The following is a 72,089-nucleotide window of genomic DNA, read 5'->3' on the forward strand; positions in this document are numbered from 1 at the left end:
TCCTCCTCCCTTCCCTCGGCCACCTCCTACTTGCACGCCATGTGCTGTCGCTGGACGCCATCTGGTCATCGGCGCTAGCCAAGGAGCCATCAATTGAGTTCCCCCTCGCGCGCTAGATCTTCTACCGCTAACCCTGAAGTGGACCCCGACCGGAATTGTTGGTGAGGACGACATCTGCGAGCTCACACCGTGCCGGCCACCATGAGTCACGGGGGCTCAACCCTCTTCGTTCACTTCGCCTCTACCACGCCGATTCCGCGAACTCGCGGGAGCACGGAGTCGTTGCTGAGTGGGCCCCCGCACAGTGTTGCGACCGAGCGTTTCCTCCAGCAAATATGCTATTCCTCTCTCCTCTCTAAGTTTTGGCTGCATCACTGTATCACTCGAAATCGTCTTCGCTGGAGAGCATTTGCAGGCCATGTGGATTCTATATCCACACTGTAGCACTGGATACGGACTCCGTTGGAGTTGGCCTTAGGGAAGGTTTCCACAAGTAAATTATTCTGGCCAGGATTTTTGGTGTCACATTGAAACCCTATGAAGGATAGCTCGGGCAAGGAAGAAACTAAGTTGAAATGTATCTTAGTTTATATATGATAAGTGATTGATAAGGTTATCAATTTGGTTTGTCGAGTTTCATATTGTCTGGGTTGTGTGGAGAGTCCGCAAAATTTTTTAGATAGTCCGCAGTTTTGAAGTGAACTAGGATATGCAGAGAGACCGTATATTTTCTCGAAGAGTTTGCACTTTTGCAGAGAGTCTGCAAAATTCTTCGGATAGTCCGTAGTTTTGAAATGAACTGGGATGTAAGGAGAGTCTGCACATTTTCTCGAAGAGTTCGCATTTTGCGGAGTGTCTGCTCTTTTCTTTGGAGAGTTTGCAATTGAGTAGAATTTGAATTTCGATTGGAATGTGCTCTGAGTTGATTTGAGTTTTTAATTGAGCATTTTGATTATAGACTAACTATAGATGGTGTTGAAGATATATGTTTGCTTGTCTCATGGTGTACAGGTAATAGATGCAACTTAACGGTTGACACCGGGTGATCAGGGCCAAGTGAGGTGTTTGGTGCCAAACGATCAAGGAGATCAGACACAGTCAAGAGTGATCCGAGTGGTATACGTGGAGGTCAAGCAAATCTTAGAAGATAGATGAAGACGGTGTGTTGACAAGGTTAAGCGAAAGGAATGTCGGTGCAAATGACAAGGCGACCTGACAGATCGTGAGTGGGAGAGACTTGCCGGTGGTCAGGATCACAAGACGGGATACACGCATTGACATAAGAGTGCTTGCTTAATGTGTAAGCAAGTGTCATGTTATGCTTTGAGAAGCATGCAGAGGGTTTCACGGTTTGGTAGAGGGTTTCACGGTTTGGCATCAAAACCATGAGAGGACTAGAGGAGTACATGACACCATCGTGAAGTTTATGTTGAGGCGAAGCTACGTCGTGAAGGTGGCACGACCGTTCGATGAATGGAGAAGAAAATAGACTAAAATATCCTTAGTAATAGGTAAGAGAGTACTACATGAGAGAGGTATTTTGGGAAAAAGCTAAGGAACTTAGAGGTCAAGTTTTTTAAGCCTATAAATAGAGGGGTAGGGCTAGAGAGAGCCTTGAACCAGCTATTTGAGCCTCTTATGACACCCATATGAGAGTAATGTGCTAGGGATTTAGAGCAGAAAAGGATGAGTACTTAACATATGTAATAGGCGAGATTTTAAGAGGAAAATCTTTGTAATCAACTAAAAATAGGGTTAATCTCTTTGGGTAATGAAGTTTATTTTGTTACATATGCTTGAATTCTCCTCCTTCTAGTTTTCCTATATTGGTTCCCTTGCCTTGTGTGCAAGTTTTTTCTTTTCAATGTTGATTTTCGTTATTCTTTTTGAGCTGAAATTTTAACACCTTGTGAGGTTGTTCTTTTTGATGCTAAAGGCATAAAATTCACATACACATGCATATTTGAAAGAGTCTTGAATTCCCTTACCTTTAGACCATCATCTTGAAGATCTTCTTCACCCGTGTTCATCTCTTAATTCTTGAGTGATTTTTTCTCAAGGTTCAATTTTTATGTGGGGATGAGTCATGGATTGGTTTGCTGTGGAACCTAGTATTCGATTCCAATTATGAGACCTACTTTTTGTTGAACCTTCAAGTTTGGTTTTTGATCTTTCTCGGAATCTTCAGACTCTCCGGTCTAATCTCCGGAATCTTCGGACTCTCTGGTCCCATCTTCGGTCCAATCTCCAGACTCTCTGGACTCCAAATTATTCCACCTACACCATCTTTCAGGACAAACTCGGCTGGGTTAGAGGGAAAGTTGAAAAGCTTTTGGTCGAGAATTAGTATCTCCTTTCTCTAGTGGAGAAATGCTCAGAGGGCAAAGGCAAAATGAACTTGATCTTGGGAAAGACCAAGATGTGTGCCGATAAAGAGGGTTTGGCTCTTGGGTTGAGTTTTAAGAGGGTGATTTACAATAGGGAGAGTAAGACTGTATTCACCACACTTACTACCCTAGAAGTTGATAAGTTCAAAATCAATATCACACCACAAACCATCAAGAAACTTATTCTACAACCCACAAAGAAGAAGCCTGCATGACAACCCAAGAGAGCTCCACAACCCAAGATGAGAGAGCCTGTGAGAGAGCCCTGAGTGATCGACAGTCGAGTTTCTGAGAGACGCTACCACTGCATCTATTACCAGAGAGAGGTTCACTTGGTTGGGTTTTGCTTTCGCTGTAGGAGAGATGAGCGGCGTGAGTGAGAGTGGAGCACCCAGGACATGTACCACCCCTTTGTTGGTGTATATGAGCATTTTTCTCGCTTCCACTCATGAGTCCCTAGTGCTTTTCAGTCTTTTCCTAGAAGTATTGCCCGGCGTGGATTTTGCCATGGCTCATATGGTTTTGATCCATGTGTAAGAGGTTTTTCGTCCCAAAGCTTTGGCGGACTATATTTTCCTCATCATGGTACTCACCCTCAGCATACTAGACATGTTTTACCTGCATTTGCTTTTACCACTTCAGGGCGGATGACCTAGTACTGGATTCCCAAGAAGTTTATGACTAACCCCAGTACTTTGCCATCCACATATTATTCTTCTCATATGTAGGTGGCAGGTGGAGGCTTGGAGAATAAGTGGCTCATTGACTCCGGTTGTTCGCACCACATGACCAGAGATTCATCATGGTTCTTCAACCTCACTCCCATGAAGTGACATGAGTACATCACATTCGGGAATGATCAGAAAGAAGAGTGAAAGTCAAAGGTATGGTAAGGGTGAATGAGAGTTTCACTCTCAAGGATATAGCTTTGGTGGAGCATCTGGGATACAACATTCTCTTTGTATCTCAGTTGTTAGATGAGGACATGAAAGTGCATTTCAAACACAATACTTCTCGAGTTCTCGATTCTTCTAGCACTTTGATTTGCAAGATATCTCGAGTTGGTAGAGTTTTTGGAGCTAATTTTTCTGAGTCTCTTGGTTCTTCTCGTTGTTTGATTGCTCAACCTTCTTTTGAGTTTTGGATATGGCATATTAGATTAGGGCATATGAGCTTTGATTTACTTACTCGTTTGAGTGCCCTAGGCTTGATCTGAGGATTGTCCAAGCTTAAGTTTGAGAAGACTCTTGTTTGTGCTCCTTGTCAGCATGGCAAGATAGTTGCTGCTTCCTACCACCAGTTAATCTAGTGATAACTGAACGTCCGAGAGAACTTCTCCATATGGACACTGTTGGTCTTTCTCAGGTTTGTTCGTCAGGTGGGAAGTGATATGTTCTTGTCATTGTTGGTGATTTCTCTCGCTATTATTGGGTCTTTTGTCTTGTGAGCAAGCATGAAGTATTCTCACACTTTCGGATCTTAGCTTTGAGATTGTTCAAAGAACTCCCTGGTGCATTGAAAGTTATTCACAGTGATAATGGCACTGAGTTCAAGGACTATCTCTTTAATGCTTTCTGTCTTAATCATGACATTGAGCATCAATTTTCTGCCACACGCATTTCTCAGCGGAATATCGTGGTTGAGAGGAAGAATCGTACTTTGGTGGAGATGGCTAGGACAATGCTCGATGAGCATAGGACTCATAGGAGGTTTTGGGCTAAGGCCATTAACACAGCATGCTACATCTCCAATCGGATTTTCTTGCGATTGATCTTGAATTTGACTTCTTATGAGTTGTGTTTTGGGAGGAAGCAGAATGTTTCATATTTGAGAGTTTTTGGTTGTCGTTTCATCATAAAGCGTGGCAATCTTGACAAGTTTGAGTCACATTCTTCCATAGCATTTTCTTGAGATAATCTCTTTATGGTCATTCTTACATGGTCTTTAATCTTGACACTAACACCATCATGGAGTCCTGCGATGTGATCTTTGACGAATCAACCCTTGTGATAGTTATGTCTTTGAGTGTGCAGATGATCAAGAGATAAGCGAGAGCATCTTTGTAGATGAAGACCTTCCAGCTCTCGGTGAGAACGAGAATGATCCACTACTTCCCTCGACCATACCTGCTTCAAAGTTGGCATCAACTTCTTCTACCCCAGTAGAGGGTCCTACAGCCTCTACTTCCACTTCAACTGCTCTCGAGCCTGCACCAGCACAGGTTGAGGGGGAGTTCACCTCTAGGCGTGAGACCCCTCAACACATTCAGCGACGACACTCTCCACACATGATGATCAGAAATCTTGATGATAGGGTAACGAGGTCCAAGACCATTTCTCATGCTTATTTTCCTGATTCTGCATTCATTGCTTCTTTTGAGCCCTATGATGTTGGACATGCTTTGTTTTATTCGAGTTGGGTCAATATCATGCATGAAGAGCTTGAAAACTTTGAGAGAAACCAAGTTTGGGTCCTTGTAGAGCCACCCCCTAATGTTCACACCATAGGAACCAAATGTGTTTTCAAAAATAAACATAAAAGGATGGATCTGTAATGAGAAATAAGGCTAGACTAGTGGCTTAGGGTTTCACTCAGGTTGAGGGGATGGACTTTGGAGAGACCTTTGCACCCGTAGCTAGGCTAGAAGCTATTAGTATCATCCTTGCATTTGCGGCATCCAAGGGTTTGAAGTTGTATAAAATTGATGTCAAGAGTGCTTTTCTAAATAGTTTCATTCAGGAAGAGGTCTATGTTAGGCACCCCCAGGCTTTGAGCACCCTAAATTCCCACATAGACAAGCTTAGAAATGCTTTGTATTGGGTTAAGCAGACACTTAGACCTTGGTATGATAGGCTTAGATTTTTCTTGCTAGAGCATGTGTATGTGATGGGGTCAACTGATAAAACTTTGTTCACTCTTAGGCACGGTAATGATTTCTTACTTGTTCAGGTATATGTGGATGATATTATTTTTGGTGGCTCTTATCATGCACTTGTGGCCAAGTTTGCAGAAACTATGAGTAGGGAGTTCGAGATGTTGATGATGAGCGAGCCCAACTTCTTCCTTGGACTATAAATGAAGCAATGAAAATAAGGTACATTCGTCCATCAGACAAAATACACCAAGAATTTGCTAAAGAAGTTTGACATGAGTGATGCGAAGCCCTTGGCGACACCGATAGCTACCTTAACCGTGCTTGATCCAGATGAAGATGGCGAGGGTGTGGACCAGCAGAAGTATAAAAGCATGATCGGTTCTCTCCTGTACTTGACGGCAACAAGACCTAACATCCACTTCGTCATTTCCTTGTGTGCTCACTTGCAGGCTTCACCGAGGATGTCTCACCGCCAAGCGGTGAAACACATTCTGAGGTACCTCAAGCACACTCTTGAGTATGGGTTTTGGTTTTCTACTTCCTCTTCGCTTTCTCTTTGAGATTTTTCGGATGTGGATTTTGCTAGTTGCAAAATTGATAGAAAAAGTCTTTCTATTACCTATCACTTCTTGGGTATTTCTCTTGTCTGTTGATCTTCTCGCAAACAGTATAGTGTTGCACAGTCGACTGCTGAAGCTGAATATGTAGCTGTTGCTCACAGTTTTTGTGGATGGTTGCTACTTTGAGGGATTTTGAGTTGAATTTCAGGAGTGTGCCACTTTTGTGTGACAACACCAGTGTTATAATCTTAGCCAACAACCCAATTCAACACTTCAGAACTAAATATATAGATGTGAGATTCTATTTTCTAAGAGACCACAATGAGAAGGAAGACATTGAGTTGAGCTACATAGATAACCAACACCAGCTAGCTGATATATTTACCAAGCCTCTACATGCTACATGATTTTCCTATTTGAGATAGTTTGGTGTATATCATCACTGTAGCATTGTGTTAGTGGGAGTTGTCGTTTATATATACTCTATCTTATTTTTATTGCATTTGCATTACATAGTATTTTGTAAGATAATAACGTTAACAAGCTTCACTTATATGTTCTTTGCACTTTCTTGTACTAGTTGTGAATTTATGCTAAGTATAGTGGATGTATAACTATATGTGCTAGCTTAGGCTCTCATTGAAATATGATATAAAATCTGTTGAGCAAACTTGTCATTTCTAAGAATGAACTTAAAATTTGAACATAATCTATTGTCATCCTTAAGTATTTTCTTTATCTTGATCAATGCTTAAATTAGAGCTAGTTCTATAAAAAGTTTGTGTTAGGCCGCTTTGTTCAGTTCAGCGGATTGAGGGTTTTGACCTTTGTCTATGTAAATGTTTAGCTCATGATTAATCCTTGGGAGAGCATATGCTCTTTTGTGTCACAAAGGCACAAATACACAACTTATTTTGTCTTTGTGAAAAATTGCATATCTTGAATCCTATGTTGAGTTAATAAAATAAATGATCAAGTTTTGAGCTAAAATTGAATTCAATACGGTGGCTTAAGCCTTCATGTGGTTTGCCAAAGAAGTAGACCCATGGTTTCTTAAAGCTCACTTGAGAATAGTTAAATGATTAAATGAGAAAGTAAACCTGTGCTTTTTAATGTGTTAAGAATATTTATTTTTTATGTTGTCAAACTAAGGCTCGTATTGATATGTGGGTGTTTCCATAGCTTGTCGGGTTGAACTTGGTTGCCTAGTTTAAACTTGACATATCACTAGTTTCTCTAATATTTTCACTGATCATGAAACTGTGGATACTTTTGTGGTGACATCTTTTGAATAATTAAACAACATGGTCAAAATTTGCTTCACTCCTGGTGCTTGTGACATTAACTCACTTCGAGACTTTGTGCGCCTTTGAGTTATATTGTTTACTTCTCATAGTGCTTTGATATCTCTAGTCTTTGCAAGTGTTTTGTGATCTATATCTAAAGCTTTATATGCTTGCATTTCATTTGCACATCTTTGGTATTGTCTTGTATCATTGATGTTTGCATTGTCAGAGGGGGAGAGCATATGCACAAATATGAGAATATGCATAAATATGCTTCAAATAGGAGAAAAGAGAAATTTGCAATAAACCTTAAAGAAAAATGGAAAATGTACATTCATCAAGCGGGGCATTTGTTTTTGAGTTTTTCTTGCTCTTTTGAGGTCTTGGCTTGTCTTTGCTTCTTTTCGGTATTTTGCAATCCTTCTTGTGCCAAGTGATATATTTTTGCTCTTTTTTGAGTTTTGGTCACTTGGATGTGCTTCATCTCTTCAAACCCGAATATTTATGCTTTGAGGTGTTATCAATGCACTCATCAAAGGAGAGATTGAGAAACCAAGTTGAAATATGTCTTGGTTTATATGTGATGAGTAATTGACAAGGTTGTTGATTTGGTTTGCCGAGTTTTAGATTGCTTGGGTTGTGTGGAGAGTCCGCAAAATTCTTCGGATAGTCCACAGTTTTGAAGTGAACTAGGATGTGCGAAGAGTGCGTACGTTTTCTCGGAGAGTCCGCATTTTTGTGGATAGTCCGCAGTTTTGGAATGAACAAGGATATGCGGAGAGTCCGCACATTTTCTGAGGGAGTCCACATTTTTGCAGAGTGTCCGCTATTTTCGTTGGAGAGTCCGCAGTTGAGAAGAATTTGAATTTCTATTGGAATGTGCTCTGAGTTGATTTGAGTTTTTAATTGAACATTTTTATTATGAACTAACTGCAGATGAAGTTAGAGATATGTGTTTGCTTGTCTCATGGTGTGAAGGTGATGTATGCAACTTGACGGTCAACGGCAGGTGATCAGGGCTAAGTGAGGTGCTTGGTGCCAGACGATCAAGGAGGCCGGATGGAGTCAAGGGTGATCCCAACAGTGCACGTGGAGGTAAAGCAAAGCTTGGAAGATGAATGAAGACGACATGTTAACAAAGTCAAGTGAAATAGATATCGGTGTAAGTGATAAGACGGCCCAAGGATCGGGAGTGGGATAGACTTGTCGGTAGCCAGGATCATAAGACGGAGTACACGTGTCAACATCAGAGCACTTGCTTAATGTGTAAGCAAGTGGTGTATCATGCTTTGAGAAGCGTGCATATGGTTTTGCGGTTTGGTCTCAATATCGTGGGAGGACTGGAGGAGTACGTGATACCATCATGAAGCTTGCATCAAGGCAAAACTAAGTCATGAAGGTGTTGCGACCGTCTGATGGATGGAGAAGAAATGGACTAAAATATCATCGGTAGTAGGTAGAAGTGTACTACATGAGAGGGGTATTTTCGGAAAAAGTTAAAAAACTTAAGGATCAAATTTTTTAGCTTACAAATAGAGAGGTAGAGCTAGAGAGAGCCTTGAACCAGCCATTTGAGCCTCTTGTGCCATCCATATGAGAACAATATGCTAGGATTTTAGAGGAGAGCAGGATTAGTGCTTAATATATGTAATAGGTGAGAGTTTTGATAGGAAAATCTTTATAATCCGCCTAAAATAGTTATGCCATCTTTGAATAATGAAGTTTATTTTGTTATATATGCTTGAAATCTACTCTTTTTAGTTTCTCTCTATTGATTCCCTTTCCTTGTGTGCAACTTTCCCTTTTTAGTATTGATTTTTGTTTTTCTTTTTGAGCTAAAATTTTAATACTATGTGAAGTTGTTCTTTTTTATGCTAAAAGTATAAAATTCACATACGATGTATATGTGATAGGGTCTTGAATTATCTTGCCTTTAGATCATCATCTTGAAAATCTTTTTCACCTGGTGTTCATCTCTTGACTCTTGAGTGTTCTTTTCTTAAGATTCAACCTTTATGTTGGGATGAGTTATAAATTGGGTTGCTGTGGAACCTACGGTTTGATTTTAATCATGAGACCCACCTTTTGTTAAATCTTCAAGTTTGGTTTTTGATCTTTCTCGAAATCTCCGGACTCTCCGGTCCTATCTTTAGAGTCTCCGAAATTTATGGATAGATATAGTTTTTTCACTATGTATTTATATTATGTTCTCTTATGATTCTTCTTTAGAGATAAGTTGTGTGATCGAACCAGAGAAAACAATCAATTTTGCAAAAAAAATTTGTTAAGATGTATATTCAGCTTTCTGTAGTCGTCGCTCTCAGATATTACAGCGAGTAGCTATTCCCTATATGGATTTGGGAGGAGCAGGGAGGAATATTCGTATGTTCAATAAAAAAACACTAAACAACGGAAAATTTGAGGAGAAAAACCACGAGAAGAACCAAAGAAGTCAATATTAAAAAAATATCCTCCGGACGATCTCAATGACAACATAAGCAAGAATCGAACACATGCAATTGAGTTATCAATCAACTTCCAGAACCAGCTTGGTTGCCGCACAGTAGTCAGATTGGAAATCAGAAAAGGGATTGGAGATTGAAAAAATCAAATCCAAAGCTATAGCGCGATGTTGACGAATTGGTCTGATTGCCTTCGAGGCTGCATGTGCAGATGCGGCCAAGGGCTGATATGGACTCGCAGACAATGCAGCGACACGAGCCGCCTCCACAAGCTTATTACGCCACTCAGCACCCGCCGAGATCTGCGAGAAAATCGGTGAAGAACCTTATGGGGAGGAGGAGAGGGGACCCCAACTGGGGGAGGGGGAGGAAGGGAAGAGGAACAACAGAGCAGGCTCACTTCGTCGCTGGAGTGGGACGAGCAAGCGCGCCGTGGTGTGGGAGGGAAATGGAGGTAGTCGAGCAGGTGAGGCGAAGGGGTCACGACGATTGACAAGGAAAGATTCCCGACCTTCGGAGGTGAGGCTTTTTCCCGTGGAAACGGTGGGGATCGGGCTGCGAAATCCTTGTACGGTAGTCTTCTAAACGCGCACCTCAATTGGTCTGTGGATTGTTCCCCTGGGTTCCCTCCATCGGGAATAGGTCGGAATCCTCGCGGGCTTTGAGCCATAAAGGAAAACTGATTATATGGTCTAAAATTTATTAATATTTTAATACATTCGAAGTTGATCTATTTGATCATATGTTTCACAGAGAATAGTTTATAATAAAATTTTATATTAAGTAAGATAACTGAAAGATAAACTTTATTACAAATTAGTCTCTATAAAATATATAATCAAAGGATGATCAACTTTGAATAAATTATCAAAGGTTTATCTACTTTAGAACTTATAATCGAACTTCCCTCCGTTTAAACTTGAAATCTTTGTAATTAGTGGGAAACTAAAATAAATCAACGTGTGAGTTGACGGTGTTATTTAACAGAATGTTTTCATACGCTAAGCTAAGCCGAAATGGCAGTAATTTTGCATTATGTTGATATTTGGTACTATACGTGTGGAATGTAGGTGGTTTTGTGTTGGTCTTACCACTTTAGGTTGTCTTTATATCTGTATCTGCAAACTAAAGACGTGCTTGAACTTTAGCCCATATCGCTAAGTAAACTTTTTTATTAGATCAAATCTTTTTTTGCCCTATTTATTTACCAGAAAATTTGGCATCTCCTGGATTTCCTATGTTTATTTGTCATTTTTTTCTTACAAAAACTTGGCCCACGAAATAGGTGAGCAAACTTTTTAATGAATTTTTTTGACTAAACCTATGTCTCTGCTCTTCACTGCCTGTACCACTGCTCCCTGCTACGGTCTTCTGGTCGTGCCTCTGACACATCTAGTCGCAGAGGTAGCCAGGCAGCCCTGGGCCAGATGTTGACCATAGATGGAGATCTTGCACACAGTACTGGTTAGCAGATGAGCAACCATCCTCGCCATGAGCTAGCCGGACCAGACCACTCGCAGTCAAAATTCGACCACAGGCGGAGGTACGGTGAGCGGTGTCAGCCACCAGGGGAGGGACCAATCACTTCCTGTCTCAGCTGGGGCTGACCAATCTACTCGTCGAGTCTCCGCACAAGGGGAGAAAAGGCCGGCGGAGGATTCGGCTTCTTTGGAAGCGTCCAAATGCGCCTGTGGGATGCCGTCTGCCTGTAGCACGACGGAAAATGTGGCCTCCCCGTTGGGTCAACTCAGTGGTTTCACAAGGTCGAGAGTTGTGCTCACTCCTCTGACCACACAGTAAGTCCCCCGGTTAGGCATAGATATTTCGAGTTTTTTTCTTGACTCTACAACTTGTTGTCGCTGCAGGTTCTCCACCCCGTCAACGACTCCGATAGAAACTCCTCCTTCGGTGCCTCAGCCGAATATTCCAGCCCCTGAGCCAACTGCAGTCCTGACGCTGCCTGAAGTGCTCGCTGCGACCCTCATGCCTTTAGAGCCTTTCGGGGGGCCCACTCCGGCCTCCGACCTGCTCTCCCTAGTCGCTAGCCTCTCCACCTCCATCAACCAGCTGATCGCTGAGAAGGAGGTGGCAGATCGTAGATGCGCCGAGCTGGAGAGGCTGGTGACTGAGGAAAAGGAGGTGAGGTGGGTGCTTCAGTGGGAGAATGTCACACTTCAACAAGAGAAAACTGCATTTCAAGAGGAGAATGTTGCGCTCATCGCTCGACATTCCAAGTTGATGGAGGATGAGCGAACGACTCACGGCTTTCTTCGTATTGCCTTTATGGCGATGCGGGGGCCGTTGAGGAGTGTCGGGCTAGAAGCCATCAAGTTGATGGAAGAGTTCACATAAGGCTGGACCTACTCCATCAATGTCCTGGTGGAGAAGTTAACCTAGCCCCCAGGCATATTGGTGGCGAAGGTGGCTAAGACTGCGGTAGGGTATGTTCTCCGGTGCTACCGCTACCGCGACCTCGACATCAACCTTGAGATCGTCCGGGAGGGGGTCGTGACCGCCAGCCTTGAAGCCGAGTTGAAGTTGGAGGCAGAGTGCAAAGGGGCACTGGAGTTCATATGGTCTCTCTTCCAGGTGGAGACCAAGGAAGAGTAAACACCAGTCTGTAGTTTAATTTCGAATGATACCTGATTTATCTTCTTCATTTCTTTGATGGGCTTGTGTCACTGCTGTGGTCGTAGAGTCCCCGAAATAACCGAATCACTTGCTCGCTCTGAGCCCTTGACCACCACCATTGATGACATCAACGACCAACGTAGTCGGGAGGCGGTGGCTGAGTACGAGCTTGGGTTTACGGTTGAGCGAGAGATCCTTCAAAGTGAACCTCGAGGTGCGCCAACTATCAAGGGTTGATCCCAGCTTTCCGTACTACTCACTACCTACATTCGTGGTGCCTAGGATAGCCCTTAGCCCTACAAGCCCTTCGGTGTTTACCAGTGCTCGACCCGAGTTTGGACTTGTGGCCTCGTAATCGGTATCCATCAGCCATCCATATCCCTGATACTAAGCGAGTGATAGTTTCATTCCTTCCCAATCGATTTGGCACTCTCCACGTGAGCGATCAGTCAAAATAAAGTGACATCATAAAAAGGAACCTAAAAAGGAAAACCTAAATCATTCTAGCCCCTGACCATCTAGTCGATAGGAAAGCGGTCGACCAGGCGGTCTGACCCTTGAATTGGAAAAACTTACAAGCCGATGTGAGACCGTTCTTGTCTAGGAGATCCTGTAAAATAGAGAATTTTTTCTTCGAATTGAAAAACTTACAAGCCATATTCCATACTCGTCCGGAAGATCCTACAAAAAAAGAGAAAAAAAAATGGCTCGTTTTTTAACAGCCTTATACATAGAACTTACGCAACTGTGCTATGTTCCAAGAGTTATATAACCTATGTCAAACTTATATAACCTATGTCAAATTTAAATTTAGAAATTAATTTCTTCTATTAAACAAAATTGCAATTCATATTTAAAATTCTAGCAAAATTTTAAACTATTACAAAAATTGAAATTTAGGGTGTTACATCGTATCTCTTTCATCCCGTTTGCCTCGCATAATAACCGACCTTGCAACAACATCAATTAGCCTTTCCTCCTTTCAAACTAAATTGGATTGCCCATCAGAATTTCCATTATCCTTGACACGATACACTTTCCTAACCACTTTATTCGCTCATTTATTATTAGACTGATTTCTTTGATCAAAACAGTCATTGTTAGGATTTATTGTGACATGGCTGTTAGGTAACCCCATTAGCAGTGTCATGATGATTTATCAAACACGGGTTCCCTTGTCAGCACCCATCTCGAATGAAAAGAAGTAGAATGCATTTGAGGTGGTGATATACCGTTGAAACCCCATGCCCAGCAAGGAGGAACACACAACTGGATAATACCCCCAAGGCATGGGCATTGTTGGTCTATATGACGGAAACTGAACATCTTCATTGACACTCTTCTATTGATAATGTTGATCGCCAAATTCTTGCTTTGATGATGACCTCAGTCATCTGAAATTATTAAACTGACTAGCACTTACCTTGTCGGTCTTTTACTTTTCATACTTAGTCAGAAGCTCCTTGAATGTAGTCTTCAGCCTTTTAGTCCTGTTCATATCACTGTTCTTGTTATTATTAACTTTCTGTCTACCAACCTCTGGCTTTTTTATTTTGACTTCTTCAGCTTAACATTCTTGTACCCCCTAAAACTTGATGTTGATATTGACTTGCGGCCTTCTGGAGTATTTTCAATTTGCACCTTTCCCAAAAGATCCTCATTCTCTCTTGAAGGCCTTCGAAGTTCCTCTCTAATAACCATATCCCTGTCTTCTGTAGACTTAGCCTGAGATGGCCAAACTAGGACACTTTTACTCTCAAGTTTCATCATGTTGACGGGAAATGACCGAGTACCTTCTTGCATCTTTGGACTTTCAAGAAACTTCAATCATCTTTCATCAACTGATTAATCATTGCCCAATATTTTAGAATTATCTTCCATCACACTAATATTGGTATCTTTAAATTTCTTCAGCCTCGGCCTTGTATCTCTAAATCTGAAATAATCTCAAAACTTATGCCCCATTAGTGACCAAGTGTAGACCGAGTTTAGAACAAGTAAAGTAACCCACACAAATACAATGTCTGACAAAGATGACACAAATAATTATAACTTTAATATATCACTATTGCCGGCCTCCTCATATGGCAAAATAACTTGGCCGACAAACTCCATAGTGATTCTATTATCCTTACTTGCAAGCTCTAGTACTTCAAATCCTCGCAGGTATGGGACCACATTATCATGAACAGAGTACGGTCTTCTACATATGGATATTGTATTATCAAGTTCTATCTCAAATTCCCCTTGCAACACACTATCAATTTGTTTATTAACACCTCTATACTCTATACACAGTTTGACTTCAAGTAGCGAGGGCATTTCTTTTTTACTTTTAGAAACATCCAAATTATTCCTTCGTTCGGCTGTAGCTGTTGTTATGACTTTGCTCAAGCTAGTATCCAAACTATTATCATGCTCAACTCTTATGTCTTGTTGCGTAACTGTAGGGTTTGAAACCAAACCAAAATGTTGTTCGGTTATTATAATCGACAATTCCCTTTCATTATGCTTAGCAACCAACAACTCTTCTTTTTTCCTTAGTAGTTACTGATATATTTCCCTTTTCGCTAACCGACTCTTCATATGCAATAGTAATCGGCTTTTCGATATTTGTACTCGAACCTGATAGTTTATTTACATTACCTTCTTTACCCAATCTTTCAGAATCATTAAGGATAGTATCACCAATAAATCTATCTACTGAAACTATAGAATTAGATTGGGAAACTGATAATGTACTTGCAGATTGTACCTCTTGTAGCATGCAAGCATCTTCTTCCACTGTTCTTGTAATTCTGCTTCAATCGCGCTATGATCTCCTTTAGATAATCCATCAAGCGTGGACATGTTGCCACTATTGATGTCAGCTATACTCATGGGTACGATCGAAACGCCTTTATCTGTGATCGACAAATTAGAAACAATAGCTGGCCCCTGTTCCTTTGAGCTTGAATTTGGCTCTTCATATGATGAAGCCCAAACTCCTTTTCTCGTATCAAATTGCCCCCAGCCGAATTCACTATTTTAGCACCATTCAAGCTAGGCATATGTTCAGTTGTATGCACTGTTTCCGTAACATTATTGCAACCAGAATTTTCTTCATGTTGCTCCAGCCCAATATCCGAATAAGGTACGCATGAAGGTGAACTATATGCCACAGTGTTGCATGCAGGTTCATACATGTTTGCTGATTTTTCGTTTATTCAGCTATAATCTAAAATCGAAGTGGAAGCATTAAGTGCAGCGCATAATCGTGATGTTTCATAGCTTTGGGGCTGCATATATGTAGTATTTTGCAAAGGAGCCCTAAAATTTGTTTTCGGCAATGACTCGTGTGGAATATCGGAACCCTGTGGTAATGTATAAGGCATAGCATAGGTTGTAGCGTGATATTAAGGTGTATGTACACTCGTCAAATTCTCAACAACTCGGCTATAACTCATAACCGAGGCATATGTATTAGGCTCTTGCATATTTACTAACTCAACTACTCGTCCATCACTAGCCGAATATGTGGCCAAGTTAAATGAATATTGCGACGCAACCTCTGGTCTAGATGGCCTACCATAAGTATTGAATCGCTAATATCATTCTAGCCATATATATTGTTCATCGATGTAACTCATTGCATAAACACGTTAGATGAAAACATAGCCGATGAATTAATATGTAAACTTCCATGTTGCATGGTATCAATATTACCAGTAAATGGTAGCTTGAAATAATTTACCGAATTCATCATCTCAATCCAGCCATGTTGATCATTCATCGACACTCTAGTTTGTGATGTCCTAAGTGGTGTAAGCATTGCCGATGAACTGGGAATCATAGAATCATGTTGCATGTTACCAAAAGAATTAATATTTGGAGTACTAACGTCATGTAATAGGAGTTGTCTTTGACGCTGCTCATCTAGTACTTGAAACATTAAAGCCCTAACATGGATAGATAAATCTAAACCCTCAACCATTCTTTCGCAATGTTTAGCCACAACAGTACCAACTAATTGAGCAACCATATCTTTGGTAAGTGTGCTACTTACATTGGGATGTACCTCGGGCTTGGTGCAGATAGTTGGCAGTCCCGTTACCATGAGAGCAGATGTAACAATGCTCCCTTGATTAATTTTTGGCCACATTGATTATAGCTGAAAGCTTCAATTCCCTAGCAGAGTTGTCGAAAAGTGTATTGATGCGAAAAGATGCCACACCGAACACCGAGCACCGCATGTGCAATATCCAGCAAGCAACACCCAGGATGCCCTGGTAGTGGCGTTGCATCATCGGACCTTCATTATCACCCATGCTCGGGAAGGACCTCATCAGAGTGCAGATGGTCGACGGTTTGTCCTTGGTCATCGAGATCAAGAATAGATAGAAATGTAGATTGGAAAAGAGAAAGGGACTATAAAAGCTAGGCAAAATGAAAAGGTAATGTAAATTATATTTGATCGATTGGATGATGATTCTTAATCGGTCATGACTCTCTGATATTTAAAGGTCAGGTCTTAACTGTAAAAGATTAGGACTTCCAATTCAAACCGAACACGGCTTACAGATATTATTCGACTATACTTTCTGATCTCCAAACATTCTATAACTAACATATCTTTCCTATTCAACCATGTAAATTCCTATATATCTACCCGAATATTCTTTATTGCAGTTCGACCTTCTTGGATTCAAGTACATACTCGACCCCAACATCTGCTTGCATACTACGTTATCGTTTTGACTACCTATTTAGAGACCCATTGATCGATGTATCCATGTGCTCGAATTCAACCAGTTCTTCCACTTGTTCGAAGACCAACTGTTGAGATTCACCATGTTCAGAGATCACCATGGTCGGTGGCTGCCTGGTCGGTGGTCATGGTTTGTGGTCTCCTGGTCGGTGGTCACTGGTCGATGGTCGTGGTCATGGTCGCTAGCCGTGGTCACCGGCTGTGGTCACTGGTCGGTGGTCACTTTGTTGACAGAGACCACTCGACCAGAAACCTGGTTAGATGCCATCTAGATGGATACCACCTGATCGTAGACCACCTGGACACCTTCGACAAGCTTCGAGATTCATTGTTGTACTTTGTCATCCTCTGCAGTTACCCCCCCGACCTTATACAATCTTTCCTGATCAGAGCACTCTGCCTTTCGATTCAAAACCAAACATTAATTAAATCAGTAGTAGCTTTAAATTCTCATCATCAACACTGTAATGACCATTACATATGCTAAATCTTATCATCAACAGCTTGTTTCGGCCTGCCTTATTCTGAATCTATCTAAGGACAAGGCAACCTACAACCAGTGTTTGCTCCCACACCTTACAGTTGTGGTAGCGCCAAAGGCTCTGTTGGTATCGGGATACTCAAATTAGAGTGCGATCGCGAAACTCTTCAATCAGGCTTATGTCATCCTATCGTCACCTCACCTGGTCATCGTCCAATAGTTGGTCACTCGAGGAGATTGGAGGGCAATCTCCCAGGGGAGCATTGCCTCAACGCCAAAATAGGAGGAAGGGAGTTTCGGCCGTAGGCCTGCTAGGGGTCGTACGTAGTGACCAAAGTACTGTGGGGAGTTTATCCACCCAGCGTCTCGAATAGCTCTTAAGCCAATCAAAGACCTGGGTTTTGACCCCATACAACATTATCCCATTCGCCCTTGTGACATGTCCATTGCTTTGGGGGTGTGCGACCAACGTGTATCAAACTTTGGTTTTGATCTCTTCGCAGTAGTCTCTGAAAGCGCTACTGGCGAACTGAGTCCTATTGTCTGTAATTATGTGGTTTAGACTCCCAAACCGCACTACCAACCCTCGTATGAACTTAATCACCGCTGTGGCGGTGATTTTCCTTACAGGACCAGCTTCAATCCACTTAGTGAACTTGTCGACCACCATAAACATTAATTCAAAACCACCAAGGGCCTTGGGGAACGGTCTTACGATATTGAGCCCCCAAACAGCGAAATACCAAGAGGGTGGTAAGGTTTGTAGTGCTTGGGCTGGTAGGTTTGTATGACGGCCATGGTACTAACATGGCTCACACCGTTTCATCAGCTCACAAGCATCCTGGAAGACCGTGGGCTAATAGAATCCTTGCAGGAATGCTTTTCCAATTAGAGTGTAGTATGAAGCACGGCTACAACATATGCCTCCTTGGATATCAGAGAGCACTGTGCTCCCCTCTTCCTGAGTGACGTATTTCAGTAAAAAGCCATTTTGCTCCCCCTGTGGTAAAGGCATCCTTCTACCAAGGAGTATCTATGGGCTTGCCACATGACCCTTTCTGCTGACGCATCATCATCAAGGACCGCTCACTTTTGAAGGTATGCTAAGATTGATCCATCCAGGTCGTACATGAATCAAGATGGTGACCACATGATGGCTGCCTGAGGACTACACCAAGGGAGGCGTTGCCTCCAAAGGTGTTACCTCGGGTGCTCCATTTCCAAGCGGAGTATCCCCTTCACGTTGTCCCGAGACCATGGTGGATGGTCATGTGAGTTTTTTTTTCAAAGACTCCAACTGGGACAGGTTCGAGAGAAGAAGCTAGATGGGCTAGCTCATCGGCGAGGAAGTTTTCCCTGTGGAGGACATGCTTAACCTTGAAACCGATAAAGCGTCGCTCCAGCTTTCTCACTTCAGCGAGGTATGCCGCCATTGTCGGGTCAGAGCACTGAAACTCCTTTTGCACTTGGTTTACGACCGGTAGTAAGTCCCCTTTTGCTAGTAGGCATTTTATACCAAGTGCAGAGGCTGCTCTCATTCGTGACAAGAGGTCCTCATTTTCTGCAACATTGTTAGTGGCCTGAAAACATAATTGAACTACGCTCTTGAGGGTGTCACCGGTTGGTGATGTCAAGACCACTCCAGCTCCCACACCCTTTAGCATGAACGACCCGTCGAAGTGCATGGTCCAGTGCTCGTCTACCTTAGGTCATTGTTCATTCTCGGGCTCAAAGGATGACCACTTGCCACGAAATCGACTAGCGCCTGGGACTTGATAGCCGTTCAGAGGATGAACCGAATATCAAACTCCTGAGCTCTACTGCCCACTTTGCTATTCTCCCTGCTGTATCCCTGTTGTGGAAAATTTCCCTAATCGGGAGCGAGGAGATTACCTTAATTTTATGGATCTGGAAGTAGTGCCTGAGCTTGCGAAAGGCCATTAGCATAGTGTATAGCAGCTTGTCTGCCTGTGGGTACCGAGCCTTCGCATCGTATAGGACTTCACTGACATAGTATACTGGTCATTGAAGACCTTCTCCTTTGATGACCAGGATCGTGCTCACGACCTGTGGGGTAGCTGCAACATAGAGCAGGAGCTCCTCGTCTGGTCGAGGAGCATTCAGTACAGGAGGGGAAGAGAAGTACCTTTTAAGATCTTGGAAGGCCGCCCCTGCTTCTGGTGTCCACAAGAAGTGGTCGTTCTTCTTCAGAAGCTTGAAGAGTGGCAACCCCTTCTCTCCCATCCTGGAGATGAACCTACTGAACACTACCACGCACCCAGTTAGTTTATGAACTTCCTTTAACTTAGTCGGGAATCCCATCTGATCAATAGCTCTAATCTTGTCAGGGTTTGCTTCTGTGCCTCGACTAAACACGAGGAAACCGAGCAACTTTCCTGATGGAACTCTGAACGTGCACTTCTCCAAGTTCAGCCTCAAGCGGTACTTCTGAAGGTTGTCAAACGTTTCTTGGAGGTTTGCGACCAAGTCGTCCTTGGTCCTACTTTTCACAACCACATCATCGACATATGGCTTGACATTCCTATTGAGCCGTGGTCGAAGGATGAGCTGAATATACCATTGGTAAGTGGCACCAGCACTTTTCAAGCCAAAAGGCATCTTTACATAATAGAAGGCTTTGAAGGGTGTTACAAAAGTGGTTTTCTCCTTTCGGTCGACTCCTTTAGAAGAAGCGGGCCGGTCGAAGGTTGGCTGCGGCTCAATCTAGTGTTCTCGGGCCTCAGCGGCTTGCGCGCATTTATCTGGGAGCTCGAAGAGCTTAGTGGTGCTCCAGACCTCCTTAGTGACTAGCTTTTCGACCATCTTCTAGTCTCTAATCCCCCTCCGAAACAATATAACCACGGAATGGTTGTCCAGCATTCGGTGAAACGCCAGATGTAGTCTCACAGTGGCTCGCCATGCCGTTGCCATACCTGACACACGTCATCCTCGACCCCTGGTCGGGCGTAGGTCCCTTGGAAGTTGGCGACAAACTGATCGCACAAGTATTCTCAAGACGAATTGACCCGCGAGAGAGATTCATCAGCCAGGACTGTGCTGAACCGGCCAGGGTGGTTAGAAAATAGTTTGCCATGACCTTCCCATCGCTTCCCGTGGCCTGCACCATGGTGGTGTAGATATGTAGGAACTACTCTGAGTTGGTTGAGTCATCATATTTTTTAGCTAGGACTGGCCAAAACTTGTTCGGCTAGCGCAACTCTCGCTGCTGAGCCTGAACTTGTAACGGGCAGCCGCTCGCTGTGTGTAGCATGCGATCGGGGATAGAGCTGACAGTCTCATGACCATGGCGAGGGGATGGAGGAGTCCCACGTTGTGAGGAACCGTCCAAATTGTATTCTAATTAATCATTATGGCGATCATTTACAAAATTACAACCACAATAATTAACCAGAATCCAATCCCGGTAGTCCCGATAAGTGTTTTATACTCAAGATCGGAACACAAGCCTTTACAACATGATTCATCACATAAAGAGCGAATAATAAAATTATATTACAAATCTTTAAGTTATTACAATTTCTCCATAATTTAAATAACACGACCACTAGAAGGACAAAAGACAGTTAACTCCTAGTTGGTTAGAGTCACTATGTAGCGAAAAACAAATATGAGAAAGACAAAAGATGGGTAGTGCCATGTGCCCATAAGCACCACCACAAAACGACATCTCACGAGTAGATAGCACTACTCTCGCCTATTGCCAATGCCGACAGGCGTGAAGTAGCCGAACACTAACTCTTCCTCACCTGTACAGCAAAACAACGTGAGTATGAAGGTACTCACAATACTTAATCCATAATAGGTACATATAATAACCCAACTCTAAGGATAATGTATTTGGGGTGAATTAGCAAGGAATCGACCATAAGGTTAACTGAATTCATATGCAAAACAATTTTGACACAAGAATGTGAGCACCTACAACTTAAACAAATGTACCCTCCTATCCAGGGATCAACATAGTAAACATATCTGCACAAGGAACCGTCTCATAGCCAAACTCAACCATCACAACCACTTCCCACATCGAAACTCTACGTTTGATGCAAATAGACAGAAGCGTTCCATGACCAAGAGCACGTCAATTCGAATTGATCTTACACCCTACAGGGGTACATATTTATCCACATGACACAATGACCATTCGGTTTGTGCGACCCGCTAAAGTCCACACAAGGGGTACTCGAGACAACCTTTCCCAATAAGCTCCAACCGTTTGAACATGCGTCTATAAGTGTGGAGGTCATCAAGAACTACTCCCTGAGTAAACTAGATACCTCTACAAGTCTATTATTCCCACAAGACCATAGACTTGCACACCAAAGGATCACAACTACAAAGATATTCAGCTCATCCGTCCCATATACGGATATGTGGTAAGTACGGAAAGTGCTAAATCCAAGTGCAACAACAGACAATGTTTAATCGATGCAAGAGGTCTGCGGCATTTGGGTTCCTCTCTTGACCTAATCCTAGCACCGCCCACATCTCGTCTCATCCTCACAACTCATACAAACCAATATCATCATGAACTTTGTGAACATTAACAAGCCCAAAGCTCGCGAACGATGGTCAAACCACTACTTAACTTCTACCGATGACCTATGCATTGCTAAGCATAATGTATACCTTTAAGTTAAACATCAATATGATTACTCCCAGATTACAAGGATTGAGATCATCAATGTCAAGGTAAGAACAATGCATCAACATAGGTTCTACCCACAGAACTCAACACTAACTCGCTAACTTGCATAACATGCATAAAGCGATAGTTTATCAATTTAGACATCACATGATCCAAAGTAAAAGGTAGAATATGCTTAGATGCTTGCCTGGTTGTTATAGCGCTTCCCTCACGAATTCTGGTTCGGTGTAGGCTTCAACCACGCGAACCGTTGGCACGTCACTCTCTAAACAATCAAGAATGCACTGAATAAACCAACAAATGAGGAAAAAGAAATATTCTTATGATGCATGATCATGAATTGATATGGAAGGCGTCATGTCTCGAAAGCATTCATAAACGAAAGCCAATGACACAAGAGACGAAAGGTTTGAACCTCATCTAAGGAATCCTAAGTTCACTGGGTACTGGACGGCTGGCGGCCAGACCGAGGGTTTGGCGGTCAGACCGTCGGAATTAAGTAGAGGGAAAAATGGTAATGAGTAGGTCTGGCGGTCAAACCGGCCATGATGGCGATCTGACTCCTAACTATGGAGTCAGTCCGAGCGACTTAGTCTCACTGGAGGTCAGACTAGCCCTATTGGTGGTCAGACTGCGGGACACTGCCTACGCCACCTCAGCAAGGTCACCAGCAATGCCTTCAAACACAAAAGGTACCAAAACGCTCTGTAACACTAGTGGAGTGTTTTAGGGTAGTTTGGACAACATGCACCGAACCAAACTCAAGAAACCCCATGAACAGGATCTAAAGCTAGGGTTGAACTCATCCAAATCAAGATGGAGACCGAATAGAGCTAAAAAACGGCGAAAAAATGGTAGTGTATTGGATTGATTTTCCTCGGGGAAGCTTTGTATTGGATTGATTTTCCTCGGCGAAAAAATGGGATGCTCACCGTGGCGTAGGGGAGCTTTGTATTGGATTGATTTTCCTCGGGGAAGCTCCGATTTGCAAGTCAGGCCTCGAGGTGGTCATTAGGCTTGAGATGGAGAAGACTCGGGGAAAAGTGCCTCCGGCGATGGAAAGAGGGGGAGGAACTCGAGGAAGTCCTTTGGAATGTCGGGGGAGTCCTCTCCATCGATCTCTGGCCATTTGGGACATCGGGGTGATCTCTCCTGTTCTCGCTCTCTTTTGGCGAAGTGAGCGAGAGTGAAATGGAAGAGAGAGAGGTGTGAACGTCGGTCGATGGGATTTAAACCAAAACCCATTGCACCCTGGTGGTCAGACCGCGAGGGGTCTCAGTTAGACCGCGAGGGACAGTCTTGTGCTCAAAACCTTCTGTGCCCTGGCGGTCAGACCGTGAGGGGCGGTCTTGTGCTGAAAACATTGTCTTCATTTTCCTTTTCCCCCTTTCTCCTTCTCTTCTTCTTTTCCAAAGCCTAAGGGGTACTTCTAATTATCCCTAGACCATTTCTGCTCACAAGTACAAATATACATGTGACGGAATTTGCGCAAAGCATAAATTATGGTGATTATGCTTGCTTAACCCAGATTAGGATTTTTGGGTGATACAGACACCTCCCGGTGAGGGGAAGGTGAGTGGAAGGGCTACTTGCCCTTTTCCTCCTCTCGTCGGGCACACTCTTCCTGTTTCCGGGTGGCCCTCTAACCCCAAATTACATGGCAGAGCGAGTCGCGCAGGTCAGCAATTGGACTGCCCTGGCATGGTGTGGGTCTCCTTGTACTCCCTGCTACTGAGGGAGCGTGGGTTCCCTCTTGCCGCGGAGTCCACTATGAACTCGGCTGGCCACCATCCCGATTGTTCCTTACGGTGGACGGGGTGGCAGCTGCCACGGTCTGGCGCTGGGCGATCTCTACCAAGAGCGCGAGATCACGTAGCCATAACGCTACCGACGAACCCTCCAGTACCACCACCGGCGGGTGGCTAAGAAATACCCGTGTAGTCTGCAGGTTCTGTGCGGGGGTCATGGCCACGTAGTCGAGCTACTGACCGCGGAGTGGTGATACATAGCGAGGGGGAGCCCCCGGTGCTCGTGTTCCTCGTGCGGCGTGACGACTTTGAAGATTACGCTGCCATGGTCTCCTCTTCACGCGGGTGCTCCTCCAAGCGACATTGCTATTGCTGGGGCAAAGTAGGACCTCTCGCATGCCTGGCACCGGGCTGGTTTCCCTCTTGGCCTACAGCTTAGGGCTTGCCTCCAGTTCTCGTGACACGAGTGTCGCTGTTGCCCCTGCTGCATGGGCCATCATGCAAACCTCCTGCTCGGGCTTGGAATCCTCAGACTCCGGTTCGGTGTCCCATGCTTGGAGCACATCAAGCTTATTTGGGCCATACCCCATGACGAAGACCTCGCGACAGCCGGGGTCCTCGAAACGGGACTCCGCAACATTCGGGTATTCGAACATGGGTAGCCCAACCATAGTATCAATACTTGAAGAAACGCGAAAAAACACCCCCTACCTAGCACGCCAACTGTCAGGGATAATATGTGACAATGAATCCTGGGTATACACGGACGACGGGAGCATTGATTTACATTTCCTGTGGGTGTATATCAAACTGGACTCATGAACACCAGGATTTATCTAGGTTCGGGCCTCCCGTGGGATAATAGCCCTACGTTCTCTTATGAATTAGGCGAACTTGTTATATAATGTCCTCCCCTCCTCCCCAAGCCAGGTCTTCACTCCTTTATATACCAGGGGAAAATATGTTCATACAAACGGACCGTGCCAAAACAGATGACAGACCTACACCTGACGAATCCTATCTATTCTTAGCTCATCATGACAGTGGGTAAGCACGCCCACCCCGCTTTGGTCATCCTGCATGCCCTCTACCATCACCGAACGTCGTCACACTCACCTGTCAGACCATCCAGCGGCATTAAATACTACTGGATAGGTCACTGCAACACCACATCTATCCATGACCTTACTCGCCGAAAGGGAGTGCCTGGGGAAGGAAAACACTTGAGTAGATAGCACTAAATGAGATTTAACGGGTTAGGTGAGTACTTGCTCTGCGACCAACAAGGGTTGGTCACATGATTTTGCTTTATGACCACTGGTCGCATGAGCCTCGCCCTGGTCACGCGATGAGGTCGTGGTCTTGTCAATACCTACTGTTGGCTGACACTTAGTGGCATGAGACCCACCTCATGAGAGATCCATTACCTATTACACTGACAGGAAGGAAGAACATGCCAACTCTAAAACACCAATACTTCAAGAAGGCATCATATCCGTATCGGATATTGTATCCAATATCGATACTCGTTGGATACGTATCCGGCTAGTATACGAAAAAAAATAATTATGTAAATTTCGAGTACACAATTGCATACTTCTCCGATACTTGGTGATACAGCCTAGCCCATTTGCACCCACATGACCTAACAAGTCGCCCACAGTCCTGCACGCCAGTTGCCGCTTGCATCCTAGCATGCCAACCGTCGCCCGCAACACCCTCCTAACCATAGTGGCAGTGAGTTCCTCTCTGGCTCTCCCCTTTTTTAAGTTATTTGGTTAACAAAATTGGCTAATAGTTATAATTCATATAGAGTGAAAACAATTTTACATATTGTGAAGACGATAAAAGAAATTAATATTGATATTGCATAATTTAATCTAACTTTTATCATCTCATATACAAATTACTGATAAGTTATATCCAAACAGTCTTGTTTGATAAAACATATTGGTAATAGGAACCTCTGAGTGATTCAGATAATATAAATAAAAACATGCACTTCAAACTTATTACTCTTTTTTTTAAATGTAAAACATATCCACATATTAAGTTTATAAGAAAATGATGTATCCTCATATCCATATCAGTTCGATACCGATACACGTATCTGTATCGATGCTTCTAGCATACAAAAGACAAGTTTGGCACCAAGGGTTTACTCGAGCAAAATTTACGGTCGCACTGATGTATCGTAAGTTCCTTGCAAAAGCACTCTACTTATGAGTACATCATTCGCAACTCTGGTCTAACTCGAAAAGGTTACACATGAAACAGGAAAACACATTTACATGGGCATCTGAATTCTCAAAGCAAGATTTCTGGGCCCATCAGTCGCTCCTCGGCCAACTCCTTGAGCCTCCGAGTGACCTTCTCAGCAACATGTATGTAGGCTTGCGCTGATGCAGAGTTCGGTGAAGATATGACAATAGGTTTGCCTTCGTCTGAACCTGTTCTGATGCTGATTTCAAGTGGTATCTATTGAACAAAAAATAACAGTGGATAGCATTAGATCATATGTATATTTACCACATGAACATATGTATACTGGTATCCCCATCATTCACAAAAGTAAAAAAAAATAGGCTTCTCATTTCTCAACATAATATTCTCTACATCCCAAATTCATTATTATCTAGTAATTGAAGTAACAGTATCATGCTAGAAAAATCTCAACCTTTTCTCAGATAGAAAAGACACAAGGAGAATAATTGTTATAACTAATGACAAGATTCACTCACCTCACCAAGTAATTTCATATCCATTTCCTCTGCAGTTTTCTGAGCTCCACCTTCCCCGAAAATGTAAGACTTCTCACCGCATTTTGGGCACTTAAAGCAACTCATATTCTCTACTAACCCCAGAATCTGCAGAAATAACAAGGTTAGTTGTGCTGGGAAGACTAGGAATATTAGAGGCAACATGAAGCTAACTATTTTGCATTGTAAAATGAATATGCAAATAACTAAAACATATTAACTGAGGAAGTGGGAAAAATAGACAAAAACGAAGGGAAATGTAAATTGTAACAATAAAATTTATATCTGAAATAGTATTTGAAATATGATATGGACAAGCAGTTAGGGGGGGGGGGGGGTTGAGGTTAAATCAACTGTACAGGAACTTGAACTTTACGAAACATGTTGGCTCCTCTTCTAGCATCAATTAGGGCAATATCTTGAGGAGTTGAAACAATTAAAGCACCTGCGGAAACAACATGTAAATGAGAAAATTCAAAATCTGTATCAAACAACCATTTGCAGCTTCATAGGCAAATGTATAAATACCAGATAACCGAAGCCTTTGGGACATCGATAGTTGAGCATCACCAGTGCCTGGGGGCATATCAACAACAAGAATATCAAGGTTCCCCCAGGCTACTCCCCTTGTCATCTTCTCAAGAGCACTCATTACCTGATACCAAGAGAAAAAAAAGTAGTATTAGGACCACCGAATTTGCCAAAGGAACACAAAACTGGAAACGCGAAGCTATAGTCATTTTAACAGTTCACCATTGATAAATTTCGATTGTTACGATATCTACTGCAAGGGATGAAAAAGTACTAGCCCAGTAGCCCTTCCTAATCATTCCCCAGACCAATTTAATTGCTCTAAAAGTACAAGAACAGGAAGCAACACAAACTGCAATAACAAGTGTATGGCTTGAGCTTGTTTCAACAGTAATAGGTCCTTGTAGGCTAATTTGCATGTCTCAACGGTTCATTTTGACTTATGCTTTTACACAATAAGAATGACAAAAGAAAAGAAAAATACTTTACAGTTCAATGAGAAGTTAACAGAAGCACATGCAAAAACAAACCATAGGACCTCTCCAAACAATTGGTGCATCTTTGTCTACAAGAAAACCAATGGACATGCATTTAACTCCATGGTTCTCAACTGGAACCATCTTCATGTCTGTAAACAAAACAAGAAGAGATAATTACAAATTTACAATGAACCCACGGTGAATGCAATATAAGAAAAATGGCAGGTAATATGTTTGCACTGCAACCAAAAAAAAAACATAGGTAATATAGGCATGTTAGCAACTAGAAATTACTAATCACAGGGGCAGGTGACCGGGGATCATAAAAGGCCAGGCTTGGCAGGCTAATTGGTATACATCTATTGAAGAATAGTGCAGAATTATACCTCTAATAGTTATACTCAACTCTCCACTCAGCTACTATATACTACCTCCATTTCATAATATAGGGCGTGGAGTTTTTTTCGCGGAGACCAAGGCTATGGTGAGCGGGAGATTTTATTCTTTATTTACCCCTAATTAAACGGAGATCAATTTAACTGGTGAACTTCGGACGAAGAGCTGTGTCGCCTCGCTCCAGTTCCGTGCTCGCGCTTCGCTCCATCCCGCGCCCGCGCATCGCTGCAGCCCCACGCCCGCGCTTTTCTGCTGCCCCGCACCCACGTTTCTTTCCAACCCTGCGCATGCATTTCGCGCGTTTCGCTATAGGCTCGCGCCCACGCTTTTCTGCCGCCTGACGCCCGCGTTTTGCTGCAGCCACGCGCCCGCACATTGCTCCAGCCGCACGTCCGTGCTTTGCTCCTCAGCTCCATCGCTTTGCTCATAAGCTCAGTCGCTGCCTGCATGGCCATTTGCTGTGAAGTTTAGAGCATGCTACCTTTCTCACCAATCATAAATGGCCAGTTGTAGTGAATCAATCGAAAACTTGGCGGATTGAGTGAGATATGGAGGGAAGGAAAATTTAAAAGATTCATTGAAATTTCATAAACTAGCTACTCCCTCTCTGCTCTTCCCTCTTCATATAAATACCATAGCTGTAGATGGTCAAAACCAATGGCTAGGTTAGACCTTAATTCTCCTACTATACCGATCAATTGGGAAGAGGTTGAGGAGTTTGAAGGACCAGTGATTGATTTGAACTATGATCTCGAGTGGGACAACAATGCGCATGGAGTCGATGAAGAAGGTGGTGCCAGGGATGGTGCACGCGACCGTGTGCATGAAGATGAAGGAAGTGGTGCCTCGGATGGTGGTGCTGTTGCCGGCAAGGAGGACACCGGCCATGCACAAGGAGAGGAGGAAGGTCTAGACACCGGCCACGGTCAAAGCGGCCACGAGCACGCCAGCCGTAGGTTCGGGCTCACCGTCTATGGGCATGAGCACTCCTGGCACTGGCAGGCCAGACATGGTGACGCTCACACCATCCGTAGCCACGGCAGGCTCGAGCTCGCCGACTGAGGTCACACCGGGCACGGTCACACCACGCGTGGCCACGACAGTATTAGGCTCGCCGGCCATGAGCACGCCATGCGCAGGCTCAGGCTCACGGGGCATAGTGCCGAAAACCACGTTGACGAGCACAGCCACGGACATGGTGCGCGCGACCGTGTGCATAGAGACAACGAAGGAGGTGGTGCCTTGGATGGTGGTGCTGTTGGCGGCGAGGAGCACACCGGCCATGGGCTAGGAGAAGAGGAGGGTCAAGATGACGGTCACGGTCACGGTGGCCATGAGCACACCTGGCATAGGTTCAGCAGACTCATACATCTAGCAGGACAATGCTAGGACGCACATTGCAGTCGATGATGTCGAGTTTTGTCATGCGGCAGCTGCTGATGGTTTTGACATAAAGATGATTTGCCAGCCGTCCAACTCTCCTGATCTCAATGTGTTAGACCTAGGTTTTTTATTTTTTTTTTTTTTTTTTTGCAGCTCTTCAAGCCATGTTTCAAAAGTCATGTCCGGGTAATGTTGAAGACATAGTCGCCAAGGTTGTCCAAGCTTTTGACGAGTATCCGGTTGATAGGAGCAACCGTATTTTTCTCACTCACCAATCATGCATGAGAGAGATTTTACGTCAAAAAGGAGGGCAACACTACCATATTCCACACTTGAAGAAGCAATCACTAGAGAGGAATGACATTCTTCCCATTAGTTTGCAGTGTGATCCAAAAATTGTAAACCAAGCGATCGAGTACCTCAATTAGAATGACATGCCCTAGTTTGTTTTTTTTAACTGTAATGGGATGATCATCTATGGATTTCAGTTTCTACCCACATACAACAACAGCAACAAAACATTCTTAAATTGAACTCCACCATTCACCGAGACAAGAAGTACTCAAATTCAACAAAACATCATTTAGACAGGTTTTGTAGCAAGAACGAAACAATCTTAGTTTGAACTGCACTATTCACCGAAAGTGTCTGGGACATAACTATAGTCTGCTAGGGAGTCCGGGACCATGTCCATGGATTCCGACACTGAATCATCAAGGTTATCGACTTCGGCGTTGGTGCTTTTCTCGTGTCTAGCCAGCCATTCCATGTCGATACACCAAGCACGAAGAGAAGCTTCATCAGGTAGGATTACCGTGCAATCGAATTAGTCGAAGCCGTAAATCCTCGCAGTCCACGTGTAGTCGTCGTGGCGGCGCCGGCAGCGAGAGCACCGTTGTTGTCTTCGCCACCTCGGGTGGTTTGTAGGGAGCACGCGTAGCTCCATGTCTCATCGTCATCGCTGTCGTCAAGTAGCAACGAGTTGTCGCCATTATCACTGTCGGCAAGTGCGCGCGCACCCATGACGTCATCATCGGTGCCACGCTCGGAATCATGTAGCTGCTGCATGTCGTCGTCGTCGCTGCCGGCGAGTGCGCGCTCCGCCTGGGCGTGTTCTTCGTCGAGACAAAGCACTCACTCCATCAAGCTATCGCTGTCGTCGCAGCCGGCGAACGCACCCTCCACCAAGCCGTGTTCCTTGTCGAGACGAATTGCTCGCTCCATCGAGTTGTCGCCGTCGTCGCTGCCGATGAGTGCGCGCTCCGCGCGGGGCCATGTTCTTCGGCGAACGCACGCTCCGCCTAGCCGTGTTCCTCGTCGCTGCCGGCGAGCTTCCGCTCCGCATGGGTGTGCTCCTCGATGAGACGAAGCCCTCGCTCCATCGAGCTGTCGCTGTCGCCTCTATCGCCGAGCGCGTGCTCCTCTTGGACTTCTGGGACGAAGTGGACTCGGATGGCCTCACGAACCATATCTACGCGAAGTGTCACTAGCTAAATGCAGCAGCGCTTGCAGCCATGCTTAACTAATTGCAGCAGCTACTCACGAGGCGTCACTAGCTAAAGGGCATGCATGAAGCCGCGACTCACTAAATGCACAGCTACTCATCGCCCACGTGCATGCATACAAAAGGCAGGGGCAGATCTGAGAGAATAGAATGTACCAGTCTTGGCGCCCTGCATTGTGGAACGGTAAAGAACCTATATTATGGAATGGAGGTAGTAGTTTAAAGCCATGATGAATGCAAAATGTTTTGCCTTATCACAATTTGAGACTGCCTGGAGTTCAGTTTATCAAACTGATTTGGACAAAAGGGAATAAATTAGATGTTTTGCAGTTTCAACTGAACTGAAACTACCGCATTGGCCAATTCTCGCTGTTCTTCTACTTAAATTCAATCACCTAAACAATGGAACTGCCATTATAGCCTAGTTGCAGTCTTAAGCACCATTTAATAACGAAATGTCAGCACACTTTTGTTTCATTTGCCTGATGACCACAAAGAGTAATATGAATAAATAAAACTAAGTGATTTTTTTTTTACTTCTCTGTATTTGGATACACATAGGATATCTGACTGTAGTAAGCGAAAACGAGATTACAGTACACTGAATAACTACAACTTTTGAAAGCGAAAACAAGATTTACTTGTAATTTTACTTTGAGTGAATTGCACAAAACTACAATAATTGTGACATTTGTAACACAAAACTACAAGTATTGTGACTAGTAACACAAAACTACAAGTATTGTGCATCAATTTCACACAAAACTCGATTTTAATTAGATTCACCCAAAAAGTGGTATTATATTTCTCCAAAAATCCTAAAACTTTTTGTACGTGTTCCATAATCCATATGCAAACTATTTTAATTGGATTCACCCAAAAAGCATGTGTAGAATTTAAACTAAAATTCTCCAAAAAAAAGGCTACTTTTATAACTCCTAACAATTGCTCGGGCCTCAAATAAAAGCTCAAACATTTGGAAAAAATCACTATTATTATTATATGATGTAATAATTTTTAAAATTATTTTCATCCCTATGTTGTACAGTGAAAGAGTGATTTTCTTTATAATGCTCCATTTATATACTTACAAAGAAACTTATTTTTTTTACCATATAACCTAAGACTGAAAATAATTTGAGAAATTAATCCATCATATAAGAAAAATATTAGTGATTTTTCCCAGATTTTTGGGATTTTATTTGAGGCATTAACAATTGTTAGGAGTTAGGAAAGTAGCCTTTTTTGGAGAATTTTAGTTTAAATTCTACACATGCTTTTTGGGTGAATCCAATTAAAATAGGTTGCACATGGATTATGCAACATGTACAAAAAGTTCTATGATTTTTTGAGAAACATAAGACTATTTTTTGAATGAATTCAATTAAAATCAGGTTTTGTGTGAAATTGATGTACAATACTTGTAGTTTTGTGTTACACGGCACAATACTTGTAGTTTTGTGCAATTCACTCTTTTACTTTAGAAAGGTTAAATCAAGTCAATATTTCTTCATTTTCTCTGGTATAATTCAATTCAGATAAATCCAGAAGTACAAAACGATGTTTATTGATTAGAATACGCAAGTATGCAACTGTATCATGATAAAAGAAAACCTAAAAAATGTATGCACAGCAACCAAAATGCTAGCAAAGCATAGTAGCCTTGAAAGTTTTAATAGAATGAAACATATGGCGTACTAAATGGTGTGCGCTGAAAGAAATCCAACTGATACCTTCACTTACTTCCGGCTTGGCATGGAGATTCATCATTGTGGGAATGGATGGTCCATATATGTCTGCATCCAGCAAACCAACCTTAAGCTTAAACTCCTTGGCAAGTGCCACAGCAATGTTAACTGCACGAAAACAGGTGCCAAGGTGAAATTTGGAGGTAAGAAGCCACATGCCCACTATGTTTGTGCAAGAATGCTATAAATCCACCAACTTTAACTAGTTCAGCTAGATTGAGAAAAAGAAGTTTCACTCACACCCTTGAGCTTGGACTACAAACTCAAGAAATATGACAACTGCTAGCCTTCTAGCCACTACATTGCCATCAAAAGTAAAGCAGAAATTACACACCTAAATCGCTGGCATCTATCTTGCTCAAACCCCTCCAAATTCATTTAGTTAATGGACAAATCGTCTTGCATGATTTCTACTTGAAGACAGTTAATGGGAAGAGTATTCTGTACAGCACCATTTCTACATCAGTGTGAACTCTCAATTCATAACTCGTCGTCCTTACAACCTTCTGCGCTAAGAGAATGTTTGGAGTAAGGGGTTAGCTCCGGGAACTTTCAGGATTAAAATTTGTACTAAATCCTATGGGTTTGGATTTCAAAACCCCATTAGCAAACAGGCCCTGATAAATAATCTGAAAACAACTGGAGAACGCAAGCGAACATCAACTCCAGTGTACAGGAAAAAAAAAAAAAAAAGCGGGGGGGGGGGGGGGGGGTGTTTGACCTGCAGTGGTGGACTTGCCGACCCCGCCTTTCCCGGAGGCAACCGCTATGATGTCGACAACCCCGGCGATCGAGGGGCCGCCCTTTGCGGCGGCGCTGTAGCATCTCCTACCACTGAGCGAACCCTAGACATGAAGGAGCGGTGAGATGTAAATTTGGAGAAAATACGCAAAATGTTTCGGGGTTGAAATCTCTGGTCTCACCGCGCGAGAGGCGATCCGGAGCATCGATAGGAAATCATTCGGCCGCATAACGAGCGAGAGGCACCTCTTTTCCATCCTTTTTCTCAGCGAGGGGCGCACGGCGGCGGAGCAGGCGGCGCGGCTAGCAGCAAGTCGAGTGTCGTGAATGTTCGACCTCGACCTCGAACCGAATCGGCTGCTGTGTAGTTGCTTCGTACCTCTCAAGCCATCCGATCGCAAGCCAACGCCTCCGATTGGAGGCTCGGCCTGCGGGGCTTGGAGGAGGCGGCCCCCCCCGGGGGGGTTATTGTGCAAAACTTCCAGGTGCTGAGGGGTTTTCTCGTAAAAGCGCGGTTAACCGTAGAAAGGGTTTGTAAAATCATTTGAAAGTTTCTGTATACTAATTTGAAAGTTTTTCGATTTGATAGTTTCTGAAGTGGAAGTGTCTTGACTCAATTTGAAAGCTCCTATAAATCAATTTGGAAGCTTTTGGGATGAATTAAAAAAGTTCTCAGTTGAAATTTTTCTCATGTCAACTTGAAAGTTCTGCTTGAATTAGTTGAAAGTTCCTGATCTCGAAGATTTTTTGAATTGACTTGAATTTTGTTGAGTTTTTTTTTTTGGTGGTTGGACTCTGATTTTTGTTGATGGGAAAAGAGAACATGTGGAAGGGAGGAGGAGACCGGCGTTGTCCTCACCTTGTCAGAATTTGTTAGTTATGATCATTAGCAGCGTACGTTCATGCTACAACCATCCCCGCTGATCTCAAACCATGGCACTGAAACAGTGATTGCATAGGATAAAAGTTGGCTCGATAACCACAAGTAGAAAATAAGCAGTGAGACCGGAGAGGATATTGGAGGAGAAGGGAGACCGACGGAATCGACAACGAACTGTCGGAGGACGATCGTCTGCAGTTTTGCCTCTCTCTACTGTAGTGACTTAGTGGTAAGAGTGAAAACGTACCGGATAATTTCCAACCGATCCAAGTCGGAATCGAAAACGAATAGTTTTTAAAATTGGTATTGGATATTTCAGCTCGAAATCGGTTTTAGATATTTTTTAAATCAGCATAGCAATTTTCGACATCAGATAGCGAAGTGTCTGAGTTCGGATATTTTCGAAATGACCCCGAAACCAGCCTGGCCTGCTATTCCTTTTCTACCTCTGTCGAAGGCTCGAAGCAGACCAGGCCCAAACCGAGACCAATGCCCATCTAATTGCCCAACTCCGTACGTACCAGCAAACCTCTCCTCCGCACAGGATGACGTCAGAATTGTGGCAGGTAGCTTCTCTCTTTTATTTAGTTTGTTTATTATCTTTCTTTTTATTTCTTTCTTTTTCTGTATGTATTTTATAGTTATTTTTATCAGCAGTAACTTTTTCTAATCTACTACTACTAGAACATTGGTTCTTATATCTACGGAACTTCAAAATTTACCTTACCGAACTTGTTGATGTCTTGATGGGAATAATTTAGCCTGTTTTGTGGAACTTTATTATGTATATAATGAAATATTTGAAACACTTCGTTGGAACTTTTCCCCATATCCTGTACAACTTTATTTGCATGCTTTATGCAATTTTCAATTGGAAAATGTCCATCTTTCGTCCTCCAACTCTTCCCACAGTCTAAAATTTGTCATTCAACTACTATATTATATATATATATATATATATATATATATATATATATATATATATATATATATATATATATATCTTTGGTCCCCCAACATTAAAAATCGGAAAACAACCTTCTCACTTCACCATGATGGTTTTAAACACGCAACAATGCTAACGTGGATCCCACGTGGTTGCTTGTCATATAAACTTTCTCCTTCCTTCCTCTAGTGGCATGTTGGTACAGTTTAAGTGGTTTTTGTTATGGTCTTATATACAATTTGAGTGGTTTTTCATGTTTTGGTAAATATGAGCTGGCCGTATTCATTTTTTATTCATATTCGTATCCAAATTATCCGTATTTGAATCCGCTTTCGGCAAAAAAACATGGTTTCAAATACGGTGAAGTATTGTTCCGACCGATTTTGAGCTATTTTCACCCCTACCTAGTGGGGAGGGGAAGATTTGGGAGTACTCCACCTAATGAATTTTTTAGGAGTTTAAATTCCCAGTCATTTGAAATTCAAACACCCCTTGATAAGAGATTGTGATATCGCTGCTCAGCATATAAAAGCAAAAGTAATCTACAATTGGTGCTGCGAACACATGAAATTTTGTGAGCTTGAATGTCTTGTTCATTCCTTTATGATGCACATGAGAGTACTGTTGCTCAAATAAGATGTAAATATGAGGATGGTATCATCATAAAAATAGAGCAACATTCAAAACTATACTACTCCATGTATGATATGTATGTCTTTTCTAGTGGCGAATGCATAGAAGCTAAGTAGGTGGGGGCACATTCACCTCTCTCCCTCCCTCTTTCTTCCTTTTTCCTCATCCATAAAAATCATTATTGGCTGCGAGACGGTAGGAGGGCTGGAACCCCTAGCCCCCTTGACCCGCTCCGGTCTTTTCTTATCAACTGGCCGGAGTAGTGAAGAGAAAATCCTATCCACCTCTCTTTTTATTGAGAAATGTGACATTAATTAAGAGCGTCCCTTAGATATTTGATCTTCCATGTGTCCCCCATTTTTTCATTTATTTTTTAAGCATGAATTTGTCTATTCATTGAATCAACCCTTAGTTTGGAATCGACGAGGCACGAACCCGTAGAGTATATAATGGGTAGTGTCAAAGACTCAAAAACCTCATATCTGCAAGTTCCCCGCAATCGCTTGTCAATTTCCCAATCCCTTTTTTGCCTTTTTGACGTCTGATTCATGCATGGCGAGTAAGAAATACATTGAAAAAAAGTCTGTGCTGTTTCACGCAGCAAACGTCTTTTTCTAAAGTAACTGCGTGCAACTGCTAGTTACTTACCAGGTACCATGTGCTGTGCTTACCACAAGTGCAAGTGTCTTTGCTCTGTACTCTGTAAACCAGCAGTTGTAAACCACTCTTGCAGACCATGGCGGTTTTCCAGTCCACTGAGATCCATTTTTGTCAGGGACGAGAAAATGACGAGTTCTTGATGTGAGCATGTATATATGAAGCTCACACTGAACCATAATCGACATGGAATTGTGTTATAATCAATCCATATAATGCTACTCATAAGCTCAAACAATAATGTTATTGGCTTTTCTCTCACCTGGCTCGGTTATATATATCATGCATGCCAACCATCATTTTACTTTATCAATAATTCCTGCAGCGGAAAGCTCGCATCAACTGAAGTCCAAAACACAGGAAGATGAAAGAAATCGACTCACGTCCGTGAACTAACCAGTCGCATATTTTATCAAGCTGTAACTTCTACTATTCTCAATATTGTTCGTTTCGCGCTGGGATGTTCTTAGGCTTTGTTTGGAAGCATGAGAAGAGGAATCCTGAGGAGGATATCCCCAAAGAGGATTTAGATGGCATTTTAGTTCCCTGGTGGAGGAATCCGTCTGGGTTTATATTCTCTGCCACGGTTAGGGAACCGAGGGGTTAAAAATCCTGAAAAACAAAAATAAGAAAAAAATCAAGAAAATTCTGAAATATTTAGTAAAATGAGAAACTCAATGCAAGATCCTAAAATTTCATAGATATGCACCAACATTACACGATCATCCATAAATTCAAATTATTGTTGTCTCCATCTATAAAAATTTGAGAGCTACTGAATGGAATGTACACATTGCAGATAAATAAAAGTGTATATCTTTAGCAACAAATTATTCGATCACATATTTAGCAAGAACATCTCCATGTCTTAAAGGCAAACGAACACCACATCACTACCATCAGATCCTACACCAGTGGGAAATGCTCTTTAAAACAAGAGCAACACCGAAGCTTTGAAGTACGAGATGAGGCATTACAGCTGGAAATCCAAAATTTGTAGTCACTCTGGATATGTTGACTGCGAGATTAGGACACTCCAAATTTGTAGTCACTTCTAAGGCCCTCAAGGTATCCTTTTGTCTGCAAGATCAGGACACTCTGAATAAATATATAAATTTGAAATATATTGTCTTATCAATGTTTCTTTCGAGTGTCGTTTAAGGAAAACGGTAGAAACTTATCCTACTATATGCATAAATCAATATAAATTCAAGGACAAGTGAATTTTCAAGAGAAAAAAAGGGAAGGATATCCACCAGTATTGAATGCTGGATATAGTTGAGTGGACAAGAAATTGATTTAAGAAAATAATTGAAAATCAGAGAGTGAGGGAAAAGGATATAGTTGGAATGCATAGCTTGCTTCTCTTGCTTACCCTTCTCCTGTGGCAGTTTGGTAATAGAGCGGATAAAAAATCTCAGAAATAAGAAAATCAGAAAAATCAAGACAATTGCTTAGATCCCCTAATCCAGTCCGAGAGCCATTCCATGTTGGGCCAAAATCCCTCACGGCCATGCAGCGGAGAGGAGGAAACGAACCTGATAGACCGAGCTGGGATGATTTGCTGCTCCGATCTGGTGGGCGAGAGGACGGATGATGGGTCAAGCAAGGCGGCGGCTCAAGGCAGGGGCGGAGGAGGATGGATCTACGTTGCATGCGCCTAAGGCAGGGAGATCGAGGCGGACACGTGGGGGTGGAGGTGGAGGAGGAGCGGAGGAAAAGGTGACGACATTCGAAAGCAAGCATGGTGGAGGCGTCAGTTGCGAGCGAGCATGGCAGAGGCAACATGACTCAACATGGGGAAATGATCCCGACCTAGGCAGGCGTGGGTTCTTCCCCATGGAAAGCATGCCGATCGGGTCCAAAAAAACCCGTTACGAGGGCATCCAAATGCAGCGGTCAACTGCCTCAGGAAAGCTCGCCTCGTGGCTGTTCGCCCCAGGAATAGGCAGAGACCCCGGCATGATTTAAGGCTCCCAAACGAGCCCTTAGTGTTCTTAATTTACTCCGAGTTGTTTTGTTCTTCCAGATATCGCATGGAAGGTCAAGCTAGATTTTGGCGCGTGAAGAACAGTAGGGTGGTTGTTCTTTCAGGAAAAAAAGGTAGATAATGATCATGCATGTAGAATAAGAGTCTATTTGACAGAGCTCCCAGAGCAGCTTCCAGGCTGGAATCAAGAGAGCTTTGCCAAATAACAGTTTTCAGCTTTTATCTTTATGAGTGGAATCCGTGGGAGTGATTCTCTGATGAACTAGAAGCCGAGGAGCTGAAAAAAGCAGTTTCTTCTGATTCACTTTCCGCACAGAATCACTTTCTCCACATATTTTATTTTAAAGAATCACTTTCAGCCACAGAATCACTTCCTCTAGAGAATCACTCCCTGTAGAAAATTTGGATCAGGGAGAGCTCTACCAAACATGCCCAAAATATATCATGGTGTACTGACAGGGATACATAAGCTGCAAAATGGTAAACTGTAGATTGCCATGTTTTCTCTAATATGTAGTTTCTTATATCCTTCTGTAACAGTCCAACATTTAAAATTCTCCAAAATGTAATTGCACAAAAAAAGTCAATTACCAATCAACTTAGATCTTTTTTCTAATTAAACTAATTAAATAAGTGATAGGGGAATGAATGAGAAATTAGAAATCGAAGGCAAAAGATTTTTTTTGAAAGGAAACCCCAAAAGAAATCGTTTAACTCGAAAACCGAATCCTAGGTTCAGCCCATCTTCACCCTCTCTTCTTCATCCTTGGGCCAATCTTCTTTCCTGCCTGGGTTGTGCCCCGCTTTTCCTTTGCCCGAGACCCTTTAGCCCGTGCGCCATCACCTTTCCCCTTCTTTCACTGCAGCCTGTAGGCCAAGCTGCTGTAACAACCTACCTTCCTTCTGTGGCCCTCCCCCCTCTCTCGAGCCGCAACCCAACTCGATCAATTGGCCTGCCCGAGCCTCTCTCTCTCTCTCTCTCTCTCTCTCTCTCTCTCTCTCTCTCTCTCTCTCCTACGACATGGGATCCTCTCATCAGCTCTCTCTTCAACCCTAAGCTGGAGATCATTTTCTCATTGAGACCGAGCCACCAACAAATCCCACCAAATTTGCCTCGAGTATGAAGGGATCACCTTCTGGAAGCTGGAGTCCTTACCCTGAAGCTTTATGGTTCAAACTCGCAACCGAGAAGATGATAAGCATGTCATTGTTAGAAACCCTAACCGACTCAGCCTTGGCCTCCCCTCTCACCCTCGGGTATAAATAGACACCCACGTCCCTCGTCATATCACACTGCCCACTCATCGAACCTTTGTGCTAGAGAGTAGCCAACAAAGAGACCCTACGCCTATCACCACAAAACACTGAGCCTCCTCTGGCATCAACACCATCATGCGGACCAGCAAGTCGTCTCGACATCAAGATCACCATCAAATGAGTTTTCCATAAGCTCCTAAGCAAGTTCCTCTGTTTGCTAGAGCAGGAGGACCACTACGGCATCAATTATGATCTTCTTCGATGAGTCACCATCGTAGGAAGAACTCATCTCACCGCCTACATGCTGGAGACTAAGTGGGTAAGCATCAACCACCCAATCTACCATCTACGATCTAGATTGAATGGCCACGTACCTGTTGGGAGAATGGTACCACATGAGCCCTCGTTCGTTGACTTTGGCCACAATGGTCAAATCCCAAAAGCCAAAACAGAGAGGCTGATGTCAAGGTAGGGATAGTTCCCTTTATGTTATGCAGGAGTTAAGCTCGATAAGGCACAACAACCCATGGAGCAAAGCTTGGAGGCGAAGCCCAAAAGGCCGAAGAGGTGCGACAAAGCCCGAAAGGGAGAAGAGTGTAGTGAAGCCCTGAGGCCGAAGTTGTGTGACGAAGCCCGAAGGGTGAAGAGTGTAGCGAAGCCTCGAGGCCGAAGGGATGGGACGAGGTCCAAAGAATGAAGGATCCAGCACAAGTCCTAAGACCAAAGGGAGGCAGCACCAGGCCCTTTGGTAATAGAGCAAAGTCTAGCTTAAAGAGGGACCCGCACGTTAGCTAAAACCCAACGAGGGGGTAGCTCAAGGAAGATCGCTAGCAGTCTTGGTGAAGGGTACGGTGTGGGACCCCAAGACATGTGTCAAGATTTTGCTATTTAGGGTAATTTATGTTGATAATGACCATAATACCCTTTGAGATACCCTAGAATATTCACCATCATTAGTAGGAATATTCCTATGGATAAAGAGAAAATGCGTAATGACAATGAGAGTGGTTGAGGTATACCTATAAATAGCACCACTCATCCCATGTAAAATGGAAATGAAAATTTATTACATCAACAACTATTGTACTATTCACTGTGTTGTGATCAAGACCACAACATTTGGCACCATCTGTGGGGATTGAACCCACGACCACGTGGTGGTCCCATGCCACCAAAGATCAGGAAAGAAAAGGCACAAGCATTTGTGGGAAGTGAGGGGGAATCGCAGGTCCCTTCGCAACAAGAGGGAGTGGTAGCGACTGAGGGGGTCGGGGCTTCGGTCGAGACCCCCAGGGTCAAAATACCCAGAGTTAGCATTGGAGCTCTAGTGGAGTAGGGGTCTGGAGTGGTCACGCCAGATGACCATGAAGGTCGGATGGCTGCGTCTGAGGCCTTGGAGCATCCACAAGCTCTCCCACACATCCTAGTGGACCATAGAGTAGCTCATGATGGCAATGATGCATAGTACAGAAGTCAGGTGGAGGAAGCCAACAAGCAAATTCAAGAGCTGCATGAGGAACATCTCAACAAGGACCTCCAGAAGGCCTCAATGGCAGTTGAGATCTGGAGGTACTCAATTAGTGGGTGTCTAAAGAACACCATCGGCTGAGGGCGGTAGATCAAGCCTCCCCGTTAGCCACAATTTTGCAAATGCAATCGTGGTCTAGGGGGTTTAAGATGCCTCGACTGCACTTCTACAATGGTGAAATTGACTTGAAGGAGTTTGTGATGGGCTTCGAGGCTAGAATAAAGTCCACAGGAGGAGACGAAGCTACCATGGCCAAGGCTTTTGTCCTCGCTATTAGGGGGATCATTCTCTCATGGTACACATCCCTCCTAGGAAGAACAGTATTCTCCAGGGAGTAGCTTCGGGATGCTCTCTTCTCACAATTCTGGGGCAACTATTCAGCCCTAGTTACTATAGGAGATTTGTTCGTGGTTAAGTAGAGGGAAGGTGAAAGCCTAAAGAAGTTCACTTGACACTTCATATGGGTAAAATGTTATGCGAAGGGCCTTAGTGATGATACCATCATAGACACTGCAAGACAAGATCTCTGTCCGGGAGCCATGGCCTTGCGCTTGGCGCGAAAGCCAAGACAGGACATGGACGAGTTGTTCACCAAGATGGAAGAATACTTAAGGGCCAAGGCGAAGCAACGTGGGAACATGAGGATCGGCTTTGTGCCGATTATCCCAAGTTTTTCTCCAAATTGTGAGGGTTGAACTAGTTTCTATTCCTCACTGCGTGTAAATGGTGCTGTGGTAATGAAGACGTCATGAAACACCCTGCATGATGTTGAGATGCTTCCACCTTTGTGTAGATGAAAGTTCTGTCGTTCTGCCCACACCACTCGTGGATTAGTAGGAATCTGGTATTCCTGTTTTTCTTATATATGTACACAATGACCATCAAGTCACCAAGGAAACCACCCTCACCTGTGTTCTCTCATGAATATAAATAGGAGTTGTAACTTTGTCATGTCAGTGAACTGAGGTGAGAAAAGATGATGACCCCACTGTCACTCACCTGACACCTACTTGGTTATCTTGTGATATCCTTGTTATAAGATTAACTTGTCTAGGTGAATATGGCACTCAGAAACCTAGGACTTTTCTCGAGGTCTAGGAAATGTGCTGTGCAACACTGCTGTATCATTCAGTGATGACGTTATCGTTCTAGTCTTGGAAACCCCTTTTCCTCGCTCTCTTCCCCGCACTTCACCCGAATCTCGGGACGAGATTCTTTTAAGGGGGGAGTTTTGTAACAACCCAGATGGCTTAAGCATGTCATTAAGCATCATAAACATCATTGGCATCATGCTTAATTGTTTTGGTGAATTATGAACGTGCATTTTCAATTAAACAAAAATTGTGAAAATCAATGTTAATTGGTGAATTGTTAAGCAACTCACAATATTGCTATACAACATAGTGTTGGGAACAATTTAGAAATTATTTCATGCAATATAAAGAATATAAATGATTTTTTCCAAATTTTTGGGGATGGTTTTGAAGGCATAAAAATTACTACAATTTAGAAAAGGTGGCATGTTTGGAGAATTTTAGTTTGAAATTGGCTTAGGCATTATGGGTCAAACTAGTTCAAATGGTTGCACATGAATTTTAGTTTCACACAAAAATTGTCCTATAATTTTTGGACCACGGGAAGATATTCTTTTGAATAGAAGAAATGGAGAAGATATTTTCTTTAGTCGGTCACTGTTCATCGGCCCCAGCTGTCATCCCTCTCTCTACCTCTCACCTCCTCTCACTCGCTGGGCTTTGCTCAGGGGCGGTCGCCGATTTCCTTGACTTTGGAGGCCAGCCATGTCGCCGGTCGAGTCGAGCACGGCATCATGCTCCTTCCCAAGGTGTTGGGCGTCGCCCTTATCTTCTCCCCCTCGCTCTCTCTGCTCTCCTCTCTCTCTCACTCGGCCGCCTAGTCCAAAGCAGGGTAGAGCGCCACAACACGGCCGCTGCCCAAATCTGCCACACCCGAGCACGAATCCGTTGAGCCCGAGCCGCAAGAAGCAAGGGAGAGAACCCAGGAAGCATCACCGATCGCCTCTCACGCGGATTCCACCCTTCCGCAGCCGGAATCGAGCGCATGCGCCTTCTTCCCCATTTCTGGTGGCCTTTGTCGCCACATCTCTGTCGAGCCACTGCACCGTTGCTTCTCTAGATGAATCGGTCCCGCGGTGAGCTTCCTTGCAATCTCTTGAACCCTTTGCACGCGTAGTTTTTCCTTTTTCCTGTCGCCGGCGCACTTCTCCGCGTGAGCCGCCTGTCGCCACCACCTCGGTGCACGCTGCTGGCCGGGTCGCCATCGGGCCCGTCAAAAACTAGCCGCACCGTTGAGTCCACATGCCTGCGTAGATGCTATAGGAATACTCGGCCGGGTCGATTACGCCGCCGTTTGGCCGCCGGTGTGCTTGACTGAGCTGCCGCTATGGATTGCCGCTGTTTGCCGTCGATGGTTGCCCTTCGGTCATCGCTGGTGACTACACGACCCTCAATCGAGTTCCCCGTGTCACACTGGTGCCGCCGGTGCCCTCCCCTGACTGCGCCGTGCTGCCGTTCGCCGCCGTCGAGTTCGCCCGTACCGTCGACATTGTGCCGCCCTGCCCTCGTCAGTTTTGACCCGGGTCAAAGCAGTCGAGCCCACTATCAGCGACCATGGCTAACTCGGCCTAGGTGCAAAAGGATTTTGGGCTATTTTTAATCTGGATATTCCAGAAAACGCGAAATTGAATTTTGGTTCAACACATAATTTGGTTGAAACTTGTAAAATACATAGAAAATTGTATACAGCTCCAAAAATCATGAAACCAATTTTGTTAGGTTTATATGATCATTATCTACATATTAAAAATACTGAGAGCTATTAAATATGTATTTAAATTGCATGGGTTAATAAAATATGTTTGAGCTTCATTAATCCATAATTAAATATGGGTAACTCCAAAATTGATGAAATCAATTTTGTAAATCTTGTTAATTGATTCCCTGCTCATTAAAAATAATCTCCCTCATGTTAGACATGATTAAATTCCTATTTAGGGTTAAGCCTTGTGTTAAGCTTAATTAATCCAGGAAATGAGTAGATGCTTAACTTTAATCCAAATTAAGAAAATTTTGAGGCTTTAAAACTCATGTCATGATGCATTACATCTCCACCTTGTCATGCATTGTGGAGCATCCGTCATTGAATGTCATTCGTGCTCATCATTGCATGCGTTCTTCAGTAGTGAACGAAGAACCGGAGTGTGACCGAGGGTGACAACGAGGCACACCACTTCTGCGAGTTCTGTTCAGGAAGCATCAGGCAAACTCCAGAGCAAAAAGGCAAGCATCTAAGTATATTGCACCCTTTGTTTAAATTAAATTGAGTCTAAAATTGATAAATTATGCTTTATGTATATTTGCATGTGTTGAGTCTAGTGTCGGGCTGATATGGGTAGAGCCTATGTTGATGCATTATCTCTACCTTGACTTATCGATGAATCCTTATCCTTGTAGCCTTGGTGATATAGTTTTGTCTAGCTTCGAGGTTTATTCGAAATGCTTAGCAATGCTTAGGTTAAACATGGCCAAATGGGCCGTTCGTGCCGGCCCGGCACGGGCCCGACTCGGCACGGCCCGGCTACAGCACGGCTCAAACGGCCATCTACAGTAACGGGCCGTGCCGTGCCGGCCCGCGTGCCTTCCCCTCGGCCCACGGCACAGCCCGTCGGTGACCGTGCCGTGCCGGGCCGGCCCGGGCACGATTTCGGCCCGGCGGGCCGAAATAGATAAAAAAATATTTAAAAAATGAAAAAATACCTAAAAAATATATAGAAAATAGATAAAAAATATAAAAAATAGATAAAAAAATATTTAAAAATAGATAAAAAATATTTAAAAATAGCTAAAAAATTAAAAATATAAATAAAAAAATAGAAAATAGTGCCGGGCCGGACCGTGCCGGGCCGTGCCGGCTCGAGCTGGGCCGTGCCCGTGCCGGCCCGACTTGACCGGGCCGTGCTGTGCCGGCCCGTCGTGCCGCGCGCTCGGCCCAGGCACGGCGCGTGGCGTCGTGCCGTGCCGGCCCGGCCCGTCGGTAATCGGGCCGTGCCGTGCCTGGGCCGTGCCTACAGTGCCGTGCCTCGGGCCGGCCCAGTAGGCACGGCCCATTTGGACGTCTTTAGCTTAGGTCCTCGATAGAAGTCGAACGATGGTGCTGTCGTTGTTCGCGAGCTTAGGGCTTAATCACTGTTTACATATACAAATATGAGGTTGAGATGAATAGTTGAGGTGTGAGATTGAGGCAAGATGTGGGCGGTGTTAGGGGTATCTTCTACCCAGGAGGAGTCCTCTGGGTAGTTCAGGAGAGGAGCCCGGGTGCCATAGACCGCTTGCATTGTTTAAGGCCGTCCGTCGGTACAGTTGGCTCTAGTACTTACCGTACTCACCACATACTGATCTAATGGTAAGATAAGCTGATTATCTAATGCCGTGCCAAAACTTGCCTTGCGGCTCTATGTCACGTAAGAGAAAAAGAAAAGGAGAAGCAAGGTGGTGGGGAGCCGGAGGTGTCCGGGACATGCTCGCATAACCCCAGTGCCATAGGGGCATTGCAAGTGTGTGGTTCCGGGTACGAGAAAGGTTGACTCGAGTATCCCCTTGTGTGTACTTTCGTGAGTAGCACAAGCCGAATGGTCATCGAGTCGTGTGGGTAAAGTTGTACCCCCTACAAGGTGTAAGAACAATACGAATTACCGCACTCTCAGTCATGAGCATGCTATTGTTTCATTTGTATCGGTCATAGAGTTTACGAATGCGGGATAAGGTTATGGTGTGATGGTTTTGGTTGGTGGTTTGTTGATGAGATACTATGGTTACTATACATACATGTTTAAGTTGTGGTTTACAGGGTAGAAAGGTAGTTGTTTTTTGAGTTAAGTATAGATGCTCACACATATGTGCCTAGGTTGTTTACCGCATATGTTTTACTTAACCTTGTAGCCTACTCTTGCTAACAGCTCAATACATAATCCTTAGAGTCGAGCTACGTATATGTGCTCTATATGGTTTAAGTCTTGCGAGTACCTTCGTACCCATGCCTGCGCTTTCAGGTTCTGCTAGTGAGGGTGATGCGATGTTTGGCTACTTCGTGCCCGCCGATGTAGGTGGTGGGCAAGAGTAGTGCATCCTACTCTGGTGAGGCGTAGCTTTTGGGGTGGAGTCTAAGGGCATATGGTTTCACTCTTCTTTTGTTATTGTTAAGGTTTTAATCTTCCGCTGCGTAGTTTCTCCTTGTGTAAACTGTTGCAAATTGTTGCATGCTTAAGAACTTGTAATATAACTTTAATTACTCGCTCTTTCTTAAGCTATGCTGCGATGTACATGTTGGAAAGGTATGTGTTTCGATCTTGGGCACAAAATATGTGCCGGAACTACCGGGATGGTATTCTGGTTAATCAGTGAGGTTGTGATTATGAATAATGATCCTCTTGATGATTAATTGAAATACTGTTTGGACGGTTCCTCACAGCCGTCGGGCACTACGCCTATTAGAGCATGAAGATCCCAGTACCTGAGGGAATCAGTATCATCCAGGGTTACCCTAAGGCAGGCCTCCGCTGTGATAAGTGGAGTCTCAATATGGCATTTCAGCATCGACCCAACAAGGAATCCAAATACTCAATGATCAAGGTGAACGAGAAGCCTTCATTGTGACCGTGACTATAGCACCTCAAGAAGCAAACCCGACAGCCTGAGGGTTTGGTTCCATGACTAGTTAGGAGCCCATGTAACAACACCTACACTGCCCCCGAAGTAGTAGGGTCATTGCTAATCAGCTTAACCTAGTATGTGTCATTTAAGTTTAATATATTTGTTACAATAGCTCATATGTCGTCGATTAGCTCTGTAAGTATCAAGTGTAAGTACAAAGAGTACCTTCGTAATAATAAAGATCATATTGCTTAGAAAGTCGTTTGAAATCTTTTTTTCCTTACTTGTCTTCTTGTGCATTCTAATGCCTGACAATGAGTTAAGTCGCCTCTTGGGAACTTCATCCTACACGTGCACTCGGGCCGGCGAAAAGATTTTTCTATAACCTAAAGGCAATATGACATCTCTTTGTTTTATTACATCTTTCATTTAGATTGCCTACCCGAAAAACCTTCTCGGGTAGACAGTAGGGGGCTTAACAGGTACTTAGTACTGGAAAAGAAAAATGACATATTGTGTACATTCTAAATGCCAATTCTAACGAGAAGGGAATGATCATTATGTTGTGACTTTGGGGTTGCAAAAAGGTTCCTTATCGTGTTCCACGAGTGCCCAGGGGTTGTGACATCTTCCACTCAAGTGGACCTAAGGTTGACCATAATAAACGCCCCGACTAGTGACTAATGTGTTCTAAACTAATCGAACGGAGAAGTGAGTAAGGATATCATAATATGTTGTCGAACGCATCTAGTATCGGGTACCTTCATCGAATGCAAAAGTGTTTAAGATAAAAAAATCCTAAAAGTGTAACAAGCTATCGAGTTATTTATTACAATTGCAGGATAAAAGTGTAAGGTGATGGCCCAAGCCCAAAGTTCATCACGTCCACATAAGCTTTGGCCAGCCCAAGCATCTCCTCCACCTTCTGCATCGACTCTTCATCTGTCTCCCCTGAGAAGTCCTCTTGGAAATCGGTGTCGATGTTCTAGTAGTGTGCCTTCAGTATGGCTAGCACCTGGGAAACCGCTTCTCCGCGCCTAGCCAGGAAAAGAGCTTGACGATGAGTAGTATAGAACTACTATATCCGGATACCCCAAGGTTCTTGTTATTCTCAGGGCATATCTCTATTTTTCGTAAAAAAAAATCCCTAGACGCATGGAAGCTACTCGTAGATATCTAGGATATCTTGTAAATAGTAAAATTTATCTTTAAGACTAGAAAGGAGGGTCTCCAGAGGTCATACGACACCCCTTATATATATATGGAGCTAAGGGACCATATGGAGGAACAAGTCCATCAAAGCCTTACAAGTCATTCAAGCCCGCAGAAGCACTACGTCTCCACGCCTTATGTAGTTTAGATTTGTATTAGAGACTCGCCTCGATTGCACACAAGTGAGCCCTTTGACTAGGTTAGATCTATCTAGACTAGCCAAGAACCCCCTTGTAATAGTCCTAGAGATCAATACAAGATAAATAAAATGTATGGCTATTATCCCAAGGAAGCTTGAACCTATATAAACCCCCCCATGTACTCTGTGATTCATCTACTCGAAGCATCCCCCTACATCTTTACAAATTTGTGAGATTGGTGGTTTACCAATCGCTACATTTTGTGTTCTTTTTTATCTTCTCTAAACTAAATGCCTAGTGCCCGTAAGATAGGTACACCATTGGTAAGCCACAATCTAGGTCTTTTTACCTATCATGCGCACCCGGATAAGCCCAGACAAGGTCACATGGTAATCGATTTTAGGAAACAAGAGTTTCTACGACTAGAGGAAAAGTATGAGAGTTTAATTATTTTCTCTTACCTCGATCGGCTAATTCATAATGACCAGTGAGAAGTTTTTATCTTAATATCATTGACTACCTATCTGAGTTTTCTTCCAGATAACCAGTGGCTAGATGAATATAATATACCAAGAGGTAACAACATCATATTCTGTGTGTGCCAAAGTAACTTCCTTCGCGTGGAGACGATGTTCTAAGTTATGATCTCACAAGATGCGACAAAGGTTCCTTATTGCATCTTCGAGTGTCAAGGGTTACGATACCTCCCACTCACGTCGGACCTAGGGCTAACCCGATTAAGCTCACTGATTAGTAATGAAGTCATCCTACCCCAGCCAAAGGAGGAAGCGAGGAGCACTAAGCATGTTAGGTTGTTGGTATCTCCTTGGTATCGAGTTCCCAAGAAATCCCAGCGCTTTCATTTACATTATTTTTTTTTACTAACAAAAGAATATGTTTCTATTCCCAATAGTAGGATCAAAAAAAGCCTAACATGGATTAAGTGTTTTTCTCTGACTATCCAAGTACTATTTGGAACTATCATCTTTTGTGCCAAGGTCCCATCACATTTTATGTTCGAGATCTCTTTCACGCATGTGGGGCCTATTGGTATGAAATCCCAGGAGAGGGGCGCATGACACTAACAAATATGCTCAGTTTCCAAACTTCATCATGATCTTTTGCTAGTAAAAGAGAAAAGATTCTTTGACCACCACGCAAAATCTCCGCTGCAATGGTTCAACTTTCAAAAAACCCATTGGAGGAAGAGCAAGATTTTCCCAACCTTCTTGGGATCCCGAGAAGTTAGGATGATGCTTATCGGTTGACTCAGGTTTCCTACTCGAACAAGATCCCTACCCGGAGGCTCACAGAGCTGCACGAAGAAGTCCTAATATCCCGTCTAAATGACCTAGGGCATCCAGATACCCGATTAGACGTGCATCCTACCCGGAGACCCGAGTTCTCACTCGGAGAAACAACCTACTTAGACGATTTCCTCAGCTGGGCTAAGTTTCTTGATCTGTTGTAGCCTCATTTCACATACTGATGGGAGGGCTTAACGATGAGTAATATAAAACTACCATACACTATTATCCTATATGTATATGAATCCCATAGGGTTTCCTAGATTCTCGGAGCATACAATTGTATTCAGTAAAGGAGTTCCTAGATATATGAAAACTGTCTGAAGGTTTCAAGATATCCCTTAAACAAGGAAGTCCATCCCTAAGTTTAAGGATGATATAATCCTACTTAGAAAAGAGTCTGGATGTTATACGACAACCCCTATATATATGAAGACAGGGAACCCTACGGAAGACAAGCCAGAAATAAGTCGCAACCACTACTACATGAATGGTCTTATTTACTGCCTCATTACTGTCGTATCATTTAAAACCAGTAGTGATATAATTTTCACTGCCAGTTTGTAAGAAAAACAGTATCATTGTTGATTTTAGAAAAGAACCGGTAGTAATAATAGCTTATCACTACCGGTTTTCAATATGAACCGACACTAAACCATAGCCTGGACCTGAAATTTTCATTCAGTGGGATTTTAGCTCTCTCGTGTCCACTTGGCTCGATTCAAAATTTTCTAAGTTCGTGTGTTCACGATGCACTCACCTTATCTCTTCCTGCTCCCACTCCCTTATTGCCACATCACTGAGGCTGTCGCCGCCCTCCCCTGCTCCTGCTCCCCTACTGTCGAGGACATCGCCCTCCCCTCCAAGCGGCACGAGCATGGATTTCGAGCGGCGGTCTTCGTGCCAGGGCAGTGGTGGCAGTCAAGCGGCGGCGGAGTCGCCGGGCCATGCTCACTCAGCAGGAATTAGACGGAGCACACCTGTTCCCCCAGCCCCAAATAGCTAACGGAATCACACCTGCTCCCCAAGCCTCGCGCTACCCTCCTCCCCCATCTGCCAGCGATGCCGTCGTGGGCTCACGCAGCGCTCATCCTCACTTCCGTACGCCCTCCACCACCGCCTCCTCATCCTCTTCGTCATGCAGCATCGGGCTGCGCACCACCGTGGAGTCGAGCAGGCTCTTCTGCAAGGTGGTTCCTCCCATCCTAGCCATTTCATACTCTACGGTGAGGCGGGCATATCGATTTGTTTCCGAGCATGTTTATCTTGCGTGTATTGGTTTGATTCCTCGGCGTATGTGTTGCTGCTGACTTGTTGGTTGCTAGGCTTTGACAAGTATGGGCATTCTGGCTGAATTGAGCAGACGATGTGTTTTATATCTGTACTGAATTTTTTCTGGGATGTTTTGCTACTCGAATCGAACTTTGTCTAGATTGGGATGCAAAAGAAGGCCTGAAGCATAATTTGTGGGTACTTGGGTTATTCTACTTAAGTCTGACTGCACTTTGCTTTGATGCTGCGTAGTGCCAATCTGAGCTATGTTGCACGAGGCTCGCCATGTCGGTCTGGACGCCAGCGGGCTAGTATCACCTCATCCGCATGTTCTGTGGCAATAGTCTTCTTGCCGCCGTGTTTCTTGTGTAGGGCGAAGCAAAGCTGAGCTGGCAAGGCAGCGGTGGTGAAGCGCAATGGTGCGCAGTGGCGGTAGCTAAAATCGAGTTGGCTCATTCATTTATTTGTTTGTTTTCTAAAAATACCAATACTATTGGTGGACAACCGCCGACAATGATAACAATCTGACCATCACTGTCCGTTGCGTACAGTTGGTTCCAAAACCTGCAGTGAAAGTCAGTTTGAAACAAACAATGAAGGACTATTATGTAGTAGTGAACATACAGCCGTACAGAAGTCACAAGCTTTCTTACTCGCAATCTACATTGACATCTCACCAAGACTACACGTATAGAGCCCTCGATTAGGTTTATATCTTATCTAAGCTAGATAAGACTCCTCCTTTAATCTGTCTCGAAGTAGGACTATTATATTTTAGGAGGTCTAAATCTGTATAAATCTTCGTGTTTTGACGTATGATTAAGTTACAGGGAGTATCCTCTATTTTATTCATGTATTCGTAAGATCGATAGTTTACTGATCATCGACATATGTGGTTTCTGAATGGTATGTATAAAGGTTTCTGTAATATTAAACCAATAGTTGGTGACAAATGATTGCGCACATACTCTCACCAACATTAGTCAATTTTAGCAAATTTCGTTTCAGGGTAGGTATTCAAGTTGGTCCGTAACACTATAATGTCGGCACTTGCTGGAGATTCTTCTTGCTCCTAGATTGGCCTCTATTTTATTTACAGCTGGGTGCAAAGAACAAGATAAATTATTTATTAGTTTGGATGAATAAGACTGCTGATCTTTTAGTGACTCGTTTCTTCGATTGGTATACGGCCTCCAATGCCTTTTGTGGTTAGAAAGTTGGCTAGCTGTGATTTCAAAATTCAAACAGGTGTTCTTATTTTCTTTTTTTTTTAGAAAAGTTGTTATTTTCAGCAAAGTGCACTGTGAAAGTTTACCAAGTGTTCCTTGATTGGCCTCTATTTTATTTACATCTGGGTGCAAAGAACAAGATAAGTTATTTATTAGTTTGGATGAATAAGACTGCTGATCTTTTAGTGACTGGTTTCTTCGATTGATGTACGGCATCCAATGCTTTTTGTGGTTAGAAAGATGGCTAGCTTTGACTTCAAAATTCAAACAAGTGTTGTTTTTTTTGAGAAAAGTTGTTATTTTCAACAAAGTGCACTGTGAAAGTTTACCAAGTGTTCCTAGATTGGCTTCTGTTTTCGTTACAGATGGGTGGAAAAAACATGATAAATTATTTATTAGTTTGGATGAATAAGACTGCTGATCTTTTAATGACTGGTTTCTTCGATTGATATACGGCTTCCAATGATTTTTGTGGTTAGAAAGATGGCTAGCTGTGATTTCAAAATTCAAGTGTTGTTATCAAAGTGAACTATGAAAGTTTATCTCGTGCTGGAATGGCCAGTTACTAAATGGTACACATATTTACAGCATTTTTTTCAAAACATTGTTACAAAAGGAAACTCTTGTTCGCTGGATTTATCCAAAGGAAAATCAAGATATAATCATGTTCTGCAGGGGTGGGGGACTCGCACCCACATATGTTTCAAATCCTTGTGCCGGACTATTATACACACGCGAGTATGTTGAATGTTAAAAACTTGGTGGTATATACCTTCAACTCAGTGTGCTTGCATATTAGCGTGTACATGTGCTGTCCTTGTAATCATAAAAAATAATACAAATTGGTTAATCATTACAGCAAAGTGGTCGTTGTTTTTTCGATTAACAATGTATGACACATTCGCATGACCTTATAAAGTTGTGGTTGTTGATATCATTACTGCAGTTTACGATGACAACTTCTTATGAATTTGAGCAACCGATTTACACTTTTAACAACCAATTTTTCGATATTATCAATTTAGGAAATACTAAAAACTTGAAGCAGAATATCATAACATGATTCGGAGCCCAGTGTGATTAAAAAGTTGAGCTCTGCCTCATGTGTGATCAATAAATATATAGCCGAAAGCCCAGGACACGCTAGCTTACTCTAAGTGCGTGTACAGACCTGTTTGGCGAAGAAATAATTAAAAAAAGTGTCATCGCAAAAAAAGGTAACTAAAAAGGTGGCGAAAATTCAGTTGCATTGCAATACATAGCGAGGAACCAGCAGCGAAAAACCTGCTAGTAGCTAGTCAAACTGATACTACAACAGCTGCCGATGAATTCAAACGCGCACAGGGTTAGTTAATTAATTACTACTACATCAGGTGATGTGTGCCAGTGTCGTTCCTAACTAAAGCTAACTGTCGATCGGAACGTGTGCCAGTGTGTGACGTTAACACAGTACTTAAGCCCAGGTGATGTGTCGTCCAGACGTCGGCCGATCTCACTTTGATTGGTAACTGAGACTTTCGCTCTGTTAGGAAATCTAAAAATATACAATAGAATTGGTATCTATCTCGATCTTTAAAAGATTTAATATTCGAGTATTGGTCTCTATTTTTTAAGATTGATTTTATTTCTTAAACGTTTTAGCACTATATATATATATATATATGGAGCAGCACCTCTCATTGTAAATAGAGATGAATAAAAAATAGACAACTTTCCTCCTACTCTTGTGTCTCTTTTGCAATTGTTTTCTTGAGTGATAACTGGACTATACCCGGTAACAGCGGTTTTCAACACGTTATCAGTACGAAGCTTTGTCGGAGACTAAGTTAGCGGAACAGATCTACACTGCATTGAGCGGGCAAATCCTGGCCTAGCCTATATGCCTTACGCGGTACGAATCTATTCACAAAAATTGAAAGGTACGGTCGATTCGAAACGTATTCTCGCTACTACTATTTTTGCGTCAAAATAGATATGGAACCGCATGAACAACATTGGAGCGCAAGAAACAGTAGCGAATCGCATGAACAGTAATGAATCGCACGAGCAGTAGCACCGTATGCATGAACAACATATTATAGAGAATGACATTGCATCGTCGATATGAACATGGCCGGTCGGCCCCATAGTCGCTGCCACGCCGCCGGCCAGCAAACCTACGGCCATACCCCTACACAAGAAGGTGGCTTGAGGGCCACCGCCCTAGATCGAAACTGAAAAAAGGGTATACTGCCGGTATGAAGCCGGCGGCTTTCTAGCATCCGCACCGCCCAAAGCGGTGCCACCGCCACCGTGCCAGTCGACTACAGCTCGTTGCTCACCATACGCCTGAAGCTACGCCGCCTGAAGCGGCACCACCATGCGTTGTGCAGGCCGCCAACCACGTCGCACCTCCCGGTTGATGGAGCCGCGCCACCGTTTCTTGAAGCAGGTTGTCTGCTGCCGCCTGCGGCACGCTAGCAAACTCACCCACCACCCGAAGCACGCGCCGCCGCGCGCGTTGTTGCTCCTGTAGGCCCGACCTGTCGCCGATCGCGCGCCGCTGCCTCCTCCCCGGCTAGCACACTGCCACACAGTCGTTTGTAGTCACCACAGCCCCCTCACACCGACCGCTGACGCCGCTTCACAATGGCCACGTAGATGCCTTACTGTAGCGACCATCGATGCTGCCCCGCTGCCAGCTGCTGGCGCCACCCCACACTAGCCACGCAATCGTCGCTCACCGCAGTCGCAGCCCCCTTGCATGCGCCGCCGCCTGAAGTCGGCCGCTGCTGGGTCAGAGTGGCAGCTAGGGTTTGGAAACCCTAGCCGTCCCGTTTTATGTGAAGTACGTGGGCCGGAGTGGGCCAGGCCAGCCTGATGCCAACGGGCCGGCCCAAATAAGAAAGAAGGCTGGTGGGAATAAAGAAAAAAGAGAAAATCCAAAATATTGCATTAAGCCCCCTGGATTTTTCAGTATTTGAGCGCAGTCCCTATCTTTTGCATTTAGGCTCCTAGTTGTTCTAAAAATTATCCGAATGCTCTAATTTATGCATATTAGAGCACGTGGTTTCTTGAAATTATGCAAATCCTAGAATTTTACATATAAACCCTAGGACTTTGCAGAAAATCCTAAAAATACTTTTTCTTGCAGAAAAATTCTTGTAGAATTTAAATTTTACATCTATTTTAGCAATTATGCAGCATTTATTTCTATGTTATTGTTAATGTTTAAATTGCCTGTTATGCGTTTAAATTCAGTAATGATCCTATAATAGTATAGAAAATATCAAAACATTTACAGCAATCCAATTTAGCAACAAAATACAACTTTACTAAGTAGTAATACTTGCATCATTTAAGCAATCAATTTACACTTTTAACAACCAATTTTTCGATATTAACAATTTAGGAAAAACTAAAAACTTGAAGCAGAATATCATAACATGATTCGGAGCCCAGTGTGATTAAAAAATTGAGCTCGTGCCTCATGTGTGATCAATAAATATATAGCCGAAAGCCCAGGACACGCTAGCTTACTCTAAGTGCATGTACAGGCCTGTTTGGCGAAGTAATAATTAAAAATGGGGCCTGCTAGCTCGGACGTTCGATCCGGAAGCAGCGTCGGAGGGTTTCTTAAAATATTGTAAAAAAAATTCTACAATATTTAAAAGATACTTCTGCAACATCAAAAAATAACTTTTGCAACATCAAAATACATACACCGAAAAAGTAATTAGAGGACCTGAAAAAACTATCTATTTGAGTTAATTTCGTGGGACGATGTGTGAAGCATTGTCGAAGAACTTCTACAATAAATTTCCATAATATCTGAAACACTGAAGATACAAAAATATAGGAATTAACTCGAATGGATAATTTTTTTGAGTCCGGATCTGTACACAAGGGATTTTAGGATGCAACATAAAAAATAACTATAGCAACAAATTTTTATAATATTTAAAACATTAAATTTGAACGTATGAAACATTGAAGATACGAAAATATAAGAATTAACTCGAATGGATAAATTTTTCAGATTTAGATCTATACACAAGAGATTTTACAACCTACGAAAATAACTATCACAACAAATTTCTATAACGTCTGAACCATTAAACTTGAACCTCTAAAATATTAGAGATGCGAGCCCATAAAAATTAACTCAAACAGATTATATTTTTGGATTTAAATACGTAGACCGACCTAGCAAAATATCCTATCGCTCCGGACGTATGTAGGCAAGCATTTCCGATTAAAGAAAGGTCATCGAAAAAAATAACTAAAAAGGTGGCGAAAATTCAGTTGCATTGCAACACATAGGAACCAGCAGCGAAAAACCTGCTAGTAGCTAGTCAAACTGATACTACAACAGCTGCCGATGAATTCAAACGCGCACAGGGTTAATTAATTACTGGTTTCGTTCCTAACTAAAGCTAACTGTCGATCGGAACGTGTTGCCAGTGTGTGACGTTAACACAGTACTTAAGCCCGAGACATCATCAGGTGATGTGTCGTCCAGACGTCGGCCGATCTCACTTTGATTGGTAACTGAGACTTTCGCTCTGTTAGGAAACCTGAAAATGTACAATAGAATTTGGATCAATCTTGATCTTTAAAAGATTTGACATTCGAGTATTGGTCTCTATTTTTTAGAGTATTTGATATTTCGATCCATACTCACATTGTCCGTACGTGTGGAAACACCAAGCACAGGAATGGGGGCTTGCGCGTAGGTACCACATTCGGCCAAAGCTAGTTACACAAGCCATCATGAGATTAGAGATTCCAAGAACGAAGTTCAATGATAAAAAGTTGATCTCGTGGCTCATGTGTGATTTAACTAGCCAAAAGCCCATGACATGCTTCCTCCAATTGAAATCTTTACCACATACATGTAATGATGTACAGACCTGTTTATACACCGAGGGCACTTCAATTTGCCAAAGTAAAAAAGGTAGTCGAAAGCACAGTACATGCCTACTGTAAGTCGATTACATTGTTATCATGTGTTTAATTTTGGACTCCAAAATGTAACTTGGATCACCAATTTCTACTGGAATATGCCAATACATAGCTATAGCAAAATCATAATATTGATGATCAAAGTTATTACAATATTGCAATCTAGTATTAATACTATGATCTAGTGCTTAAAATTGGGATAAAAAGGAACCAGCTGTGCGTTGAATTCAAACACCTAGGGTTAATGAATGAATGAATTAATTATTTCGTAATTACAAAAGATGTTGGGACACGCAAGACCTTGGACCTGACTTCACCAAGGGCTACGTCATTGTCTCTATCTATCGTCAACCGATCACTGACATTCTCCAGCACAGTTTCCCACTGCAACTGTAGCAGCACCGGATGACACGTTGTCGCTGGTTGCTCACTCTCTCTATATAAGTATTTGTTTGCATGTATTGTTACAGGCTCACTGCACTACGAGATCTCCATCACCACATCTATATCTGCCTAGCTAGATATATTTCACACATCAAACACGCACGTCTTGCTAGCTATATATATAGCATTTCATTGCACTATGGGTTTGCTCAAGCTTCTGTGTTGCATCGTGGTTGCGATGCTTGTGATGTTGTCATCCGGCGAGTGCCCGACAACAGCCGTGGCGGCGAGGCCAGTAAAGCTGCATGATGTAAAGACGGCGGCGCTGATCGGTGAACACGGCGGCGGGCAACGGCTGCTGGTGGTGTCGGAGTCGACAGGCGCAGGATCTTCCAGTGGTTCGTACAGCCCCAATAATGGGCCATGAACGGATGACCATGATCGCGACTGCGATCTCTTGTGTGATCGAGCTGGCAATATCCGCACTTCCATGGTTCAATATATAAAATCCATGAAGCTGTTAGTTATAAGCTTAGTTTTTTTAGGGCAATTATAAGCTCAGTTTACTCACGTAGCATACAAAAGGTTTGCATGATGCACGCTTTGTCTTTCAATAAGATCCCCGCATGCAGCGGCAAGTAGATATATACCCAGATGACTACACATATACGTATGTATGTATGATAGTTTGTATGGTTTGAGGTTTTTTTAGCATCAATTTTATTGAGTTTGCAACTAGCACTACTGCAGATACTCTCATCAGTGTTGGTTCAAAATCACTATCAGTGACGGGTTTTGAACTGACACTTATTACTCAGCACTGATAGTCACAGACTATCAATATCGGGTATGAAACTGGCAATGAATATCATTATCAGTGCCAGTTTGTTTTTACCAACTGGCACTGATAGGTATCTCCCGCCCATTTTAAAATGTAGCGGTTGCCGTTAATACTGTGACATTTTTAAATTTTGGCCGTTACCGGTAATATTATACGGTATATTTATAGGCACGCATATATAAATTTAATTTACGAGATGTCAAGTTTTATCGAAGCATATATACACGAGCACATATAAATTTCATTTCTAAAACATCAAGTCTCGTCACAATACATATACATCGCATATATGTGAGGTTTCATTACAACAATAAAAAAGACTTTAAGGTTTCTTGCTAATGGAAGGTTTTGAACTCTGCTTTTCTTGTTGGATGAAGGTAACGGGAGAGAGGAGTCAAATTCATGAAACTCGCCAGTTGGACTGATGACTTGGTCATTGATGAACCCGATAAATTGTTCTTGAAGTGCGTTGATTTCAATGGCCATGAGTCGATCTCTGAATAGCACGAGGATATGCAATTTCAATAATTGAAGAAATCAATCCTTATAAACACGTGTTGGACTAAAAATTAGTCATCAAGATGTATGTCGCATACCTCAGCATTAACAACTTGGTATGACACGTCTCCATTGAATCCGTGCATAAATTCTATTATATAAAAACCACATAAATTATTTATTAGTTTGGATGAATAAAACTGCTCATCTTTTAGTGACTGGTTTCTTCGATTGATGTACGGCCTCCAATTCTTTTTGTGGTTAGAAAGATGGCTAGCTGTGATTTCAAAATTCAAACAAGTGTTGTTATGTTTTTTTTTGAGAAAAGTTGTTATTTTCAACAAAGTGCACTGTGAAAGTTTACCAAGTGTTCCTAGATTGGCTTCTATTTTCTTTACAGATGGGTGGAAAGAACATGATAACTTATTTATTAGTTTGGATGAATAAGAGTGCTGATCTTTTAATGACTGGTTTCTTCGATTTATGTACGGCTTCCAATGATTTTTGGGTTAGAAAGATGGCTAGCTGTGATTTCAAAATTCAAGTGTTGTTATCAAAGTGAACTATGAAAGTTTACCTCGTGCTGGAATGACCAGTTACTAAGTGGTACACATACTTACAGCATTTTTTTTCAAAACATTGTTACAAAAGGAAACTCTCGTTCGCTAGATTTATCCAAAGGAAAATCAAGATATAATCATGATCTGCAGTGCTATGCTATCATTTGTAGCGCATTGTAACATAATTTACGTATGTATACCTTTTCCACGATAAAACGTCATCGTTAATGCTGTAATGGAAGGCTAGCACAACAATTGTATTGTAAAAGTGGCCGTTATTTCTGCGCACTTAATATCGATTGTCTACGTACACGCTCCGATGGATGTACAACTAAATTAAAATTTGTTGTTATTGTGTTGATTTTTATCTGTATACACATTGCGATGCTTTCTATGATAAAAAAGGTGGCTGATGGTATCAAACCAGTGTTGCTAAACGTCAACTAAATATGTGCTATGTATGATTGCAACGCACCAGTACTACTACAAAACACCATTGTACCGTCGGTTTCAAACTAGTTTTCACTTCCGGTTTTAGAACCGGCAGTATATAACGGACAGTGAAAGTTACACCCCTTTCAATATCGGTTGTACAACCGAAAGTGAAGGTGGTTCCAGGAGAAAAAAAAGAACCAAGCCGACTCAAAATTGAGCCGGCTCGGCTACAGCCACTGCCACCGCCGGCGTGCTCCATTGCCGCTGCCGTGGCAGCTCAACCTTTGCTCTGCCATGCAAAATAAAACGCGGCAGCACAATGGCCGCCGCCACAGCACACACAGTACAACACTGGAAACGAAATGAACTAAACAAATTACCATGCGTCACACAAATTTGAAGCGGGAAACCAACTGAACTAAACAACGAAAAATCCTATGCAATGCTTCCAAACATATCGCTAAACTTGCAGTTTGCCATGAAGAGATAATTAACAAGGATCACAACACTACACTAGATACATCAAACTAATCCAAGAAGACATAAACACAAGAATCAGAGTATAAACGTGGCTATGGACAACTCGGAGGTCAAAATCATAGTCCCAGGCGGATCCAGCCTCGTCAGAGACCACTTTAGGAACATAGCCGCGTCGGAGGCAAAAGTGAGGAGGGGTAAGGGGAGGAGGCCGGAGGCCAACGGTGGGGATCGGAGGAGGCCGGGGCGGACTCCACCACCACCCACAGTAGTGGCGGCGCAACCAATCGTAGCATGTGTGCCATCCTCGTCAGCGTCGCCGCCCGCTCTCCCACTAAAGCCAGCGTCGACTCCGTCATCATCACAACCACCAGTAGCGGCCGCGGGGATGCCGCCGCGTCCCCTCGCCCTCGCCCTGACCGCGTCCTGCGTTAGCAGGCTCTGGTTCACGGCCTTGCATGCCGGCGTGTGTAGTGCCCGGACCACGTGGATGCTCCGGACCCCACCCGCCAAGACCACTGCGGTGTTGTGGTGGCTGCGGGCTATGACCATGGCGCAAGAGGGCGGCACGAACATGAGAGAGAGAGAGAGAGAGAGAGAGAGAGAGAGAGAGAGAGAGAGAGAGAGAGAGAGGAGGAGGAGATGAGGATCCACGACTACCTTCGGTGCTAGGGACTCATCTAGAAATTGCTCTTTCGTTATTTTAGCATATTCAAGAAATCTTTCTAAATTATGCTCTTGTCGTATCTGTTCGATAGAAGATTCCTTCAAGTATTTTTTTGCTTTTGATGCGCTCGTAGTTTGATTTACTCTTACGCTCAACATGTATGGCCATCTTCAAGAAAAACTTCTGTGTTTCTGCACGAATTGGTATTTTCTTCAAAGGCTCTAGCTTTTGAAAGAATTTCTTGACACTGGTGTCCACTATCACTCTTGTTTCCTCTGATGTTTGCTCATAAGGCAACTTCTCAGGTGTTGCCACCTTCTTAGGTGCCCTTTGCTTCTGGGATGAAGCTAACTCTTGAGATGAACTCAAATTCTTAGATTGTGTAGCTGTTGTCAACTTCTGAGGGGGAGGAGTTGCCTCTCTTGGTGGTGGTGGTGCTGACTTCGGAGGTGGAGGAGTTGGCTCTCTTGGTGGCACTGGTGCTGACTTCTGAGGGGAAGGAGTTGGCTCCCTTGGTGGCGACTTGTGTAAGGGAGGAGTTGGCTCTCTTCTTGGTGACAGTGGTGGTGGCGGCAACTATGGAGGAGTTAGCTCTCTTCTTTGTGATGGTGGCGGTGGCGGCGGTAGTGGAGGAGTTAGAGAAATTCTGTATGGTGGGTCCGACTCCGCATCAGATAACTCGTCTGTCTCATCTTCAAACACTATGTAGCCCTTGGGCCACAGAACGAAGACACCCATGTTTGATCCGAGCCTCTTGGAACATGTCTCTCCAGGGTAATCTATGTCAATCGTACGGTACGACCTTCACACGGAGTCCACGTGGACCTTGGCGTATCCCTGCGGTATCGGAAGATCGTTGAAGATAGATCCTCCACGCATTAGTCAACCTGCCCCATAGCCACCGGGGTGGTAATGTTCAAGGTGGGCACAACAAGCTTGCACACTTTGCTTTATGTGATGTTGTCCATGGGGTAACGGGCCGATTCTTCTTATGCAAACTCCGTGGACGCATAGCTGCTTCGACGACCACCAGGGCTCACAACATTTTCTTTGCCTTGCTACTATCTGTTTTCTTGCTAAAGTGCTTTTTGATTTTTGTGTCTGTCATCTGACGCTCTTGTACAAGTTCTTGTCATACTAAAGCCAGCAGCTCTTCCAGTTCTTCTCTCATTCTCTTCCGACTCCTGTAACTTTTGGTGACTTTTGGGAATCCCTCTTTCCAAGGCACCACACCCTTGCCTCTGGTGCAACCTGGGTGCTCCTTGGTTCCTAGTGTCAAGGTTAGCTAGTCTTCCTCCCTTTCTGGACTAAAAGAGCCTTGGAAAGACTGGGTGTGGGTATCTGCAATTCTTTGCGTCACTTTCTGTTCTTTGTCGCTTTTGAAGATTAGGCTGCCATTTGCTGACAAAGTCACCCCTCTCGCGTATAGATAGTGCTTCGCTCGTTTAATCCAGCCGATCGTTTGAGGTGTGGCACCACTGCAGGTTACTTGTTCTTTCATCTCTTTCCACTCGTCGTATTTCCTCATGTAACTACACGAGCCAGTTCTGTGTGGGTACACGTTCTTGTGGAAGTTAGTCTTGTTTACGTCACTTACTTGTTGTGCTTCCTCTGACCGCCTATACTCTATGAAATCATTCCAAAATGGTTCCATCATCGGATAATCATCCCATTTTGGTGTCCAACCCACCCCATAGCTTACCCTTGAAATTCTTGAACATGATGGCCATTATTGATAGGGCACGACATTTCGATTTGGCCACTAGACACCTGATTGCCGTTTTGAACGGCCCCAGAACAACTTTCGGTCTCGTGGGCTCCTCGACTGAATTGACCTCTGTGATGATGAAATGTCCCTCGGGCATCGTGCTGGGACCTCGTCCACTCCTCTCTTCTCATGTCATCTCGTCACCCTCTGGAGCATCAGCATCAAGATCGATCTGACCCTCCGGAGCATCATCTTCGGCCCTATCCTGCGCAGCCTCAGCGTCTGTCTCCAACTCAAACTGATCCATGTTCAGGTATGCACTCTAACTACCGCCTCCCGTTTGGTCCAGCTCCATGTTTGCAGACTCATCTTGTACCGAGGCTGGAGCCGGATCTGAGGATGGGCCTTATATCGGAGGGGGGCAGGATGGGGCCGTGCACGGCGGTTGGATTTTGTACATGTCATTCCTACATAAAAATTTTAGATGCATAAAGTACTTAATTTAGAGTTAAAATTAATGAAGTTGCATCGTGTAGGCAGGCTCATGTTTGCAGGCTCATCTTGTAAGCTTTCCATAGAGTCCAAGATCACCTAAATCAGACATTAGGTTCAAAAGTTATCGTCGTTTGTCTGAGTGTCGGCAGTGGTGTTCTGGGAGTGGCGGTCCGACCGCCAAGAATTCCAGTCTGACCTCTAGGGTTGTGGTCTGACCTCCAAGATGAGTTGTCTGAATCCTAGAACTAACAGATAACTCTCATCTCTCTGGATCGGGTGGCGGTCCAACCGCCAAGGAGGTCGGTCTGACCACCGGAGCTTGCAGAGAACCTCTGTTTTCCTACAGAGGATGGCGGTCTGACTACCAAGAGGGTCGGTCTGACCGTTGGAAAGGTGAAAATACTGTAACGACTAGTTTTAGAGTCGTTGGTCTAGTCGCGGCCCGACCGCCATGTGAACTGCGGTCTGACCGCTAGATGCGTAGAGAAGTCAGGCTTTGGGCAACGGCTACATTTCGGGTTGTTACCTATATATACTCAATGTTCAACGGCTTGTAGGGCTGCTTCTGCCCCCATTGAGCATACTTGAGCTAAGAAAAGTTCTCCTCACACATTTGTGTATGTGTTTCACATCGAGATGGTTGTGAAGCAAGAATCAAGTGCATTTGCATTAGTGATTGAGCTTTAGGCACTTGGTGAGAGTCGAGTTTGTCTTGGCTTGTTACTCTTGGAGGGTGCTGCCTCCTAGACAGCTTGGAGATGGTTGCGCCATTGAGTCATTCAAAGAAGCTTGTGAAGGAGCCACCGTAGTGATTGTGAGAGGCTTTGTGCATGCCTTACCGGAGAGGTAAAGTGAAACTCTAGTGGAATCAAGGTAGTGAGTGGTTCATTGGATTAACCGGCTCAAGATCAAGTTGCTCATGGAGAGCCTCTTCTCGTAGTAAGAATTGCATACTTGACAGAGGAGCGGTTAAAGACTTGAACCCACCTCAACATGGATTAGGGGTGCTCGGCAAATCACCGATACCACGGGATAAACTTCGGGTGTGATCTCTCATGTTATTTACTTCTATGTTGTGATATTTACTTTCATGTAATTTATCTTGAGAAATTTATATTTCTAGAATCATAATTGCTTACATGTCACTCTAGGTTACAAACCTTGACATAGACATAGAATTTGTTACTTTGTTGAGCATAGAGTTTGAGAGTTTTATATGTGTTGTAACCGATTATTTTAATTATATATCTTTACCGGTTAAATTGATAAATAATTTTTAGAATCGCCTATTCACCCCCCTCTAGTCGGCCTCCTCGATCCTACAGTTGGAGCTAGATCTGAGGAGGGGTCTCGTATCGGAGAGGGGATGGGACGGGGCCATGCACGGCAGTTGAATTTTGTATGTGTCATTCCTACATAAAAATTTTAAACACAAAAAGCACTTGATTTAGAGTTAAAATTAATGAGATATGTAATCAAATTATGGTCACAATATATGCATTGATTCACATTTAGAAAAAGACCAAGTAAAATGTGCAGATGGTTAGTAAGTTGTTGTCTTGCTCATGGACATGTGCTAACTAGCTAGGTAGCTACATTTGTTTAAATATTGATATTGATGAAAATTTTGATGGAAGAAGATCTCAATCCCAAAGAAAAGGATACTTCCGATTTTCATATTAAGTTATATGTCATAATAGCTCATGACATATAAAGATGCTATATATCGAACAATCATGCTATCATGTCTCATAAGTAAAAACATAATATGTACAATGCTACACATAATAGAGACATTGGTGATTTGAATCACTGCTACACATAATATGTACACGACTTCACCTTACACAATCCGAACTAATTTAGCAAAGTAGACATCAACTATATAGCCAAAAAAAAATTCAAGTTCACATTCAATCTGTGCTTAGAGATACATCAAGCATTGTTCAACTCCTCACCTCTCTTCAATTGTTTTGAGTTTCTGAATGTAAGTGTTCTTCACTTTCTGAGCACCAACACTTCAATGTACAAATATAAAAATCAGGAAGGTCCACAAATATTCTCAAATGGAAGAACAAAAAATAATCATCGAATTTTTCTTCATAGAATATAAATTCTATACCAGTGGAGAGTTTGTGAGGGAGGGAAAGCAAGAACTGGTATGTTAGCTCGAGCTAGTAGAAGGTGGGGTTAAGTACCAAGTCAATTTTTCTTTTTCTGCAATTAACAAATACCATTCATTTTAATCCCAATTAAGGTAACTAGGCTTCACCAAAATTCATGAAAATTTAGCAGAAGGTAGGAACTCCTTCGTCTCATCGGATATTTTTTAGTAGAATATGCAAGAATGATTACTGAAAGCATCCTATGCAAGATCTAGTAGACTTGCATTTTTCACAATAAATAAGCAACTTTTAATCCCAAAAAAGGATAAGAACATTCACTCATGTGCTCCATGCATAATTTCAGTATGAGGCTGTGATTTTTTGGGAAACTTCTAAACCTGATCTAACAACACCTTAGATCACTCATGGGATTGGGAAACAGAAATATCCAGTTTAATTTAGTAAGGTCAACAAATGGATCACTCATTATGATGGATATTTGTACATAATCCTTTGCCTGGATAACTGAAGCTCTATAACAGTGCATAATGTAAGATCAACACTAAACCATTATATTGTAGGATAACAATTAACTATTTTTAGAAAAATTGTCTAACCACATCTAGAAGCATAACAACATTCAAAAGAATACAAGAATATATACACACCTTAGAGGAGCGGCCTGGAGGAGTCAGGACGATGGTGGTGGCCTTGGACGATTCGGCGGCCCCACTCCACGCCGACCCGCCTAACACCAGCAGAGGGGGTGGAGGGGGGAGGGGACGGCGATGACTACGAGGAGGGAGTGCCTTCGGCGGCAGGCTGTGGGGAGGAGTTGATGCGCCGGGAGGAGGAGGCGGCGGTTGAGGAGGCAGCGGCTAGGGAGGAGGCGGTAGTCGAGGAGGAGGCGTCGGGAGGAGGCGGCGGTCATGGAGGCGGCAGTCGAGGAGGCGGCGGCTGAGGAGGAGGTGGCGCGGTCGAGGAGGAGGCGTTGGGAGGAGGCAGCGGCCAGGGAGGAGGCGGCACAGTCGGGGAGGAGGTGGCAGTGGTCGGGGAGGATGCGGCTGTCGGGGAGGAGCAACGCTCGGTGATGAGGAGCTTCGGGAGGAGGAGTGGACTGAAATGGTGAATGGAGCGAACGAGGAGAGCGGCTAAGTGTTGGTATATATATGTATAGAAGCATCAGTGCTGGTTCTAGTTGCTAACCGGCATTGATACATGTATCAGTGCTGGTTCTAGTTGCTAACCGACACTGATAAACGTATCAGTGCTGATTCTATTTACTAACCGGTACTGATATGTGGAGTATCAATGACAGTTTCTACTTAGAACCGACACTGATAAATATTTTTCCTTAAAAATATTCTTCTATTGTTAAATTCGGCTGAAAACTTGAAAAATACATAGAAGAAAAATGATTAGAGTTGAGAAAAATATAAAACCTTTTGTTGAGTTTGTATTATTGTTTCCTGCATGATAAAAATACTTGAATACATGAAATGCCCATTGAATTATCTTTATTTCATTAATAAGTCTGTAATTTGTTATTCAATAATGAAATTATGAAATATCCATATCCAAAAAAAACATGTGAAACCAATTATGTTGAACTTAATTTTTCATACCTTTTACATGAAAATTAATGTTAACCACTGATTCTTATTTAACTTTAAGATTTTTAGTCTTCATTTTATTTTCTCCTTTTAATCCAATTTGAATTCTAACCAATTCACATAAGTCTGATCGCATGGTGTGGCACTCAGATAAGAACTTTCAAAAAGTTACTCTTCACCATACATGTCCTCGATACAAATACATGAAAGTTTCTTTCATTAAACGATTAATGCTTCGTTATGGTTGCGGCGTATGTAGGTAGCTTCCTCAGTGTCATCAATTAGAGGAAGTTCGACATTCTCTCCAAAAGTAGGGAAGTCATCAAATTTGCCGCAGTCTTCTTCGTTGATAACATCCTTAACATCGACAATCTTTCTTTTTCCTTGAAAAACCACGTGACGCACCTTTTCAAGTACAACTCTAAGTGTCTTTACCATATTAAATACCTGTTCTTCAGTGCGAATCTTCGGAGATTGATGATGCTCCACTGTCCTGTCAAAAGCTCTTTTATTCTTGCAGTATGGGTAATCTGGACGAAGGAACCTATGGTGACCCATGAAGATCATTTTCCAACATCTTCAAATTCACCGTGCTCAGTCCAATGGTTATAGCTTGCCTTGGAATCCCTGCGAATCAAGTGTGCACGGATCTGCTCTATGTTTGAAAACTACTTCTCGTTCTTGCAGTCGACACACGGACAACATATATAGTGATCGGTACGCTTCCCTTTTGGCTTCTTGTACACTACAGTAGCCCTCAGAAAATTTTCAACGCCAACAAAGAACTTTGGCCCTCGATCCTTGTACATCCATGACCGATCCATCTACAAATCATTATAATTAAATGCATTCAACTTATAATCATTAAACATTTCAAAATTTACAACAAATTCATTAAATTACCTTGCATCCTGATTGATCCCTATTTGAGGGCTCATCTCCTTCTGGTACCTGGTCCTGGTTGGGGGACCTGCCTTCCAAAGGTTGTCATGTTCGATTGCGACCCATGGGTGAACATGCCATTCCTACAACACAATATTCTATCAATTGTGTTCAATTCATTACGTTGATTAATGAACAGAGGAAATTCACTGGATTATTATTTAAATTCAAGACTTTAAAAATATACGCAAACCACATACTAGAAAATTAGAGCTAGATTTTAGGGGCATTTGCAAATACCTCCCTGATTTTTTATTCTTTGCAAGGATGCCACTCAAATGACAGTTCTAGTGGTATTTTTGTAATTTTTTAATAGCAATAACGGTTCAAGTAGTGGAAAATTTGTAATTGTCCATAGATTTTAATGTAGGTACCAAAATCTATTTACATGTGACTATTAATCTACTCCTTAAATCATCTACAATGACAAACTAGTGATCTTTCTCTAATTTATATCATATTGGAGCTCTTGCTCATTCCAAAATTCAACACCAAGGAATAATCACCTAAATTCAAATCTAGAGAAATATAGCAACTAAATCCAACTAAGAATGAAATATAGATCATCTCTATACATCTAACAATGACAAAGTTGCATACTTTTTCTAAATTAGATCTCAATTGCATCTCTAAATCTATAACCATAGAACAAGCACCAACCATCAAACCTAGAGTAATCTACCATGTAAATCTATATAAAAAATAAATATAGATCATCTTATTAACCTTAGAGCACTTGAATCCTCCAAATCTTGAATCCTTCAACCGTAGAGATGGCAAAAATGGAGATCGGCACTGTTCTGGCGGGCTTGCGGTGGCTCTGGTCGCGCTTGGGGGGCTCTGGTCGTGCTTGGGGGAGAAGGGGGGGCTTTATACTATAGAGCCCCATCAGTGCCTGTTGGTATATCTAACCAGCACTAATAGTGTTTAAGAACCGGCACTGATACGTCAACAATAACAATTATTGTTGAACCGGCACTGATGAGATACTACATAATGGCATATGGCATCCGCTTTTGTGACAGGCTAGAAATGGCACGTTACTACCATGTCGCAGAAGTGGGATGTTTTCTTTTCCTCTTTAGTGTTTTTGGACTTCCCTATATATACCTCCAAATGTGGTTCTAAAATCGAAAAAAGGGGACAATTCCTCCATTATGAATGGAGATCTCATGCGTTGTGAAAAGAGGGCATTGCCCTAGTGTCTCTCTTTTCATCTACCCTCCACCCCTTCACTCTCTTTTCCTCTCTCTCTTCTCTGTCACCGGTGAGGGCGGCCCTGGTCATCTCTACCTTTGCCCTCTGCACCTCCATGGTGCAGCGTGAGGAGGAGGCCCAATCTGTCCAGCCTCGCCCCCTGTTCAGCTCCATAGGGCATGGAAGAGGTGTCGAGCGGCTGGTTGAGGCGCGGAGGTGTCGTCGGGTGGCAGAGAGCATGCTGGGCGAGGGAAGGGGTGAGATGTCATCACTTTTTGATGGCGGCACACTCCTAGCTTAGTGTCTCCATCATCTACGCCTCACCTGAAAGGATCGTGACATCCTAAGAGAAGGATGAATTAGGACCTATAAAACTAATCTAAATTAAAAATTTCACAAGGTAAACCTATATCAATTTCTATCTAAATGTGCTCTAGATTTGTCTAGTATGTCTACTCTATTTGACTAATCCCAGAATGGGCCTCGGGGACTCATTTCACACGATGCGGAAGCAAGGAGCCATGTTCAAGTCAGAAACTTTAGTTCGTATATAGTTCATATATGGGTTGAATGTCGTATGTGTGCAGGAGTACGTATAGTTAGAGTTTGAGTTAGAATTGATACAATTTAGAGTTCGGTTAGCAGTCACTTTAAATATTGAGTTGTAACCCCTTGATTCTAGTGAGTTAATAGAGTATTAGAGCCTAAAATGAATCCGGCACTGACTCATGAAGATGTCGATTCTTCCTCAGGGCAATGCGGTGTGGGAGAGCGGTGGTGGGCCATTCCTGTGCCCGCAACTGTAGACAATGATGGAAGATCAAGGCATCTGGGATGCAGTCTAGCCGGAGGCCGGAGCAGCCGTCGACGAGAAGAAGGACAAGAAAGCAAGGTCGCATCTTTTCCAAGCGCTCCTGGTGGATCTCCTGATGCAGGTGGCAAGGAAGAAAACCGCAAAGGAGGTTTGGGACTGTCTCAAGACAAGGTTCGTTGATGCGGATCGCGTTAAGAACGCACGCTGTAGACGTTGAAGGGTGACTTCAATGCCATGCGCATGTAGGATGGAGAGACGCTGGACCAGTTCGTCAAAAAGCTCAATGCCATGTCCATGAGATACGCTAATCTGGGGGAGACACTCGACGACGCAGTGTTGGTCAAGAAGCTATTCGACACTGTGCTGGTCAATTCCTGAGTGTGATCGCCGGGATCGAGCGGTTCTACGACCTTGACAAGATGTCGTTTGAGGAAGTCGTGGGTGGCTGAAGGCTTTTGAAGAATGTGCTCCCTCATGTGCATCCGACATCAACAACACTAGTGATGGCCAGCTTCTGCTCACTCAGGCCGAGTGGCAGGCGTGATAGAAGAAGGATGGCAGTGACTCCTCATCAAGCAACTAGGGCAAATACCACCCTCCTGCAGAAAGCAACTACGTCCGGGGTGGTCGTGGACGTGGCAGAGGCTGTGGAAAAGGTGGTCATAGTGGTATGCCACGTAATGATAAGGAGAATGGCTCAGGCGGCGATCACCACAACAAGAGTCACATCAAGTACTACAAGTGCTACAAGATGGGGCACTACGCGAATGAATGCAAGGCACCAAAGAAGAAGGAGGAAGAGAAAAGAAAGAAACATCTCACACGTAGCGATGACACTGAGCCGGTCTTACTGCTCTCAATGTCAGAGGAGACGGTACCAGGACCGCAGCAAATGTGGGATGCTGTGTTGCTGAATGAGGAGAAATTGAAGCTAGAGCTACACGACACAATGGAGGTTGGTTCCAGCTCTGAGGTCTGGTACCTGGACAATGGAGCTAGTAATCACATGACCGGTGACAAAGGGAAGTTCAGAGTACTAGATGAAAACATCACTAGCAGGGTGAAGTTCGGTGATGGCTCCACGATGTAGATCATGGGCTTAGGATATGTCCTGTTCAATTGTAAGAACGGCGACCAGTGGCTATTGCAGGAGGTCTACTACATTCCAAGACTATGTAGCAACATCATCAGCCTATGATAACTTACCGAGGTTGGACATAAGGTGATCATGGATGCTGAACATCTACGCGTATATGATAGCAGTCCTGTGCAATTGCTGATGAAAGTAAGACAAACTCCAAATCGCCTCTACAAGATCAAGCTGCATCAAGCGATGCCGGTGTGTCTCTTAGCCAGCCTTGAAGACCCAGCATGGCTATGGCATGCGAGGCTTGGTTACATCAACTTCACTGCTATGAAGCTGCTTGTTGACAAGGAAATAGTGGTAGGAGTGTCGTCGATCACGCACCCAAACCAGCTATGTCAAGGGTGTTTGGTGGCGAAGTAGGCGAGGCAGCTGCTCCCAGCCGCAGCAAATTTTAGGGCGGAGAAGCCACTCGAGCTGCTACATGCTGACCTCTGCGGGCTGATCACACCTTCGACTCTCTTAGGTAACAGTTACTTTATGTTAATTATTGATGATTACTCATAGTGGATGTGGGCGTATGTGATCAAGTCGAAGGACCAAGCCTGCTTCGTGTTCAGAAGGTTCAAGCTGCAGGCCGAGAACATGAATGGGCAGCATGTTAAAACATTGAGGACTGATCGTGGTGGGGAGTTTCTCTCTGCCAAGTTCACCCAGCTATGCGAAGAGGCTGGGATCTAGCGACACATCACCGTGCCATACACGTCACAACAAAACATCATGGTGGAGCGAAGGAACATGACTGTGATGGCAATGGTGAGGTCCCTTCTCAAGATTATGAATGTACCTAGAAGGTTTGGGGGGGGGGGGAGGCAGTGCAACACGCGGTGTACCTACTAAACCGCTTGCCGATGAAGGCGATGGACCATATCACTCCATTTGAGGTTTGAAATAGAAGGAAGCCGCATCTAGCACACCTTCGTGTGTTCGGTTGCACAGCGCACATGAAAGTAATGACTCCACACTTGAAAAAGCTCGATGACTGAAGCCAACCGATGGTGTATCTTGGCGTCGAGGACGGCTACAAGGCACACCATTTCTTTGATCCATGGAACGGGAAAATTCCTATAAGTCATGATGTCAAATTTGAAGGAAACGTGGAGTGGAGTTGGAGTACAGGCGTAGGCGGCGGGGATCCAT

The 72,089-nt window shown here is 43.4% G+C and overlaps 1 protein-coding gene and 1 long non-coding RNA gene across 5 annotated transcripts; both read right to left on the reverse strand.

Annotated features, from left to right (window-relative positions):
• Positions 1 to 25,989: 25,989 nt before the first annotated feature.
• LOC133915839 (iron-sulfur protein required for NADH dehydrogenase, mitochondrial-like) lies at positions 25,990 to 33,747 on the reverse strand. Of its 3 annotated transcripts, none has more exons than XM_062359182.1 (8): positions 33,570 to 33,747; positions 33,368 to 33,491; positions 32,632 to 32,694; positions 27,667 to 27,764; positions 27,134 to 27,260; positions 26,965 to 27,050; positions 26,588 to 26,713; positions 25,990 to 26,324 (listed from the first exon to the last, which is right to left on the reverse strand). In XM_062359182.1, exons 1-8 carry the CDS (start codon positions 33,642 to 33,644, stop codon positions 26,154 to 26,156), a joined length of 870 nt encoding a protein of 289 aa, XP_062215166.1. In that variant the 5' UTR covers positions 33,645 to 33,747; the 3' UTR covers positions 25,990 to 26,153. The 3 variants fall into 3 exon arrangements, with proteins under 3 accessions (XP_062215166.1, XP_062215168.1, XP_062215167.1); XM_062359184.1 differs by having other exon boundaries at positions 32,632 to 32,754; XM_062359183.1 differs by having other exon boundaries at positions 32,642 to 32,694; positions 33,570 to 33,732.
• A 2,249-nt stretch (positions 33,748 to 35,996) lies between these two features.
• On the reverse strand, positions 35,997 to 38,333 carry LOC133915840 (uncharacterized). 2 transcript variants are annotated; one of them, XR_009909398.1, is made up of 5 exons: positions 38,042 to 38,333; positions 37,401 to 37,583; positions 36,901 to 37,115; positions 36,766 to 36,822; positions 35,997 to 36,673 (listed from the first exon to the last, which is right to left on the reverse strand). It is a non-coding gene; the product is annotated as an uncharacterized LOC133915840 (long non-coding RNA). The 2 variants fall into 2 exon arrangements; XR_009909397.1 differs by having other exon boundaries at positions 35,999 to 36,673; positions 37,481 to 37,583.
• Positions 38,334 to 72,089: the final 33,756 nt, after the last annotated feature.

The sequence above is a fragment of the Phragmites australis genome, chromosome 4 (assembly GCF_958298935.1).
Source record: "Phragmites australis chromosome 4, lpPhrAust1.1, whole genome shotgun sequence".
NCBI classification, from domain to species: Eukaryota; Viridiplantae; Streptophyta; class Magnoliopsida; order Poales; family Poaceae; genus Phragmites; species Phragmites australis.

Coding starts and splice junctions, on each gene's coding strand:
- LOC133915839 (XM_062359184.1), bottom strand. CDS start 33,644: ATGGAAAAGAGGTGCCTCTCGCTCGTTATGCGGCCGAATGATTTCCTA. Junction 27,765..32,631: donor CAAGCCGGAAGTAAGTGAAG/GTATCAGTTGGA, acceptor TTTTGTTTACAG/ACATGAAGATGGTTCCAGTT. Junction 26,714..26,964: donor TTCGTAAAGTTCAAGTTCCT/GTACAGTTGATT, acceptor TTATTTCTGCAG/ATTCTGGGGTTAGTAGAGAA.